The sequence below is a fragment of the Martes martes genome (genome assembly GCF_963455335.1).
Source record: "Martes martes genome assembly, chromosome: 8".
Taxonomy (NCBI): Eukaryota; Metazoa; Chordata; class Mammalia; order Carnivora; family Mustelidae; genus Martes; species Martes martes.
In genome coordinates, this window is record NC_137895.1 from 101,267,972 (window position 1) to 101,337,943 (window position 69,972).

The following is a 69,972-nucleotide window of genomic DNA, read 5'->3' on the forward strand; positions in this document are numbered from 1 at the left end:
AATTGGAAAACAGACTCACAGAGCATAGTTTGCTGATCCAGGACCACTCAGCTAAAAAGTAGAGGCTTCTGAGCTGGAACCCAGGGACTGTGACTCCAAAGCCCTGAGTCCGTGTTCACGTGGGAAAGGTCGGTGACCGGGTGAGTGAGGAGGGAGGGGCTTAGGGCCCCTTGGTGTTGGCTCGGGAGGGGAGGGGTCGGATTGATGGGTTGGGGGCCCGAGGCCGCTGGATCCGGGACTCGGACGCCTCTGACTGAGCTCCAAAGGGTTACAGCCCTTCGCCCCCTCCTCCCGCCTCCTCCCTTCTCCTCCCCCAGGCTCTTCCTGTCCCGCAGTTGCAACACCCCATCTGCCACTCTCCTTCCCTCCCACCTCCTCGCTCCTTTCTGCTTTAATTTTCTCCCAGTTCTCAGGACTCGGGCTCCAGCTCCAGCCTTTGGGGTTGGAGATCCCGGCCCGGGACTGAGCCGTGATCCTCATCCCAGCCTCCACCTCAGCTCCCCTGCCCGCGGCCCCGGGCTGCTCTTGGGACCCGGCGGGCCCGCACATCCCGGACTCCGCTGGCGCCGCCGCCGCCGCCGCCGCCACGGCCTGAGCCCTGATGGGGGAGTAAGAGGCCACCGCTGGCCGGTCATGGGCCTCCCCACCGTGCCTGGCCTGCTGCTGCCACTGGTGAGCCTTGGGACGAGGGCCGAGTGGGTTGGGGGAGGGGGAGGGGGAGGAGGAGGAGGGGTGGGGAGAGAAGGGGAGGACGCCGCCTCGCCCGAGTGGGCCCTCATCCCGGTCCCTGGCCTCGGGCCGGCGTGGCCCCGCTTCAAACGCGGCCAGAAGTTCGGGTTCCTCATTCGGGCCGCCGGCCCTGAGTCGGAGGCCAGGGGGACAGTGAAAGGGAACCTGAGGACAACCAAGGAAGTTTGCTGGGGCTAGGAGGTGGCCGGGAATGTGGGGGCAGGTGATCCCCGAGGGTGGGGCAGATTCCGGAGAGTAAGGAAAGGAATGGGAGAACGGCATTCAGTCCTCGGAGCCCCGATGATTCAGAGTTCTGTCCTCGGGTCAGCTGGCCAGCGGGTGTGTGTGTGGGGTGGACCGTGTGCGGGGAGGCTGCCCTTGGGCCCAGGCTGAGTAAACCCTGGCAGAGGGTAGGAGTCGCATGCTAGTGAAGGGAGAAACTGAGTTCGGGACTGGCTATGGGTTGGTGGGTAAGTTTGGGATGCTATGTGTTTTTGCCTGCGTGGAGGGGTATATTTGGGAGTAGAGTGGGAACTGGACGGGGGCAGGGCAACCCCACAGAGTGTGTCCCCAGTCCACCTCCCAGGGCCAGGACGCCCACCTGGAGGCATTCTGCACCCCCTGCCTCTGGCTCAGCTTCTAGATGGGTGGCCTCTGTTGGACAACTAGCCCCACCTCCACCCGGTCCAGTCCTGTCCCTGTGCCAGCCTTCCAGACCCCTTCCCACAGGCCTAAACAACAATCTCTTGGTTTCTTCTTTTACAGCGCAGTTTGGGGAAGTTAGTAGAAAGTTGTTTTCGTCACTGGAAAATGTCCCTTTCTTGTGCCTCAGCCTCATTTCAGTGTATTCTTGATCTCCCTGCCTGTCCTGGAGTCATCCTGTGTCATACTCCAAGCGCCTCTCTCCCACCTGCTGGGGTGGATTTTCCTGGCGTGTGCTGGCTGGTTTCTTCTAGGTCTCTGCCCTTCCCTAGCCTAGGTCTTCCCCACTCTCCTCTCCTCCCGCCTTCTCTGGGTCTTGTCCTGTCTCTCCTAAGCATTCCTATCTTTTCTATCGGTTTCCCCATGAGAGTCTCCTTTTTTGAAACCTCTTCTCTTTGGTTCCTCCCTCCCCCTCTCTTCTGTGCTGGAGTCCACATTTCTAGACCCTGATCCCCCCAGTCAGCACCTCTCTGGGCCTCACTGTTCTTCTCACTCTCCCACCTCCTGTCTCCCCAGTCCCCTCTCTTGACTTCTCTCAAGGTTGTCCTTCTCCCAGGCTCCCTCCGCCCCCCTCCAGCTGCCTGGTCTTACTTCTGTTCTCTCTTAGATCACTTGGATTTAAATCCTGGCTCCCTCACTGACTAGTTGCCTGAACTTGGGCAGGCTACGGAACCTTCCATGTCCTGGTTTCTTTATCTCTAAAACGTATGTAATAAACACTACCTCCAAATGTCGTTCTGAAGATTAAGTAGATTGATATACAGTTGACCCTTGAACAACAGTGGTTTGAACCACACATTTGAACTGCACTTACATGCAGATTTTTTCCATTAACTACAGAACTGTAAATGTATTTTCTGTTTATGATTTTCTTAATGACATTTTCATTTCTCTAGCCTACTTGATGGTAAAAATATGGTATAAACACACAACATACAAAATGTGTGTTAATCAATTGTTTCCGCCCTTGGTTTGGCTTCCAGTCAAAGGTAGGCTATGAGTCGTTAAGTTTTGGGGGAGTCAAAAGTTATACATGGATTTTTCATTAAGGGAGGGGTGTTGCCTGGTGTTCCTAATCTGTGTTGTTCAAGGTCAACTGTGGGTTAAGTATTCAACTTATCAAGTCCTGGGTCTGTACTAGACATTATTTTAAGTGCTGGGATGACAGCAGTGAACAAAATCTCTGTCCCCATGGAGTCTACATTCTAGTAGAGGATTAAGGTATATGGAGTGGAAAGCACTTAGATTTGTCTTGTTTCTGTTAGTAGTATTGTTTGGTGGCTACTGTGTTTAGAAAACAGAAGGTATGGGTGGTCTCAACAGATAAAGGAAAGTGCCTGGGGGCTGGGGTGGAGACGGTGAGGGACCCAAGCTCAACTCTGAGGGACCCAAGCTCAGCCTGGAGCCGGAGGGGAAACAGAAGGTATGGAGGTCTGTCCGAGCTTTTCAATTGCTCACCATTCAGTGGGCAATACTGAGCACTGGAGTTATGCTTGTGTGGGGGGATAGTGGGGAAGAATACTGGAGAGACTGGGACAAAGCCCGTAGGATTTTGCCGTTCTCAAGGACTTTATAGTCTGGGACCCAAGACAGCTTACAGCCAAAAAATGGTTTCAGCACAGTCTAGGGGGAAGATACCCACAAAAGCGTTTTGGTGTGGTGTCCTAGAACACTGATGGGGAGATGGGAGGCAGAACCAGAGAAGGGAATGAGCATCACCCAGCTGCCTCCACTCTGGTGGTGCTCCAGGAGCACCCTCTGCCTAGAACGCTGTCTCTGACCCAGCAGAGAATGGGATGCATGAGCGGTGGTGCTCCCTAACTCCCTAACATGAATCAAGGAACGGGCATGGGTCAGATGGAATGAGGAAGGGAAAACCTCACAGAAAAGTGGTTTTGGGGCTGAGATTCGAAGTCAGTGGCTGGCAGCATGGCTGGAAAGAAGGGAGACTGGTTTGGGGAGAGGAGGGGAAGGGAGAGGTGGGATTTTGTGTTGGGAGTAGGTGGGGTGGAAGGACACCTTGGCTGGAGTGGAAGGAGCAGGTTGAGGAACAAGAAGAAATGAGAATGAGAAAATTGGAGGGAATGGGGGGAGGAAATGAAGGGAGAATCTTGAATGGGGTCCAAGGTAGAGGAATTCATTCATTCAGTCATTCATTCATTCATTCATTCAGAAACAATTCTCTGAGGGCCCATGGCATCTGAGAATGTTCAGAATAGCAGCACGGGACCCCTGCAAGTGCTTATTCAGGGAAGGAGGGACCTGTGGAAATGACGTTCCAGGTCAGGCTCTGGAGAAGTACAAGCTGAAGCGTGAACACAGATAGAGTGTGTCGGATGGATCGGAGCAGTCAGCTGGAAGACAGTTGCAATAATCCAAGTGTGAGGCAACCCGTGGGTATGGCAGGACTGAGAGATCACAGAAGAAGGACTGGCAAGATGAACCGGCAGGCCCAATGGATTGGGACTGGGTGGGGAGGTGTGGTGGGGAGGTCCCTCGAGGAGGGAAGGGCTGCAGAGCTTTCGGCACGGGTGCTGAGAAGTATGTTGTGTGACATTTGTCTAGCCCAGGAGATGGATCCATTGAGTATGGGGCACCTTAAGGGTTCAGGAATAGCCAGATGAAGTACACAACTAACAGGCTAGAGCGGGGCTTCTCAAACCCTTTTCTGCCTTCCTATCGTTTGGATGGGCTGCCTTCAGTCACCAGTGATGCTCAGGAGAGGAACACTCATCAGACTCTCCGGTGGGGGAGTGTGTGGGTGGGTGTGCATGTGTGTGGGAAGGACTGGGCATGGTTTGAAAACTCTCCCCCGGAGGTAAGTCTGTTCTTACAAGGGGCGCTGACTCTCTCCTTCCCTCTCTGGGAAGCAGTGGCTTCAGCTGGAGGGGAGAACAGATGAGTTGTTAGACTGGCCAACCCATCGTTACTTACTTTGCTCCTCTCATTTTGGGAGCTGAGGAGATACCCAGGAGGATAAGACGCTATCTCTGACCACACTCTCTCTCTGATCGCTCATCTCATAGAGTTTATGGTCTGTTTGGGGAGATCATATCTACTCCCCAGGATAATTATAACAAGAGCCAAAAGTAGATATTGTTAATCCGTGATATCGAAGATCACAGGGGGCTGAGCATCTAACGAGCTTGAGCGGGGGAAGTGGGATTAATGGGGGGCTTCAGGGGAAGGAGGTGGGATTGCAACTGAGCTCTTGGAGGAGGAGCTGTCATAAACTCCCCAGAGATTTTGACATTCCAGAACAAGCGCATTTTAATTTAATGAACAAATTAATGCAGGGGAAGGGCCCAGCTAAGGTCCGGAGGTGCTGGGTCAGGATTAGACCACAGGGTCCCTCGCTCTCTCGGTTTCTCCTCGGGCTTCTCCGCCCCCTTTGCAGCCCCAGCACAGGAAGTCACACTTTAAAGTCTCCCCAGGCGGAAGTTGTGGGGGAGTCAGAGGGGTGCTGGGCCACCCCCTCAACTGGCTCTCCACAGGCACCTCCCAGCTTCCTGCCTTTCCCCTGCTCCTGATGACAGGTGCAGGCTAGGGTCTTGGGGCTCAGAGCTTGCTTACCTCCTAATCTAGCTGCAGGGTACAGCGACTGAGGACCTGCTCCCTGAAGCCAGCCCGTCCCTGAGGCCCTGGCTGCTAGGGGTCAGAGAGGGCTGGCTGGGGCATTGTGGGGGCTGCAGAGACCTGGGAAACAGGGCTGGCCCTCTTCCGTCTCTTCTCGCCTGCGTCCTCACTCCTGGACATGGGTGTTCAGGGTTCTGGAATGTTTCCTCAGCTGCCAGTGGACTTGGTGGAGCAGGGGAGAGGGCTGTGGAGACTCAGAACTGGCCTTATTTCCTAAGGGTTGTTTGGGGACCCCAGGGAAGTCCCCAACCCCAACCCCACTGGCCAGAACCAGCCAGGCTGTGGGAATGCAGTGAACCCCGGGTGGGAGGGCAGCCTTGGTTTGCTTTCTTTTGGAGCTGGGGAGTGTCAGGGGGCTCCTGTGAGAACCCAGGGAAAGGGCCTGTCGGTTGGGGACTGGTCAAATGGGGAGGAGGAGCCTGGGTGGGGCCTGGTCTAAAGGAAGGATGCTGAGGGGCGGGAAGGAGCTGAGAGGCCCCTCAGGGAGGGGTGGGTAGTGACCCTGATGGGAGGAAGCCAGGGGTTGAGGAGACTTCCCTTTGGGATGGAATGGGAGAGGGAGCCATTTCCCGTAATACGTGGCCCAAGTGGGACAGGGGTCCTTTGCCTGGCTCTTTTGAGGGGGAGGGGGAGGGGGCGGAAGAGTACTCCGAGTGGGGATTGGAGGGAGAGCCTGGCCCACAGAATGAAGGGCTCACATGGGGTCTTAATGGCTGGCTAGTCCCTCCGTCTTTGTGCTGACTCATGACCCTTGAGGAGCTGGGGAAGCTGCTCGTTCTCTCTCCCTTCCCCTAGATGCCCTCCCTCCCTGGCCTGAGTCACTGGGCGGAGCTGATGGGAAAAGATTTCCCTTTCCCGGATCTGACTTAACCCCCAAAGTTCTGGAGAGGGAAGGAGACACTAGGCTTCAGAAAGCCTGATGTCTCCCTCCCTTGCTCCCATTCCTGGGAAGCTTATACCTCACAGGCCAGTGGTCCCCGAAAAGCTCCCCACCAAGGCTGTCCCAGAACTGGAGCCCCTAGTTTTTCTCCCTGACTCTGTCTTTGCTGCTTGGCTGTGCTCCTGAGGGTGGAGGGGTGGGCGGGCTCCCGTGGAATTTCAAGTGCCAGTAACCTTAGGCGCTGAGAGCTCTTCTTCAGGGAAAGGAACCACACTTTCAGGATTGGGAAGTTCTTCCCATAACCACCCCAAACTCTTCCTGTTGCCCTGAATGCCCCAGTCTTGTTCAGGGGAGATGACAGTTCCGGAGTGGGCCAAGGAGGGTACTGCCCTCGCCACAGTCCTTGCTGCTGCGTTGCACAGGGTGGTTTCCGTTCTCGGCCAAGCCTCCAACTTCCAGGCCGCAGCGTCCCCCAGAGGGTGCCTCAGAGCGTGACCTCCCTAACCTGCCTACCTGCCTGCCTGCCCAGGCGGTGGGCTGCCATGCCCTCCTGTCCAGGTGGGGGTTTCCGTGATCTGATTATTAGCCTGTTGCTTCCTAGTGTTTAACACACTTTGAGGACATCCTCTTATCTTGACATAAAGTGGCTCGTATAGCAGAGGGAAAAACAAATCCAGGCCCAGGGAGAGTCAGAAAGAGGCTGACCAGAGATCAAGGGACGAAGTCTAGCTTGGAGCTTGACCCCCACTCCTGGCTTTGCTGTCCCTGGCTCTGAGGCCAGAACGGAGCAGGTGATTCGGTTGCCGTGTGCTCGCTAGAGACTGTGAACATGCCTCCCAGAATGCCCTGGTGTGCAGAGGGCTTCAGGACTCCCACATCCACCCTCAGCTCTAGACTTGCTGGCCCTTTGAGCCCGACCACCCGCTTCTGGCCAGCTCCAGCTGCGTGGAACCTACATGCCTTTGTCCTCTCCTAAACTTCATCAGTCACCTACCTCATTCCCGACCCACAACTTTCCCTTTTACTCCCCTCCCTATTTACCCTGGCCAACCTGGGGCCTCTGCAGATTTAGTGGTGGAAGGGGATATGAACTGGAGGCCCAGGGTAAAATCCCAAGTGAGGTTCTTTTTTTTTTTTTTTTAAGATTTTTAAATTTATTTGACAGAGAGAGGTCACAAATAGGCAGAGAGGCAGGCAAAGAGAGAGAGGGGAAGCAGGCTCCCTGCTGAGCAGAGAGCACGATTCGGGCCTTGATCTCAGGACTCAGAGATCATGAACTGAGCCGAAGGCAGAGGCTTAATCCACTGAGCCACCCAGGCACCCTCCTAAGTGAGGTTCTGATAGAGATGTATAAAGAAATTCTTCCTTTTGCTTCTGCCCACTCCAGGAATGGCGCCCACAGAAACATCACTTACTTCCACGCCAATCTGATTTTATAAAAAACATTTTTGCCGATAGAACACAATCCAGGAAAGTGCACAGATCCTACCTAACTGTTCACCTCTGTGAATGTTCACAAGGCGAATACACTGTAATCATACCGTCCCGATGGAGAAACGTCACCCCAATTCTTAGGGCTCCTTGTTGGAAGGAAGGGCCATAACTGAAGTCACTTGCTAGTTCCCAATCAAAACAACAACAACAACAACCACAACAACCACAACCACCCTTCCTTAAACACCTGCCCTGTGTCCAGCACTATTAGCTGCTATGGGGAAAGAAGGATAAAATAGAGCCCAGGCCTGGGGTCCACTAGCCTTGACCTGGAAGGACAAAAATTAGTTCACAGAACAACTAGGGAAGAATTAAGCACTGGATCACATGGGGCCAGCTGTCTGAGCTTAGAGGAAGAACATGGAGTGTGAGCAGGAGTGGCCTGGGGAGAATGTACCACTGAGAAAGGACTTGTGCTGGGAAGGCTTTGACTTGCTACCTCCAAGGCTCCCATCCACCCTCTCCTGATGGGATCTCCTCTATCTGACTCTTCCCCAGGTGCTCCTGGCTCTGTTGGTGGAAATATACCCCTTAAGGGTTATGGCACTGGTCCCTCATGTCAGGGACCGGGAGAAGAGAGCTGTTCCGTGTCCCCAAGGAAAATATATTCACCCTCAAGATAATTCCATTTGCTGTACAAAGTGCCACAAAGGTAGGAGAAAGCGGTAACAGCGAACCTGCTCAGTGATGGGGTCTTGCTTCTTCCTTTGCCTTTTCCAGAGGTTCTAGAACCTGGAACCTTACCCCCAGTCTCCTGACTTTGCTGCCTCTCCCGGACTGGGATTTTGTCCCTTCTTTCCTCTCTTAGACACTTGGGGTGGGGGGAATCCTGGCTGTTCTCTCTAGCGGGGGCTCCTTGAGCTCTTGCTGTTACCTAACCCTGCTACCCCATCACAGGGACCTACCTGTACAAGGACTGTCCCGGCCTGGGGCTGGACACGGACTGCAGGGAATGTGAAAATGGCACCTTTACAGCTTCAGAGAACCACCTCAGACAGTGCCTCAGTTGCTCCAAATGCCGAAAAGGTGAGTCTTAGGAGGCGGCAAGGGCTCTAAACAGAGCGTCAGGTAGCTAGGTTAGAGCAGTGTGTGCGCCTATGTGCGAGGGCAGATAGATCTCTGCTGGTGGGTGTGGGCGGAAATGCTTGTGCATGGGTAAGTGCATGGGTGGGGATGTGTGTACAGAGAAAGACACACACTGCTGTGGGGCAGGGGCTCACACTCCATCTCCTCCCCTCTCCAGAAATGAACCAGGTGGAGCTTTCTCCTTGCACCGTGTCCCAGGACACTGTGTGCGGCTGCCGGGAGAACCAGTACCGGCGTTATTGGAGTGAAACCCTTTTCCAGTGCGTGAACTGCAGCCTCTGCCTCAATGGCACAGTGCACATCTCCTGTGAGCATGGCTCTCCCAACCCCAGTCTCCTCCCTGCCTCAGGGTGGCCCCGGCTCAGGCTCAGGAGGAAGCTCTCTGCCTCCGTGCCGCCCCTTCCACGCAACACTTTCGCTCCTTCCCACTCCTGAAGTCTGTGGGACCACCTCCACTCTGGCCATCTACCCCCCTGCCCCTTCTGGTTTTTCCCGTGATCCTCGGGGTTGCAGGGCGGCCCTCCCCTAGCTGTGCTGCGTCTCTCCCTACAGGCACAGAGAAACAGAACACAGTGTGCACCTGCCATGCGGGCTTCTTTCCAAGAGACAATGAATGCATATCTTGTGTTCAGTGAGTATTTCTGCCAGCTGCTGGGCATTGGATTGGGTGGGGAGGGGGTTGGGGTGGGATGGGGTGGCTGCAGGTGAGAGCCATCAGCAGGGCAAGGGAGACACCCCAAGATGCTCTGGCTCTTACTGGCTGCTTGAGTGGCTGACACTTAGTGTCAGTACACCAGACAGTCCTTCCTGCTACTCCTTCCCCCCACCCCCTGGGGACTTGCTCCTAAAATCTGAAGAAGTCTTTGGGAATGGAGGCTCATACTTCACAGACTTGCTGTTCTTTTAATTCAGACATTTGGATTTTGGGGTGACAGGATCTACTACAGTTCATTGATTCTAGGATGTGCATTTTCACATCTCTGAAATCAGGCTTCATCTAATAATTGATGAGGTATCATGGTTTAACTGGCAGCTCTGTGTGTGTGTGTGTGTGTGTGTGTGTGTGTATAGTAAGTAATGGTGCTTCTTATCACTGATGGCATCTTTGCTGCAATATGGTATTTCTTCCCCAGTCTCTGTTCAGGCCTCCTTACCTCTTTTGGCTCCACGGAGCCTAGTCTTACACACTTGCTTGCAAAGAAGGAACTCTGAGGGTTCTAAAGTTCAGTTGATCTGGGTTTAAATATCAGTCAAGCCACTTAGGCTATGTGACCTTGGGCAAGTTACTTAACATCTCAGAGCTTTAGTTTTCTCACCTTTAAAGTAAGGCTGATGACATTCACTTGGATGGTTGTAGAGCTACAAAGTGTCTGACACTGAACTATTTGTTTTCTTTCTTTCTTTCTTTCTTTTTTTTTTTTTTAAAGATTTTATTTAATTATTTGACAGATCACAAGTAGGCAGAGAGCCAGGCAGAGAGAGAGGGGGAAGCAGTCTCCCTGCTGAGCAGAGAGCCCCATGCGGGTCTCCATCCCAGGACCCTGGGATCATGACCTGAGCTGGAGGCAGAGACTTTAACCCACTGAGCCACCCAGGCGGCCCTTGTTTTGTTTTCCTACCGAGTCTGCTCTGCTGCTTCAGAGAGCTTTCACACTCATTCCATGAGGCTCTCACCATGAGCTTGTGAGGTGGGCAAAAGTGCCTCTTCCTGCTTTCAGATTCCCACTGAGAATTCACCTTCCCCCGAGCTCCTTTTAGCCCTCCATGGAGTTCTTATCACTCCATGCTCCCAACAGGGAAAGATGTGCTTGTTCGAGAGTACTCTCTGGCTGCCCCCAACAATATGTATTTCAAAACTTTTCACATGCATGTGTGACCCCCTCTCTCAAAGTCAGAGATTGTTTATCTCAAGAAAAAGCTCTCCAGTCTCTCTTTACCATGGGATTCTCATCAGTAAAACGATTCAATTGCTGTTACCATTTACTGAGCACTTACTATATGTCAGGCAGACGGATCTCACTTAACTCCTCAATTCTGGCAGGTGGGCAAGAGCTTTATTTTACAGATGAGCAAACTGAAGCTTACGGGTTAAATGACTTGCTTGGAGTCACACTGCTAGCCAATGAATGGGCTGCAATTCATGCCCCGCCTCTCACTGCTTTTAACTTTTTTCTACACAGCCTCCTGGAGATCAGTTCTAAAATTTAATGATTTTGTGATTAACTTGGGTTTCATTCCTCTCCATCAGGAGCAGTTTAATTTCCCAGCAGAGGTTTCATTTTCCATTATATCAAGAGAGAGCTAAAATAATCATAAAGCAAAGGATTTGCAACACTGTGGAGTTTTTGTTTTTTGTCCCCCCTGCCCCCCCCCCACCCCCCCCCCCCGTCTTCCTCTTATGGGAGGAATCCTATTTACCTGTGCTATCTCTTCTTTTAGCTGTAAGGAAAACACAGAGTGCACAAAGTTGTGTCTACACCCTGTGGAAAAGGTTACGGTCCCTCAAGACCCAGGTGAGGACAGATCACCCTGTTCCCATGCTCACCTGCCCTGTCCTAATCCTTGACCTTCCACCCACCCAGCCAGCCCTGCTGCCTCCTGCTGCCCCCTCCTCTGACCACAGCCTGCCTCGTCTCCAGGTACCACGGTGCTGTTGCCTCTGGTGATCTTCTTTGGCATTTGTGTTTTATCCTTCTCCACTGTTTTAATGTGCCGCTACCAACGGCAGATGCCCAGGTTCTTCTCCACTGGTGAGTGAGTGGGGCCTTTGGGAGGGGAAAGCATGCTGGCAGGGATGTGGGAGGAGGGTGAATGGGCATGATGGACCAACATGGAGGGTTATGAGGAGTGTCCCCTTAGTTTGCTGCTGAGAACCTTGTCGGCAGGAGACAGCTCCGATGGCTTGTGAAAGGTCACACTGCATCAATAGTTCTCTTGTCCCTGGGGCCACTTTAGCCCTGAAGCATGTCACCACAAGTCCCCACGGCCAGCCCCAGTATGGGCGCCAGGGCTGAGAGAGGAAGTGAAATTTGTGACGCTTTGTTTCTTTTTTCTCAGTTTGTGGGAAATCAACACCTACAAAGGAGGTAAGATGAAACTAGGAACCTACCCCCAACCTTCCCTGATTTTCCATTACAATCCTGTGGTACCCAAATGAACCCCCTACCCCCACCCCTAACTCCCTCTAATCCCAGCCCCCTTCAAGAGTAAAGAGGGTTAGGGCTGTTTTTCCTCTCCTTTGCTAATGCTGTGCCTTCTCTCTTTTAGGGGGAGCCTGAGACCCTGGCCTCGGTTCCAGGTTTCAGTCCCAACACGAGCTTCAGTCCCACCACGGGCTTCAGTCCCACCACAGGCTTCAGTCCCATCCCGGGCTTCAGTCCCATCCCCAACCCCACCTTCACCCCCAGGTCCGTCTTCACCCCTCGTGACTGGTCTAAGTTAAGGGCTCCGTCAGACTCTGGAGAGATGGCCCCACCCTACCAGGAGGCTGGCCCCATCCTCACCGCGGATCCAGCCTCCGCCCCCATTCCCACCCCAGTTCAGAAGTGGGAGGACAGCACCCACTGTCAGCGCGCAGAAGGTGAGTTCCCAGCAGCAGCAGGTGGGCGGGGCTCCTAGAGTGCGCGTGCGCGGAGCTGGGGGAAGGGGGGCGGGCCGGGGGGCGGGCCGGGCGGCCGCTGTCGCCCCCCAGTGGGAGGCTAACCGCCTGCTTCCCCGCAGCGGACCCCGCGGACCCGGCGACGCTGTATGCCGTGGTGGATGGCGTGCCCCCGTCGCGTTGGAAGGAGTTTGTGCGCCGGCTGGGGCTGAGCGAGCACGAGATCGAGCGGCTGGAGCTGCAGAACGGGCGCTGTCTGCGGGAGGCCCACTACAGCATGCTGGCGGCCTGGCGGCGGCGCACGCCGCGTCGCGAGGCGACGCTGGAGCTGCTGGGACGCGTGCTCCGCGACATGGACCTGCTGGGCTGCCTGGAGGACATCGAGGAGGCGCTGTGCGCCCCAGCCTCCCTCTCGCCGGCGCCCCGCCTCCTGCGGTGAGGCCACGCCCCTCCCCGGGAGGGGCCTGCCCTGAGGACCGCCGCCTCCTCGCTGGGGGCCGGAAGGACCGTGCAGGATGCCCTTCGGACCCTTTTTCTGGACGAGGGCCTTGGAAGGGCAAGCATGGCTGTCAGCCACCTACTTGGTGCTACTCTCCAAGTGTATATAGATTTTCTCAGCTGCCGGAGCACTGCCAGGGGCTCAGCCTTAGTGTGTGTGAGGCAGGTGTGTGTGTGTGTGTGTGTGTGTGTGTGTGTGTGTGTGTGAGATCCTGAGAGAGGTTGAGTATGCCAGGAGCCCAAGCTTGTGACTGCAGAGATGGGGTACCCCGCCTCACCGCCTGTTTTGGGTTTGGAGAACCAAGCAAGGCAGCTTAGGGGCCTCTGGCTGGTCCCTGGGCCTTTTTCACAGTAGATAAGCAATCTTTGTATCATTTATGTTACACTAATAGAAACTGGGCACCCCTCTGCCCCCTGCCTGCACAAGCAAAGAGTGAGCTGACCTGTCGGAAGGCAGGTGTGAGCACAGAACAATGGGGCTGCCAGCTGGAGCTGTGGAATTTTGTAAATACACTAAAACTCTGGAATTAAAACTCTGCTCCTGGAGGGGATGGTCCTTTTGAGTGGTGGGTGTGGGAGGCTGGGTCAGAGACCCAGGCCTCATGTGGGGTGGGGGATGGGAAAGTCCCTGAGATTGGGCCAGGCACCCCACCAGCTGACAGAGTAGCCTGTGCGAATTCTGTGACCCCCTCCCCATCAGGTTCTTTCCGCCCTTGTCTAGGGATGACCAGGCAGTCATTTTTATGCACGACTTTATGTGGGGCTCTGGTATGTCCAAGGTACAAAAATGTACAGCACTTGATCCCAAAGCCCTCAGAGCAGGAGAGGCAGAGTGCCTGAGCCAGGCTTCTCAGTGGGAGGTGTGGTCCTTGAGGTAGAGTCCAGGGGTGGGGTGGTGACCAGCACTCTTGGGGAGAGATTTCCTCTGGGAGAAATGCCAAAAGTCCTGAGGGTTCCTCACACCTCTCTGAAAAGAAAGGAGGTGGGAGTCGGGTCAAGTCCGATGTGGCGTGAAGAGTGAGGCTGAGTGCCCTTCCTTGCCATCGCCCCGGCTCTGGTATTGCCCTCCTCTACTGACTCCGTCCCCACTGAGGTCCTATTCTGGCACCCCCTCCCGCTCCATACCAGCCTTCTTTGCTCCCTCCCAGGCCGTATTCCCTTTGGCACTTACGACACGGACATGGGGGTGTCCAGCTGTACGATGTAGGATCCACGCATCTTCTGCAGTTGGCCGCGGGTCAGCTTTCGAGGCCTGCTGTTCCCAGGCTCGGGGATGCCCTCGATCCTTTGGCTGGCCAGGTCTTCCCGGATCTCTCTGAGCATATCTTCAGCCCGGAGGGTACGGGAGTGGGGGGTGCAGCCAGTTTCCAGGAAGAGGGACCCCTCTTCCTCATCCCCTGAGGACTCCCAGGGGCTTTCCCCAGCAGAGTCTGTGTGGGTCAGGGATGGTGGGAGCTTTCCCCGAAGTCGGGCCCGATGCAAGGTTTCCGCTACCACATTCCCTCCCACTGAGGTCCCGTCTTCTTCTTCTGACCAGGTTGGTGGATCGCCCCTGGGAAGGCTGCTTCCTCTTTGGATAACTTCCCTTGGCAGTTCAGGGGCACTTCGGCGTTGCGGAGCTTGGGGGTTAGGAGGCTGAGGGCGCAGAGGAACATCTCGCAGGTCCAGGGTGGAGAAGGTGAGGCGAGGGTCACGCCGAAGGGCCTGTGGGCGTAGTCGGCTCAAATGGTAGGGTCCTTTGGGGGAGCCTGGGATCAGGGTGCCATAGCCAGAGTCTGAGGTATCATCTGGAACCAACGGAGAGTCTTCATCTGTGTCTTCTGTCACTACCAGGTGGGGGATGATGGTGGAGAACTCAGGGGTCCTACAAGTAACCATAATAAGTAAATGGTTAGAGTCCCATTCTGAGGGGTCAAGTTCAAGTCCAGGAAGTCTCATCCCATCCAGAAATGGCCCCGCCTCCAAACTTGCTTCGCTATCACCTTTATACCGTAAGGTTATGTTCTTATCTTGCTGGCTGGACTGTAAGCTCCCCTAAGGCATTTTAGCCACAGCACCTGGGCCAGGACCTCGTACCAAGCAGGTGCTCAGGTATTTGCCAAAGGTTGCCTGAGCTCCCCTGAAGTTATCCCCCAGTGATGGGTCTTTTTTTCCTTAACCACGCTGCTGAACAGCTGTGTCACTGTGCATGAAACTCTCACCCTCTCTGGGGATTTGGACTCACCGGATCCCTGCAGCTGGAACATTCTGTAAATCGACATTGGCTTTCCCTCTCCATCCCCAGCATGGGGAGCCTGCTCCTCTCAGGAAGCTCACGTTGCTTGTGTCTGTTTCCTTCGCTGCCTCCCACCCCACCCCCAGGCAGCCAGAGACTGACTCATCCCCCAGGCTGTCCCATGTGGTCCTTAGCATGACTGATCCAAACCCGTTCTGCTCCAACCCATAGCCTGGGTTCCTCAATCTCTTCCCAATGCCCCCGAAAGCTGTGTTGACATTTCTCTGCCTTGTGGGTTTTTCTCTCCCTTCCTCCCTGCAGCGCCCCCCCCCCCCGCCGCCCCCACCTACTTTGAGAGACCTGTGGTCCCTGTGGGTCTTACCTCCCCTCTGCGCTGCTCTGAGAGCCCTCCAGGGAAGGCGAGGAGGGCCTGGTGCCTGGGGACTCCTGGTCCTGGTCCCGGTAGAGAGCCAGGAGCTCCCTCTTCTGTTGGACATACTCCTCTGCCTTCAGCTTTTGCAGGGTGACCTGGGATAGCCATACTTTCGTTGATGAAGACTTGCTGTATGCCAGACTGGTGCTAAGTGTGCTACAGACATTATTTCATTTAATCCTCACAGATTTTGAATATATTATGAAGCCTATGCGGCAGATACTCTTTATTCCTCCTAATTTATTACGGAAAAACTCAGGATAAGTAACTGTCAAGGTCACAAAGCAAAAGACAGTGGGATGGAGCCAGGATCTGAACTCCTGAGCTGGCCCTGGGAGGGGTGGGTGGGGTGAACAGAAGTCTCCTTTTCCAGCTTGCACAGTTCTTCGTGCTTCTCATGTCCCCTTTGCCAGCCCTCCATCCAGTCTGTGCCCTCCTTTAGGAAGCCCTCCCTGATAGATAGTGATGGCAATGTAAGTGTTCTGAATGGTGCTGGGCCTCCAGTTACTCCTGCCACCAGGGTGGACAGGGTCAGGCTCTCTCCTCTGCTCTCCTTCAGGGATGAAAGCAAGACCATTGCAAGAGGAATGGAGAGAGGATACACTATATTTTCTGTCTTCTTCCCCCAACATTTTCACACAGATGCCCTCAGAATCAAGTAGTAACATCTGAGAAGTGGCTGACTGGCCCCCTCCACAGGCCTGCGGTCATCTGATACACACCATCACCCTTCGGGGTGGATAGCATGGATACCAGCCCATTTTACAGATGAGGAAACAGGACCTAGAGAGGCAAAGGCTTTGCTCGAGGTCCCACGGGAAGAGAAGCAGAACTGGCACCAGGCCTTCCCTTTGAGTCCTGGTTCGGCAACTGCACTGAAGGGCAGCCTTAAAGGGTGGAAAGTTGCTAAAGGACAATGTTTGCTTGCGGAGGGGGAGGGAAGGCAGCAGAACCTGCAGAGAGGTTGAAGGCAGAGGCTGGGCAAAAAGGAGGTGCTGGTGGCAGCTGTGGGCAGCTCTGATATCAGTACTCTCTAGTATGGCCATATCATTGTTTAAATATTGGAGTACTTCCATGATTGCTCTCTCAGCCTCCTGTCTCCCTTCCCTAGGACTACCCCATCCCTCAAGATCCAGTGCTAGAGTGATAACATGGCACAGTGGGGGAGCTCTAGGGCACCCCCTCACCCCCAAGATGCTCCACTCTAATTCGATAATGACCATGCCATACTGATTGTTAAATATTTTGATTATCTCCCCAGCTTGAGGTATATGAACCCGCAACTCCTGGACACTTGGGCCTTCTCAAAGCCTGTCTAGAAACACAGCGGGCATCTGGGTCAGGACAGAGACATGTTGGAAAAATGGATGAACAGGGATAGGAAACTGGCATCAGGTTTATATGGCAAGTATCCTTTCTCTGGGTGTCCAGTCCCTCAGTCTCATGAGTGACAAAGCAGTGCAAAGATTCTTAGCAGTCTCAAAAGACTAGAGAGTTGGCCAGAGCAAGGGATGATGGTGCCTGGGGGTAGGAAACCAGTACATCAGGGCCAGGTTCTATGATCTCCCTCCTCTCCAATGTGGGATGGAACAAGAAATAAGGACGGTGGGCGGAGTCGTTCCTGGGGCCAGGGTGGAGCTGGAGCAGCAGGCTGGTCGGCTGAGATGCCGTGCCCTTGGCCCCACATGACCCGAGTTCAATAGAGTGTTCGGGAAGTCCAGGACAGGGATGGTGTGAGGAAGGAAAGAACTGGAAGGAAGGGCTGGGGTAATACAGGCATCTCCACTCAATGCGCCCCTGGCCCGACCATAGGAAAAAGCAGGGAGGGAGGCATCAGGAACGGGGCTGTTTGAGGTCCTCCCAGACATGCCAAGCCTCCCCGGCAACCCTGGGAGAATCTTCTCAGTTTGGGGAAGAGGACAGACAAGTTGGGAAGGGAAGAGGAAACTGGTTCCTGAGCCAAAATGTGACCCCTCCACAAAGCCAAGAAGAGGAAGGGAGGGCCTCCCCCAGCAGGATTCTTCTTCCTTTGCTCTGGTAGAGAACACAGCCTTGACCGGAAACGCCTCTTCTTCCCGCCGCTGCCTCTGGGGTGGCTCCTAGATTCATCTGCTCCTTCCAGAGCTGCCCAAGTGGACTAGCACAGATCTCTCAAGGTGCCCACGGACTCTGAACCACTGTGAGGCCTTTCCCCAGTCAGCACACAGCCCTGCCCAGGCGCCACTGACCGCCACTGTCTTCTAGTGATGACAATAACAAACATTTATGGAGCGCCATTAAGTGCTGGGCCTCGTGCCAAGCGGCAATAATAATTGTCCCATCGCTCCTGCACGGAGGTGCCCACTATCACTGCAATTCCCCAGATGGGGACCGGGGTTGGAGACTCAATGTAACTTCCGTGAGAACAAAAGTAACAGGTGAGAGCTGGGCTCTAGCTAGCCCCTCAGCTGCCCGCTTCAGCCTCCCTCTGGCCATTTTCCAACCTCTGTCTCTGATGGCTTTTTTTGTTCCCACCACTGGTTCCTTTTTCCTCTTCCCAGACCCTAAGGATGGACCTTTCCCAGGATTTAGTCTGTCTTCCCTGGAGAAGTTCATTTTTTTCCTAAAAGCTTGGGCTGTCCAGGCTAGACCTGTGGGAATAAAGCTGCACCTACATTTCTGTGAGGGGAGAAAGCAGTAGTGCCATCCCTGGGCGGCTCTACTGCCCTCATCAGTTTACAAAGACTGGTGGCAATAGAGAGCAGTTTTCTTTAAGAATTTGGTGTCTTGGACAAAGAATTTCAGTTTCTTTGCCCTTTGCTTTGCTAAACGAGGCCAGGAAGCTTGTGCTCTGCCTGGTTATGTATCAGAAGTGACCTCCTTTCCCCTGTTAACCAGGAGTGAGACTTCTGAAGGTGAACTGGTTGGAATAAAATCCTAATAGTTTGTAGGGGTCCCCTGGGGGTGGGGTGGGACTGGGAACCAAAGGAAGAAGAGAAAGTTCTGACAGTGGGGTGGTGAAGGAGAGGGGCTCCAGTAAGAGCCCCCCACCTGCTGCCCTGGGGAGTTCTGTGGCTTGTTTAGGTATTCAAGGAAGTGGCAGTCCTGTAGGGCTGAAAGACACAAGATCCTGAGGCCCTGTCTGTCTTTCATTCTTCTTTCTTTCTTTTTTTAATGGCAAAATCCTCATATTTATTTTTTACTCTCCTAATTCATAGTTTTCGATATACTATTTAAACAGAGACTAAGCTCTAAATTTCCTTCTCTTAAATAAGCTCTCCACATGATGATACGGTATTATAAATAAGATGGCAGGAAGGATGCTTAAAATTGTTTAAAGAACAAAACTATTTTCACAAGTTCCAGAAGCCCTAATGACCTAATGTGCCAATGACAAATCATTATTATCTATTCATTAAAGCAAGCGCTATGAGAACCACTAATTTGATTTAAACTGTAAAAATAATGAAGTTGCATTCTTTAGAAATAGTCTTTCTTTGTTCAAAATGTCCCCTTTTTTGGTAACTGAGATATAATTGACATATAACATTATATTAGTTTTGGGTGTACAGAGTAATGATCCAATATTTGTATATATTACAAAATAATCACCTCAGTAAGTCTCATTAACATCTGTCACTATACACTTCACACAAAAAATTTTTTTTTCTCTTGTGGTAAGAGATCTTAAGATCTATTCTCTCAGCAACTTTCATATTTCATCCTTTGTCCCCACTTGAACCTCAGGGCTGTGTTTCTATCCTTTCCAAAGCCCCTAAGATATCTCCACTTGGCTACCCCCCACTACATCCTTTTCAAAGTGCTTCTGCTTAAAACTGAATAGTACCCTAGACTCACCCCTCCCAGGAAGCAACAACTAACCCAACAGGTTTCTCTCTTTGTTAAGATTTCATTTCACTCAGGGGTTCCATTGCCAAAGCAATCTTTCAAATGGGAACTTTGGGAAGGAAGTCATGCTTTGTCCTTTCTAACCTGTGACCTGCATCAGGAGCGTTTACCTAGGGCTGGGTAGTAGGCTGCCTGCTTAATCAGAATGACTTCTTTGACTCTTCCCCATGAGGCAAGGACTGTTATTATTTAAGTCCACCGCAGGTGAAGACATGGAAACTTGGCGGGTGGGGGAGTGGTGGTGGCTGTTTGCCTATAATTCACCCAAGATCACCTAGGTAGGAAGAGGTAGCACTGGTGTCTGAACCAGTTCTTGCATTCAGTGCGGGCTTTTAACCACAGCCTCCCAAAGGCTCACCTGTCTCTTCCTTCTTCTTTAGTTCCTTTCTCTACCACCCTCCCCTACACATTTTTCCCCCCTTTTTGCAACATGTTCCTAAGAACATGGCACTAAACCTCTGTATTTCACACCCAAACTAGTACAGTAAATCTCCTGCCACTGATCTCTTCCTCCTCCAGCCCACCCACCACCCTGCCAGCTGTCAATTCAAGATAAACACATGGATTTCACCATGGCAATTTCTTGCTCAAGAATCTATGGTGGCTGTCTTGTCAACCCACTCAATTCAACATTGTCCTGTCTACACTCTTCTGTAGCTCTTGGGGGTCCTGTAGAACCTGGCCTCTCATCACTTGCTCACACAAATCCTTTGCTCTAGACTTAGACAGACATGGTCACTGTCCCCAAAATAATCCAACCCAACTGCTCCCTTGACTTTCTGCTCACGGTCTTCCCTAGACTTAAAAGGCCAATTTAAATCTTTATTCTCTGGCCATTCTGCTCCAGCAGTGGGTTAAATAGTGGCCCCAGAAAGATACGTCTAGGGCCTCACCCCTACAATCTATTTGGAAGGTTCTGCACTTATTTGGAAAAAGGGTCTTTGCAGATGTGCAAAGATCTTCAGTTAAGGATCTCAAGATGAGATCATCCTGGCTTTAGGGTAGACTGGAGTCTATGTAAGAGACGGGAGTGGGAGATTTGGACACAGAGACATACAGAGAGGAAGGCCACAAGAAGACAGAGGCAGAGACTGGAGTGGGATGGACATGAGCTAAGGAACACTTGAAGTCACCAGAAGCTGGAGAGGCAAAGAAGGATTCTCCCCTAGTGTCTTGAAGGGGAAACAAGTGGGCTTGCTGACACTTTGATATCTAAATTCTGGCTTCCACAACTGTGAGAGAATAAGTTTCTGCTGCTTTAAGCCATTAAGTTTGTGGTAACTAGTACAGCTCCATTTGGATCTTTTGAATTCCTCTAGCTTTTATCACATGAATCTGCCCTGTTAAATATCTTCACTTGCTCCTTGTCATCTATAGGACAAAGTTCAGCTTCCTTAGCATAGCACGATCTGGTAGTAATAGGCAGTAATAGGCACGAACTGGTAGTACCTACCTCCCAGCCTCTCTGCCACTACACCTGCCCTTGGACTTCATATCCTGGTAATATGAACTCCTAGGCCAGTGGTTCTCTCCACACATGTGGTGTTTCATGTTTTCCACATCATCACATTCTGCTTCTCCATTTGGAATACCCTTCTTTCCCATCCTTGTTCCCTACAAACTCCTAGATATCCCCACAAATGGTGATCAGACCATCATCCCTCTGTCAAGGTGTCACAGCATCTGTCCTCTGCGCTGTCCCTTTCCCAACCAACCCACCAGACAGAACAAATTACTCCCTCCTCGGCCACAATTCCATTCTGCATACATGTTTCCATTATTTGTATCCTAATCTGTCTAGCTGGGCTGCAGGCCATGTTCCCTGAGGGGAGGGATGATGCTTTATTCTTTCTGAGTCCCTAGCACCCAGCCAGTGCCTGCACCTAGCAAAGGCTCCACTGGTGTCAAATGGAAGACGAAGTTCTGAACATCATTGTTTCGGGGTGTAAAGACCTTTAGGGGACGCTGTCCTGGCCTCTCCCAGTGACTGGTACAGTCGCTGGCCAAAGGCTTTCTTTCCTGCTCTTGTGGATGGTCAAGGCTATGTCTCCCTCCCGAGGGGCCGAACCGGACTGAACCTGCAACCATCCCAGCCTCTTTCTCTTCCTCCTTCCCTCTTGTGCTCCCATCTCTGACCTCTGAGGACCCCTCCACCCCTCCCCACTTCTGGCTTTCACATACCTGGGCCTGCTGGGTCTTCTCTAGCCACTGGGCACGGTCTGTAGCACTGGGACACTGCACAGTGAGGGCACTGGAGACACAGTGGAATTCAGTGAGATGGATCACCAGGAAGCTGTCTGGGCGGAGGAGAAGGTCTGCTCAAGGGCTAGACCTTATTTGATGCCCATCCTGACTGCTCCTTCCCCTTGCCAAGAGGAAAGGAGAAGGAAAAGGTCCCCAAAGAAGAGACATACTAGGGTCCCGTAGTGGTCGGCACACAAGCTTCTCCAGCATGAGTGGGGGGCGTATGACCTTGGCTTTGTTGACCTTGCGTTGGGGCTTGGTCACTAGGAGCATGTCAGAGAAGAGGAAGAGGTACACGTCCAGCTGGGAAGCCATGCGTAGAAGAAAGAGACAGGGTCAGCTGGAGCAGGGGAAGAGTGGGACACGGATCAGGCCCCTGCGTTGTGTGTGCGCATGGGTGCACATGTGCACAGGGGACAAGCGCACAACTGTGGAGTGCTAGAGCTGGAAGGGGTGTCACTTTGGTCCCGTCTCTCGCTTTATAGGCCGGGAACGTGGCTGACTCAGGGGCATACAAACTATCAGAGCTTCACCACGCCATGTCCTCCTCCCAACACACACAGACACAGACAGACACACGAACACATCTCTGTGCCCATTTCCAGCTTTCCTGATTCTTATTCTGTCTCCTGGGATCCCTCCCTTCTCTGCGATCTACGTCCCATCTTCCATCTTCTCCCAGCTTCCCCATAGCCCCTCACCTTCCCTTCTCGCCCCTCCTTCACTCGCACAGGTCCCTCCAGCAGCAGCTGCCTGATGTACTCAGAAGAAACCCCCAGCATGGGGGACGTCAGGTCCAGAGTGCAGAACGGACGCAGGTTCTGAGGGACATGGGGTGGGGAGGATCGTGGGGCTGGGCAGGGCTGCCTCCCCCTCCCAGCCATGGTGGTTCTTTGTTCTGTCACTGGCACCTTCCCTTCTCATCCTTGCCCTCCTGGAGGGAGAAGAAGCATCGAGTACTTCCTTCTCACTCTCTTGAACTCCTCATGTGGGAGGAGTGATGCACACGGCCCCTCTGTGGCCCCTTTGCCCTTTCTCCGCCAGACCTCTGCTTCTTCTGTTTCCCTGGGGACCTTGCTTGTTCTGCGCCTCCTTGCCTCTGCCCTCCCTCACCTTCTCCACCTCCTCGCTGGACGGCTCCAGCACGTCGTAGGGCCCGATGCGTCGGGCTGCAGCCACCAGGCTCTCCTGCTCTTCGCTCCGGTGGACCAGTTGGTTGATGTGTCGCAGGAATGACTCCACAGCGGCAATCTACGTGATGGGTGGGGTGTGGAAGGAGGAAGAGCCCCTTACCCTGTATGTCTCCCCCAGTCAGTGACAGCATGGGCGGCCAGCTGGTGCCACACGGCCACATACGTATGAAGAAAGAGACCCCTGAGAGTTCCTGGAAATCAGTTCCCACATGCCAGTCCCCAGCTCCCGAGGGCATGGCGCTGCCAGGCCACCTACCATGGTGCTCAGTGCTTCCTGGACGCGTGCCTCAGGACTCCTCTTAAGCACAGCCTGGAGCAGCAGTGGGTACTTGGTGACCCGCTGGTGGGGCTTGATGAGCAGGTCCCCCAGCATCTGTCTCCCTGCAAGCTTGTGCTTCTCACACCACTGCCAGCAGAGGAGGGCAGGGGGTCAGGAGTCTGCAAGCCCCCTGCTGCCCCATTCTGGTGACGACCTCGGCCTTGGACCCAGCTGGAGATCAGGGATGACCTGGAGGTCTAGGGTCCGCCCGAACCCCCTTCCCAGCACCCCCTCTCCCACCTGCACAAAGGCATGGAAGAGGGGATTATTGTCTTGCTGCTCCCGGGCGTAAGCCATGGTCCGCTTCACTTGTAGGCAGTATTGGACATAGGGCTGGAACCGCTGGCTGAACTGAGGGAGAGATATGGGCAGGCAGGGGGAAGAAGGTCATGAAATCTGGCCTCCAGCTGCAGAGCATAGGGAGCAGGGGGGAGAACCTCTCATTGACCCTTAGTCTAGCTCTCGCCAATCCCTAACCCCTATGATGCTTTCCCCTACCTGTGACTGCCAGTCCCTCTCTCTGGAGTCCAGGGAGAAGCTGAGGTCCCCAGAGGCAGACCCACTGCTACTCTTTCAGGCCCTGTGCACAGCCCCTGACGTACCCTGCCGCTCTGGACGTACTCTCCCATCATCAATAATTCAGCCGGAATGTTTGCAGGACTCTGCAGGTCCCATTTCACACGGGTGGTGACTAGTGACCTGAGTCTTGCCCAGAAGCCCTGTTCCTGGGCTTGCTCCCAGGAGATGAGCATTCCCCCCAACCTCTGTACCCCATTCTGGCTCTGCAAGGCCCACGTCTTCCTGGTCAGGTAAAATTGTGGAAGAACGTCTGACCCCAGGCCTCTTGCTTTCTCTTGTCCCATTTCTCCATGCTCTGGGTGATCTGGGGCCCTTTATGGCCCCTCCCTCATTTACCCAGAAGATGCCTTGCTTAGACCCCATTCTTCTCCCAGCTGTTTAGCAATGCATCTCTGGCCAAGAAGTGAGATTCTGTAGTTAAGAGATCAGGTATAAACCTTCCCTGAGATAGCTGCGTTTCATTTCAAAAGAGTCACCCAAAGAACAAAGAACTTTTAGGACAGAGGTCATACCTGTGGAATGAAGGGCAGGAGGCGAGGCGATATTCTGGGGTGGGGGCTGTGCTCTCAGACCCCCTTCAAGCCACAGAAGAATTCAAGTGACAGAGGCATACCCTGCAGGCAGGACCTCTCTGGGCCCTCCCAGGCCTGCCCCAGCCAGATGTGGCCCTTTGCCATGTCTCACCGTCAAGAAGCCATTTTGTAGGCTGACAGGGTCCAGAGGCTGGCCTGAGGCTCGAGTCTCCCCAAGGGTGGGCCCCAGCACCTCCTCCCAAAAGCTCCTGTGGGCTCGAATCAGGCTGGGGACATTTCCAAAGAGGGTCTCAGCTGATACCTGGAGGAAGGAGCAGAACTCAGCCACAAGCCTTGGCAGGTCACCATCAGATAGCTCTGGCCACGGATAGGCAAGGACCCCTAAGCTTGGCTGGTGGAGGGTGGGCTCAGGATGAAACTTGCAGGGGAGCTGAGAGATCTAAGGGGCCAGGGTTTTCCCTTCCACTCCTCTGGCACTTGGGCTGAGCTCTGCTGAGTCCTGGAAAAGAGCAGAGGCCAGCCTGCTTGGGGTCCTAGAGCAGGAAGGGGAGTAGGAGGGCAGGGGGTGTCCTGGAAAATGAGGCCATGGGAATCCAGACAGAGCAGCCTGGGGGGCTCTCTGGGAGCCCACCCCCACTCTGTGGCCTCAGAGCTTGGGATGTGGCCAGGTCCTCCTGAGTGCCCACTCACCTCGGTCAGCAGTCCCACTCGCTGCAAATTCAACAGGCCGGCGGTCAGGAGCTGGAGGCAGGGAAAGCCAAGGGTGTCAGCACCTGACTGCCTCCTCTGGGGACCCCAACCTAGCCCTTCAATGTAGCCCCATCCCAGCTTCACCACTGCTAACCTGATTCTCAAGATCCCCAGCAGGTCTCTGATGGGGTTGTCTCCTGGTTACGTGTCCCTGCCTTCCCTCTGCCCCTCTCCATGGCCCTCCCTTCCTAGCCTGGGGAGTGGGGGACCATGTAAGGGAGATGGGTGGATGGCTGAGGTGTTGCCTGGGCCGGGGAAGGGAGCAACTCACATTGGTCATGATCTTGAGCTTCCGCACATAGATCAGCTCGGTGGTCAGCAGCTCCCAAAGCGCTTCCTGTTGGTGGCAAAGCTCTCGGCTCATCTCCTGGGGTGGGGACAGCACTGGTTCAGTTGGGGAATGATAACAAGAACAGCAGCTGCCACCTGTTTAAAAGCTACTAGATCTACCTCACAGATGATGACCTTTTAATCCTCAAGTGTGTAGGTGGTTTTATCCCCATTTTACAGATGAAGCCACTGAGGCCCAGAGAGGCTTCCTGTCTCCATCAAGGTGTCACTAGTAAGTGGCAGAACCAGGAGTAGAACCTACAGCAAGATGTCTCCAAACGCTTTCCTCACGTGACCCTACTTCCCAAGGCCTTTCCCCCCTTCCAGGGCGGACGTGAGGTGTCTGTGGGCGTCTATGATACTGGAGTGACAGACTCTGTGTTCCAGGCCCACCTTATGCCCAGGCACCAGCTCCTTCCAGGACTTCTCAATGACCAGGCTGCTGTCACTGCCCTCTCCGATCTCCCAGTGCTGCCGTTCCTCAGGGGGCAGGCGGGGCATCCCAAACATGCTGAACGTATGCAGCCTCATCTCCAGCTGGCGGGCCTTGCTGACTTCCTGGGGAAGCTGAAAAGGGGATTAATCCTGGCCATATCCTGGGCACATAGACCCCCGGCCCAGGGATGGCTGCGAGCGCTGGTGCGTGCATGCGTGCGTGCGCATGCGTGCCTGAGTGTGTCTGGGAATGGGAGGTAGCACTGTCCCTGAGTGGGGACGCAGAAGCCTGGGGGACAGGGGAAAGGGCATTGCTGGAACATGGACGGAGAGGCACCTTGGTCTGCAGAAATGTGCCAGACAGAGGAGTCTGACTGAGGCTCCCTGACCGGAAAGATACTTTCCAGGGCTCTTCTGAGTCAGAACCCCTCACAGGGACCTGCAGGTGGAGACCAAGGGACCTGCGGTCTCAGGCAACATTCTGACATTTGCCTACAAAATGGACATTTTTATCAGGCAGCATGGCTTGCAGATGCGTCACTGAGAGGGTCTCTCCACAGAACCGAATCCCGCCCTGTACAGGGGCTGGCCACGCTCTCCGCTCTGATCATCTGTGGAGGACAATACAGCTCAGGCTGTGAGCCTGGGGACAGGAGAAGAGGGACCTCTTACCTTGAATTTGGGGGAATGTGGTGGGCCAGCCCCCAAAGGGCCTCCATACTTCTTCTCGGGCTCTGGTTCTTGCATCTTCAGGGGAGACACACCTCGGACCTGGCCAGAGCCCTTGGTAAAGGGGACATAGTAATGGAGGCGTCGGCGACCAGGATCCTGGAGGAGGAAGAAGAGCAGGGTAAGTTCTTAGGGGGCCTCCCTTCTCCCCGAAGTTCCAGAGAGGTAGCGGGGCTAGGCTTGACTGCAGGTGGTGTCCCCTACCCCTGCAGTGGGGCTGGCTCACCTCTCCCCTCAAACCAGTCTGGGGTGAGTCACTCCTGCTCTGAGTCACAGCAGCAGCTGCCAGGGAGGCCAAGCTGAGCTGGGCAGGGTCCTGCCAACTTGGCTCCCCTCGTGGGCCCAGGGGCAGAAGTGGGGGCCTCTAGAGCAGGAGCACAGGCACCTACAAGCCTGGGCTCTGGTGTGGATACTCCCCCAGGGCCCGCCCGCTCACATGTGTGCTCCCTGTCCTGCGGGCGTGTATGCACAAGGCACAGTGCGGGCTGCATTCTGGGTCCCTCCCAGCTCCCCCTGCGTGGGAACGGCTTCCCTCGCATGTGGGGATGAGGGCACACACATGTGTGGCCTCCTCCCCGGGGGCGTGCAGCCCGTGTCCTTTCCAGCTGGGAGTGGCTGTGCTTCCTCATGAGAGATTGAGACCACGGCCACAAGTCTCCTCCTGGGCAGGCCTGGTCACATTCCTTGATCTGCCTGTGGCCTGACTAACAGCACATACTTCCTAGTCTCCCTTCCGGCCCTCAGCCCGGGAGAGTCCCCAGCTGTCCTCCCTGTTTCCCAGGGCCGAATCCTATTCCAGGAAGGCAGGGGATACCCCCAGTGGGAAGCAGAACTGTCCTCAAGGTGCAGGGGCAGCTTGGAGGCTGAAGGAAAGGCATTTCAGGCAGGCCAGGAAAGTGGAGCTGTGGGGAAGCCAAGGCAGGACCCCACACCCCTCCCCACTTGCAGAGTAGGGACACCCTGAACCTTTGCTCTTCCTTCAGTGCTGACTCAGACAGAGCAGGCCTCAGGGAGCCCACAGGCTCCTCCCAAGTAGAGGTGGGAGTCTGGGAAGTGCCGGGTTCCCTGCTCCCCGTGACCCCCCTACCAACTCCAGGCCTCAGACCTGTCTAACAGCACCTCCTCCAAGGGCCTGGCTTCACCCATCTGCCTGGGATGGGTGTGGAGTCCTGAGAGCCTGGATCAACACTAACCTGCTCTCCCTCGAAACCCAGGAAAGAAGGCAGGGGTGAGGGACAGGAATAGACCACCTCATGAAGCTGCAAGAGAGATGTGAAAACCTCACTATCCTCCCTCCTGCCCCACCCAGGTCACTCTTGGGGCAGCCTGGACTCACCAGCCCAGGGGCAACTTGGGAATGGAGACGATCAGCAGAACCCTGTTTGGAGGCCTGATGCCGGCCCCCGTAAGTCTCAATGCGGGATGCCACAAGTCCTTGGAAAGGACCCTCATCTGGAGGAGCAAAGGCTTGCATCTCTTCTTTCCTGGGTCACCTCTGAAGAATCATAGCTTCGGTGTCAAAGAGAAAAGGTTCCCTTGAGGCTGCAAAGATTAAAAAAAAAAAAAAAAAGGAATGGAAGGGCCAGCTTTGATCAGTGAGTGGCACCAGGTTGGGGACCAAGAGGGGGAGGGGGATGGGGAAGATGATGGAGTGGGGGAGGAAGGGTCAAGGGCTTGTCATTTACTGTAGGAGTATAGCTGCCTACCTGTGACTTGGTGGGGGTAGGGTATGGCCACGCATGCTGGGGAGGGAGCCCCATGGAGCTATGCCTCCTCCCTTACATGTAAGCACATCTGGCATACCAGTTCCCTCACAGGCCTCAAAGGATGCTGTAGTCCTCAGAGTAGCTGGGAGCAAGGGTCACAGTCAGGTCCCCAGGCTTCCTGGATGTCCCTCCTTTCCAGGCACCAAGCCACACCCTCCCTGTGGCCTAGGGAAGAGGTACTGGGAAGCCCTGGGGTGGGGGCACGCTGGAGACTGGACCACCTACCCACTATTTCTGTATAGCCCTAAACTAAGAATGCTTTTGACATGAGGAAATAATTGGAAAAAAAATTAAAAGAAGAATAATATTCCCTAACACATGGAAAGTATATAAAATTCAAATCTCAGGGTCCCAAAATCAAGTTTTCTTGGAACACAGCCACATTTACACATTTCCAGTTGTCTACCACTGCTTTCTTGCTAGTTGTGACAGAGACTGTCCCTATAGACTTCAAGTCTGAAATATTTACTGTCTGGCTCTTTACTGAGTTTGCTTGCCCCTTACCTGGACCCTCCTGCCCACAGACAGGGAGGGGAGGGAGGACAGCTATCAGGTGTCTGGGCTTAGAGACAGCAGGCTATGTTTGGTCTTCCCCTGCCTCTGGGAAACCTCCATGGAGCTGGGAGCCAGCCGGGGGCTCCATCCCTTCCCCTTAAACCTGGAGAGAGGACCCGCCCTTTGAGTGGGCAGGACTGGAGAGCAGAGGCCTAAGCATGTGCTTGTTCCCCTCCAGATGGGCTTGAGGCCCCTGCTCAGCCCTCCCCTTACTTTTCTCTGATTTATGAGCGAAAGAGGAAAAAGTTCATTGTCTCCCCGGCCCCTTCCCAATAATCCTCCCTGCGAGGGCTGCCTCCGTCTCCTTTGCCCTCTCCCTCCCCCTGGTCCTTTTCGAGCTGGGACGCTGGCTGGCCTCAGCCTCTCGCCCCCGCGCCGCCCGCGCAGCCCGCGCCGGCTCCAGCCCCCTGCCCGCCCCGCCCCAGTCCGCCCGGCCCCGCCGCCGCTCACCTGTGTCCGCAGGTGTCCCCGTGCCCGCCGCCCGCGCTGCAGCCCGCCGCCCGCGGGGCTCCCGGTCCCCGACGGCTCCGGCGGCAATGCCAGCCCCGCTGCCCGGCCTGGGTCTGGGACCGAGCGGCCCGCGGGACCGGGGCAGCGCAGGGCCGGGCCGGGAGGGAAGGTGGCGGGAGAGGGGCGGGGACGCGGGCTGGCGCCGCCCTCTCACCGCGGGCCCCGGACCCGGCCGTGCTGTGTGGGCGCCCGTGCGGCCCTGGGGACGGAGGGTCCGGTGCCCGTGACACAGCCGCCACGCTCCCCGGGCAAGAAGCTCACTGCGCAGGGCTCCTCTTCCCCTCCCTCCTTCGCACCTGAACTCACCAGCCACCGGGCCGGGGCGGAAGGCCGGGAAACGCGCGCCACCCTGGCGCACTCTCCTCGCGGCCAGACCCCTCCGGGGCACCAGAGTAGTGAGGCACACATGCGAGGCTGGGCGTCGCAGGAGGCGGCGAGAGTAATGACCCGGTGTTCTCTGGTGCCCACCTTGCTTTCAGGTGCAGCGAGTGGCCGGCTCTAGGGGAGTGGGACTGCCAGTGAGTGCGGCTCCTGTGCCCCCTCCTGCCCATTCTGGGCTGAGTCCAAAGTGTGACCCTTATCTCTCACATGCCTGCCCTGGCCATCGGGTGGAAGGCTATGTCTGGACTTTGCCTTTGCTCCAGGGATGGTACCAGGCAAAGACCTGACCCAATGCTTCTCCCACTACTGAGACTGGGGGTGGGAGGACAGCGGTGTCAGATGGGGGCATCCCCACGCTTCACTGGCCAACAGGCATGTCCCAGGCTCCACCTGCCGTGAGGGTGTCATCCCAGCCCTTGCTGGGGCTGCTGACATAGAGGCCTTCAAGGAAGGGCAGTGGCGGGCGCTGTATGAAAGGACCACATTCTCACATTGCCACCTCACGGCACACACTGCCTGACAGGCGTGCTGGGTATTGGTGATCAGAAGTGTCCGCGGTGTGGGGTCATTGTGATCTTACAATCAAGAAGCCAAAGAGTCTGTGGTGGGGTGGGGGAGGGGGCGGGGGGCCAGGCCCCAGCACCTCCACCCTGCCCTGTGGTCTTCCTGCCACGGCCAGCCATGCAGTGACCCATAGGCTTCCTTCCATTTGTAGAGTATTCAGGAATTTATGGAGCACTTTCAAAAGCATAATCTCATTGTAGCACTAGGGAAAGGGTCCTCCATGCTCCTCTCCTGTCTGCCAGCTTAAATCCATAAGCGATTGGAAGTGTTCTAGTCCTCACGTGGACTCTGATGACTCCGTTTTGTTTGGGAGAGGAATGTTTATGGGATGATTTCTAATTTCCTCCACCTAACTTTCCTCCTAAAACCATGGGATGGTTTCTAATTTCCTCCGCCCTCCTCCTATTTGCCCTCCCAAATCCTCTTTTTTCTGAGCTTGCTGTTCTGTGATTGCTCTATTGTTTCAGAAGAGTTCCTCCAGCTTCCTGTATCCCACCTCCTGCTTCCGGCCTCTGGGTTGATCAGCATTGGTTTCCCAGAGAGGAGTCGAGTAGGGTAGAACTGTACTGAAGAGAAGCCCTTTTCTCTTCCAGTCACAGCTTGTGTGTGTCTGTGTGTGTGTGAGAGAGAGAGATTCAGGGGTGACAAGAGTAGCCATGAGGGATAGAGGGGTAATAAACTAGGAGATGGTGATTACAGGCAGTATTAAATGACACCCCAGAGAGAGCTGGTGCCAAGGGGCCCCTAGCTTCTGTTCCCAAAGTCAGATGAAGGGGGAAGGAGGAGTAAGCGGGACAGGGAGATTGAGAGAACACCAGAGACGGGCCTGGACTTACAGCGCTCTGGGTGAGCTGGCTGAACTGGCCCAGTGGACACACAGAGAGTTAACCCTTTCACTTCCCTCAAGTCTGAGATCCAATCTCTGCCCGCCACTGCCTCGGGGCCTGTCTTCAGCCTCTCTGGGAGGAGAGGTTCCCAGGGAAAGCTGGAGTCTAAAAGTGGGAGGTGTGGCTGGGTGCAAGCTGTGGGCCGAGAGGCGGAACTCCTGGCTTCTAGTCCTTTTCTGTCTTTGTCAGATCCTTGCCCTCACAACCTCTGTTTCCCCAGAGCCCTGACTCTTGCTGTGGAGAGCCGCCTTCAGACAGACAGGGGGAACCCAGCTCAGGCAGCTGAATGAAGCCCAGAGAGCCAGAGGGTTGGAGGGTTGGCCTCTACTCTGGGGCCCCGGGGAGCACCTGGCCCTTGGCCCAGAGATGGGCACCTGGATGATTGTTTTTCCTCCTGGCCAGACCGGGCTTTCCTCCCACCTCTGGCTTGAGTCCTATTCCTTCTCTGAGCCTGAGTTTCTCCCTTAGCGTGGAAACCCTTCATCAAGGGATGCCCCAGCTCCACCCCACAGCTGATGAGAAAGGGTCTGTCTGTCCAAGATCAGAGCTTTGTGGACCCAGAGTGTGAGGGTGATTTTCTGGGGCTCCATGTCCTTCCTCCCTTCCCTCACAGGGAGACTCACTTGAGCTGAGCACCTCTCAGGGCAGGGCGGAGGCCATCTGGGTTAATGAGGTGCTAGCAGGGGCATCCTCCTTGGCTCAGGCTCAGGAAGAGGAGGGAACCTGAGGGCTCGAGCTGGGAGGCACCAGGGCACGTGAGGAAGCTCATCACCAGGAGGACAGGCCACTGGGCACAGACCAGAACTGATGCCCTCCTTCCCTTTGCTGTTTTCCTTCCCCCCGCCTCGATCTTGGCCTTCCACACTTACTGACAGTGTTCATCTGCACCAGAAGGTACGAGGAATGTACAGAACACAGATTCCCGGTATGAGGAATAGTCCTTTTCCTAGTATGAGAGACAGTCCCTGGCCTCCAGGAAGCCACAGACTAGTGCAGAGACAGACGGATGGTGAACAGAACACTGATGTACAAGTCGTACATATAAGGAACGAGCCAAGAGCTATGTACGGGAGCACTTTGGAGGGACTAACAGCAACATAGAGGAGCCAGGGAAGCTTCATAGAGGAGGTGAACTTTGAGCTGGGACTTAAAGGATGAGTAGGAGTTTGCTGCGCCAAGGAGGAGGAAAGGGCATTTCTGGAGGAGGGAACAGTGTGAACAAAGACCCTGACATGTGGAGGAGCGTGTTTAAAAGGCAAGGGGGAAAGGGCAGGCTTTCCAAAGACCTCCTGAAAGTCAGCTGTGGAGGCTTCCTGGCGACCTTGTACCCTCCAAGCAATGGATCTCTGGGCCGTGGCTGGGGAGGACAAACCCTCTTCCTGGCATTCAAGGACCTCCTCAATATGACCCCAGTACACTTCCTGCCTTTTCCTTGCTACTTCCCTACTCCATCCCTGGACATGTCCCCAGTCTCTCAGTCTGCCTTAGGGGCCCTGATTCCATGCCTTTGCTCAAGCCCTTCCTCTCAGCTGGCACAATGTTCTCGGCCCTTTGTCCTCCCATCTCCATCTCTGCCCCCTTCAGGGTCCTTCCCACCGGCTGTTTCCTTCATGAACCATTTCCTGCTAGTTCCCCAACCAAAGGGACCACGTTCCTCCCTGCTTTCAAGGCTTCCTGCTTTGGCCTCTGTGTTTCTTTCTTTTCTTTCTTCCTTCCTTCCTTCCTTCCTTCCTTCCTTCCTTCCTTCCTTCCTTCCTTCCTTTCTTTTTTTCTTTTTTTTTTTTTTTTAAGATTTTTATGTATTTGACAGAGAGAGAAAGCACAAACAGGGGGAGTGGGAGAGGGAGAAGCAGGCTCCCCGTTGAGCAGGGAGTCTGAAGTGGGACTGGATCCGAGGACGCTGGGATCACAACCGGAGCCGACGGCAGACCCGTAACCATCTGAGCCACCCAGGCGCCCCTGCTATGTTTCTTTAAAAGACACCACTCTCAGGGCACCTGGGTGGCTTAGTCATTAGGCATCTGCCTTCTGCTCGGGGTGTGATCCCAGAGTCCTGGGATCGAGCCCCGTATTGGGCTCCCTGCTCCATGGGGAGCCTGTTTCTCCCTCTCCTGCTTCTGCTGCTTGTGTTCCCTCTCTCGCTGTCTCTCTCTCTGTCAAATGAATAAAATAAAATCTTTTTTTTGTTTTTAAGACACCGCTCTTATCCTGCCCAGTACCATTGCTATTCCATATGTCCACATCCCGCACTAGACTCCAAGCCCCTTGAGGGCAGCCAGCCCCCAGCATGAGGCCTGGCCTAGGACTGGCCCGACCAGAGTCTGTGGTGTTGAACTGTATCGATTCGTGAGAGGATCCAGATAGAATCGACTTGTGGGTAGACTTGCCTGTTCTGTCATCTCTCTGTCCTGGCTCAAAGGAACCACCTTTGTTTTTTAAATATCTTGGAGTTTTCCCTAACTTTAGTTTGGCATTCCTGCTTCATTACAGAGTTTCAACATTTCCTCGGTGCTCCTGCTAAAGGATTCTGACCTGTTATGATGAACACACCGTGTAAGTTTTACCTTGCACGTCACTGCTGATGGATTAGTACCGGTTTCCCTAGAATATTATGGCAAGGAGGATTCTGTGGATGATGAAGGCTCAGAAGAAGGGGCGCTGAGATGGCTTAGTGACACTTGCCACATGAGGAGGCGGGGCTCCCTCCACTTTCTGTTAGTCCATCAGATCTTTACTTCCATGAAGCCAAGACTGGAGCACTGGGAGAGCATGGGGCCTTTGCCTTCAGTGGGAGCTGAGGGAGGACAGTGAGCAGAAGAGCTGAGGACTCCAAGGGTAGATTTACCTTCTTGAGATTTTCTAGAGCAGACCTTGGAGTCCAGTGTCTGAACATCTGGATTGCTGTTCTTACTGGGCTCCCTCCTCCTCTTGACGTGATCAGTCCCCAGAGGGGCCTGTGGACTCAGCCAGACCAATAGGGCTTCGTGGTTCAGGATTCCCAGCAGATTCCTTAGCAGGTAATGCTAAGGTGATGACATTCCCACCTGTGGGAATGTCCCTGATTCCTCTCTCCTCCTAGGCAGCTGAGGCTTCAAGAATGAAAGAGGGGCACCTGGGTGGCTCAGTCGATTAAGCATCTGACTCTGATTTTGGCTCAGGTCATAAACTCAGGGTCGTGAGATCAAGCCCTGGGATGGGCTCCCTGCTCAGGGCAGAGTCTGCTTGTCCCTGTCCCTCCCCATCTCTGCCTGTTGAGTGTGCGTGCCTTCTCTCGCTCTCAAATAAATAAATAAAACCTTTTTTTTTAAAAAAGATTTTATTTATTTATTTGACAGAGAGATAGAGAGCACAAGTAGGCAGAGTGGCAGGCAGAGGGAGAGGGAGAAGCAGACTCCCCACTGAGCAGGGAGCCCAATGTGGTGCTTGATCCCAGGACCTTGGAATCATGACCTGAGCCGAAGGCAGCTGCTCAACCAACTGAGCCACCCAGGCGCCCCTAAATAAATAAATAAAATCTTAAAAAAAATTTAAAAGAATGACAAAAATGTATCGAAAGTGATTAATATCTAACAATGTTTTATTTCCCAGCTTCCTATCTTTGCTCCATTGCACTTGAGGGACATGGTCTCCCCTAGTGGCATCCCCTGGAAAGGCTATGACTTGGTTTCTGGGGCCAGGAGTGGGCACGCCCCCAAGCCCTACCCTTTCCCACTTGAATGGGACCCATGTGGTCTTGCAACTCCACATGCCTCCTCAGGCAAGAACACTGGCTAATGACCTTGGCAGACAGCCCAGGCCTCTACCTGATAACTTTCCGCAATGCTGCTCCCAGAGTCTGTGCTTTTGTTCAAGTGGTTTTGATTAGTAGGGGCGTGCTCACTTCCTTCAAGCCCCTTTCCTCTTGAGGAGTCATTTGATTTCCTCCCTCAGGTCTATGCTGACCATGGTTCTCCACCTCTTCAGCCTGAGGTTAACTCAAAAGTACTTGTAATTGTGAAGTTTAAGGCTTCAGTGGGTCTTTGCAGATGTTCTCCAAGTTAGAAGAGCTTGGCTCCCTGCCATGGTCAACTTCTAGCTCTGTGGCCCTTGTTACTTAGTCTAGGATTGCCGCCAGCCCTTGCTCATGGCACGTGTATTTTGAGGCTCATTTGTCCAGGACAGCTGACTGTCTCTTCCCATCTCATTATGACACATCTTGCCCAGTCCAGGAAGATGGGTGGGTATTTTATCCTTTGAGTGGATGCCAGCACCACAGTCCTAACCATTATTTCTAATTTAATTGGACAACACTGATTTGCAGGAAGTTCTTTCTCATCTCTGACCCAAATGCCTCCAGCTCAAACTTAAGATAATTTCCTCATACGCCGGGACCTGGCCTTCTCTGTAGCATGAACCCCTTTCCGGATCATTGAACCACAGTGTGGGTCATTTTAGAGACCATACTTCAGAGACCCTGGTTCTCAGTTTGGGTTCACGTGGACAGACACCCAAGGCTGAGGCACCTTGGTCTGTACGCCAGGCATGGTGTTGGATGCCCCGCGCAGATTAACCACCATTCTCTTGCTACAACCTAAAGCGAACAGGTACGACTGGTATCATCCCATTTGATGGATGCAAGGCTGAGTCTTGGAGGTAAAGTAACTAACTAACTAACTAACTCACTAACAAAGCTAGCATGTGGCACAACTGGGATCTTATCCCCACATCTAACAGAGCTCTAGAGCTGGGAGTTGGTCCAACCCCCTAGCCTCCAAATAAGAAACCTCTGCGAGCATGTAGGACAGATGTCTTCCTCTGACCTTCCTTCCATTGCACATTGGTTTCCACCCTAGTTTTGCCTTAATCCTTCCTACCTGCCTGACTGACCTTCAGTCACGGCCCGACGCATTCTTTCTGGCTCTTTGTTCCGCGTGTCTTTGTTCAAAGGCAAGCCCTTCTCAAGGACTTCTGGGGCAAAAGGAATTGCCTTCTCTATGTCTCCATTCTTCTGTGTGAAGTGAGGAGAATAACATTAAATTTTAGGATCGTTATGATAATCGCAGCTAATATTTTAATAAAGCAGTTGTTATGTGCAGGCGTCATTAAGCACTTCACAGGTTTCATTTCATTTAATCCTCCCCAAAGTTCTGAGTCAGATATTACCCTCCTAGAACAAATGAAGAAATAGGCTCAGAGCAGTTTCTCAGTTTGCTTCAGGTGACTGAGTCAGCAGGAAGAAAAGCCAGAATTTGAACTCCGATTTGTCTCACTCCAAAGCCTGCACCTTTTACCACTATCCTATGGGAAAATAAATGGGTGGTTGTGTGTAGCTTGCTATATCACAAGAACACCAAGGAACACCAACTGTCTTGTTTCAACTCTCAAGGTCATCTCAGTATTTAAAGAAACAGAAATCTAACTCCCGAAGCCTTGAGAAGTAACACCGATCTTTGCTAAAGGCTGTTGAACTAGGGCACAGGGTCTTGCGGCTTACCACACAGAAACCCTTCTTAAAAAGAAGCCTCTTTGCATGTCATTCTCTGTCCCCAAAAAACCCCTCCTGATAGCCTCTGTTCAGACCTCTATCATCCTCCTTTCTGTCTCCTTCGAACCCCTCTGCCTGGTCCTTCCCTCCCTAGGTCCCTTCTTTTTCCTTTTCAAAGCCACCCATTCTCATCTCCCCTTCTGCAGTGCCGTGCCCCCTTCTGCTCAGTAAAACCAAAGATTTTTCAGAGCCTACTATTCTCTAAAGAGGGAAGAAAACCCGTATACAAATTGAATAGGATTGGCCTTAGCATACTGGGCACAGAATGCTTGTCCAAGCAACCCAGGAGCTGTGGCTGATCGGCCCCCGGTTTTTGTGCCTCTGTGGCTCTCTGCATCTGAGAGCACCCTCCCACACTCCCTCCGAACCTGGCCTGGTGATTTGCTTTGGCCAATAGAGTGGTAGAGTGATGAAGTACTAGCTCCAGTCTCAGGTCTCAAAAGGCTTTGTGCACTTTCATCCTCTCTGGAAACCTTCCCACCCTCATAACAATAAGCCCAAGGTAGCCTACGGGAAGACGAGAGACCACGAGGAGAACTGTCAAGTTATCCCAGCTGAGACCAGGCAGAGTACATGACCCCCCATGGCCACAAATGCATGAGTGAGCCAAGCTGCAGGGGCCTGGCCTGGACCAAATCAGCAGACCTTCTTAGCAAATGGAGAGATTCACGCACAAAACTAATTACTTATCACTGGCCTGTTATTCGAGGTTTTGTGGATGCTTGTCATGCAGCATTAATGGGGCAATAGAGAACTGATACAGCTGTTTACCAGCTCTGTGACCTTGGGCCAGCTATTCAAAGATTTTAATTAAATAATTAAATAATTAATCTGAAGGACAGCGGGAGAGAGAGAGAGAGAGAGAGAGAGAGAGCACAAGCAGGGGGAGCGGCAGAGGGAGAGGGAGAGAAGCAGGCTGCCTCTCTCTGAGCAGGGAGCCCCATGTGGGGCTCTATCCCAGGACCCTGGGATCATGACCTGAGCCAAAGCAGCAAATGCTTAATGGACTGAGACACCCAGGGGGCCCCTGGGCAAGCTGTTCCATCTCCATGAACCTCAGCTTCCTTATCCGTGAAATGGGGGTGCATTGTTGACAACTTGCAGCGGAGTCTCCCCTTCCACGGATTGCTTCAGCTGAAGACCTGCCTTACTCACATGTCTGCCCCCTCCTCTGGGATAGCTTATATCCAGTGACTGGCTTATGTGCAAGTATAAAGTTCTGACCCCCTTATTCCAATCTGGGACAACTCTGCAGGGCCATCCCAGCTCCGGGGCTGCCTGTGGGGTCAGCTAAGGCTTTTCTTGCAGCTACGTCGTCTCCCTACTTCTCCCTCTGCCTAGTCCTGCTTCATTTGCCCTCCACGAGGGTTGAGGCCAAGAATGCTTCCAATGAGCCTCTTCCATTCATATCTTCATCTTAGAGTCCTATTTTCGGGAACTCACCAGGTTGGCCAATGACTGCGTGGTGAGTTCTGACCAGTAGGGTGAAAGCAAAAGAATCACATGGCAGTTTCCTTACTATTCCTTATTAAAACTGTTCTCTTCAAACTTTGTTACTACTACCAAACGAATTTTGGAAAATGATATAGATCCTTGCGTATTTTTTAGATCTGAAATTTTTCTTTATAGATTTAAATGTAACTTTTAGTGTATTAACATCAAAAAAGGATTTTTTATGTTAACTGATTTTAAAAACATTTTTTTAAAAGTTGCAAAATAGGGATGCCTGGGTGGCTCAGTTGGTTAAGTTACTGCCTTCGGCTCAGGTCATGATCCTAGCATCCTGGGATCGAGTCTCACATCGGCCTCATTGCTCAGCAGGGAGCCTGCTTCTCTCTCTGCCTGTGCCTGCCACAATGCCTGCTTGTGCTCGCTCTCTCTGACAAATACATAAACAAAATCTTTTAAAAAAGTTGCAAAATAATACAATGACTTCTTGTATGCACTTTCCTTAGATTCATCAATTATCAATATTTTGTCCTATTTGCTGTCTCCCATACTCTACACATCATTAGAATGATTAGAATGAAATTGATCAAAACCAGAAATATATTTCAAATTCACATTGAACTTAGAAGTTTATTGGAATTGTACTTCCCCAGTGAGATGGACAGAGCTTCCCCCTGACCTAAATTTTTTTAGAGAGGCATCAGAGTGCAGGTGTTTAGCTCATGAATGGAGTCAGGCAGCCTGGACTGGAAGCCTGGTTCTGCCACTTATTAGCCGTTTGGCTTTGGGCAAGTTATTTAATCTCTCTGTGTCTCAATATCTCCATAAATAATATCTATCTCATATGGTTGTGATGAGGACGTAAGAAGTTAATATTATAAGGTCCTTAGAGCTTTACCTGCTCTATTGTAAGTACAATTTATGTGTATGATGCAAATAGAATGCATCAATGGACACCTAATTATTTATTCCTAAAATAATTAAGGTTTGGAGCAAATTAACAAGAAAATATGGATTAGCAGAAAATTGGAGGCTTACGAAAGATGTATTAATGATTGTTGTTGAATGCAGTCTTTACAGGAGAGCACATCACAGATGTTATTAAATTAATCTAGTGGCAACATGGTTGGAATGAATAAATGAGCCAGGAAGTGATTGATAATTGACAGCAAGCAGGAGACTCGTACCCAAACTAGAGAGAAGAAAAGACCATGACTTTCCATCTTCCAATAATTTGGGGGCAAAGTAAATGAAAATTTTTTCTACAAGTCAATAAGTGTTCACAAAAATGTGAAACACTGAAATGCCTTTGATATAGGTTCTTTTTATTTAAAGATGTTGCATTCATCTGTTGAAAGTAAATGTGAAACTTTTCACTTCCTCCTCCTTGAAGTCATGCAAATGTGCAAAGGAGAACAGACCCAGACCGGATGGCTGAGGGTTCTGGCTTGCCGCACTCTGTCTAACCCTGGGTTTCGCAGTGAAGGCGCGGAGTGGGCTTCAGAGCAGGTCAGCACTGTCCAGATCCTTTTTAGGAATCACGAATGGGGTTTTTTTTTTTTAAAGATTTTATTTATTTATTTGAGAGAGAGAGAGAGAGAGCGAGCGAGAGAGCACAAGCAGGGGGGAGGGGTAGAGGGAGAAGCAGATTCCCCACTGAGCAGGGATCCCAATGGGGAAATTGGTCCCATCATGACCAGAGCCGAAGGCAGACGCTTAACTGACTGAGCCACCCAGGTGCCCACACATAGATTTTTTAAAAAAAGATTTATTTGGGGCGGGGGGCGGAGGGAGGAGAGAATCCTCAAGCAGACTCCCCGCTTGAGCACAGGGCCTGTGGCAAGGAGGAGCTCAATCCCAGGACCCTGGGATCATGACCTCAGTGGAAATCAAGAGTTGGGTGCCCAACTCAATGAGCCACCCAGGTACCCCTACAAATAGATTTTTAAGTACTCTCTACACCCAATGTGGGGCTAGAACTCACAACCCTGAGATCAAGAGTCATAGGCTCTATTAACTGAGCCTGCCAGGCGCCCTTAGGAATCTTGAATAGTTTTAAGATGGATACATCAGGCATGGAGCTCTGCTATGGTAGCTCCTGCATGATAGAAGATACCTTTAGTATTTCATTGCTTTGTGCTAAGGGATTCTCCCTCAAGACAGGCATTCTGAGACAACTTGGGGCCCATGGAAATTAACGCTGCCATCCTGCTGCACTGCACTATGCTCGAACCGAATCCAGAATATCCTGCATGGGCCATGCTAGCTTTCTTTTAATTTTGCAATGTGCCCATAACAAAAATATATACATGACAGAGAAGACATGAAGACCTATCATAGGTTTGTGCTGATTTGATTACAAGGAATTCACCAACACCTGTATTTTGGTGTCTTTTTTGTTTGGGGCCTCCAAGCTTTTTGATTCTAAGCATTATATCTTTTTTTTTTTTAAGATTTTATTTATTCATTTGACAGAGAGAGAGAAAGCGCACAAGCAGGGGGAGAGGCAGGGGGAAAGGGAAAAGCAGGCTCCCTTCTTAGCAGGGAGCTTAGCAGGGAGCCTGATGTGGGGCTCAATCCTAGGACCCTGGGATTATGACCTGAACCCAAGGCAGATACTTAACCCACTGAGCCACCAAGGTGCCCTCTAAGCATTATTATCTTAATAAAAGTCAGGAGGGATGAGAGGCTGAGGCTGATGTGTTTGACAATGTGTGGATTATGTTTTTAACACCTTTCTCCTCTTTTAGACAAAATTATTTTCCACAGTAATCGTGAAATGAACTGACTTCATTTCATGCCTCCTCTTACTAAACAAAATTGTCCCACTTGGAATCAATCCTCCTTTTCGCTGTTTTAAATTTTAAACACAAATAAAAAGTCCAAGTAGACAGAGGTAAAATAACTCGATTTACTTCTTCTGTCTTTACATTCTCAGCCCTGTCATCCCTTCCTTTGACTCTCCTGTTTAAAGGCGGGCATGATTAGTTTGCCCAGATGGATGTGCAGACCTAGCGTGAAGGGGTCTTACAACTGGAAAGGGGCACACGTGCCTGAGTCAGGAGTCGAGGGGCCGCTGTATCACTGGAAATCCCAGAAGTGAAATTCTCTATAGAATATAATGTTTCTTAAAAACACGTTATAAAAAATGTTAATCGGCTGATACCTATTGTTGAAAGGCAGTGGTAACTGCCGTTTTAGTTTAGATTTAGAACTTAGACCCACAAAATATTTTTTCAGGAAAGGAATATTTTATCACTGACGTTGTTTGGAATTGCTGTTTGGAATTGTGATAAGAAAGACCAGCTGGCTTTTGGTTGGTCACTGTTTTAAGTTCTCTCCAGTGCACGCCCCAGCCTGCCCATGGTGGTGGGACGACAGTTCTCACTTCCCGGCTCTTGCACACCGTTGATAAGAGGTCTTATAAAGTGGCGGAGCAGTGGTGAATGTCAGGAGGCAGGTGGGATGGGAGAATTGGCAGTTGCCTTGACTGCAGGCGGGAATGTCTTAGGAAAGAGGCGACAGGATATGGGAGATGGTGGAAAGAAGTCAATTGCCTTCCAATGGTGCTGAGTACCTGTTGGCAGGCTCAATGACCTGTTTTATACAGCAGCTAGCACAAGCCCTTGGTCCTGATTTTACTTGCTCGTGTGTCCAGTCCTGCTTTCTGGAGCAGATCCGGTCATCCTGGATCATGAGGCTGAGGGACTCACCCGTAGGGCTGGCAGTGTGGGAAGGAGCCCGGGACCCCGAGGACTCCATGAAAAGCACCCTGTATCTCCAGACTTTACTCAAGTGAGAGAGAAATAAGATTCCCTGTTTTCTGGGGTTCTGATACTTCCGAGGGTGGGGAAGGCCCTGACATTTAAGGGACCTGAGGTGTAAAGGATGAATAGGTGTTTTCTGAGTAAAAGGAAGAAGAGATTTCTAGGAGCGGGAAGCTCAGGTAGGAAAGTCAAGAGATAGCATGGTGAGTTTGTGGAATGAGAAGAAGCTCAAGATGGGGAAGCTCAAAGTTCAAGCGGATATTGGGAACCCCAGAAGAATGGCAAATAATGTATCTGTGTGTGTTAGCCTTACCTAATATCCTAGTTGGGACCTCTGCTGTTCTAGGAGGTTCTCAGAGGCCAAACCAAGTGATCCAGGGCCCTGCCCTCCCAGAGTTGCCCCAGGCAACTTCTGTTAGTAAAGAATCCTGTTTATTATCCTCTGACTCACAGTCACCTGTGGTTCCCATGGTTGCCAAGGACAATATAGCATAAATCCAGTCCTGGAGGGTGGGGTCTGCAGGTGGGGCTCTTCTCTCCCTTGTCTGGTTCAGCACAAGGGACAAGGACCGCTGAGCTGCCCAGGATATAGCAGAGGGGATTGGTGGGGAGAATGTCTTTGTCTACAGTATCTCAGGTGTGAGTTTCCTTGGGAGAGGATGAAAGAAGCTGGGGCATGGAGCTGTCCTCAGGCCTGGGGGGTATATACGCAGTGTGTGACTGAGAACCGCGCAGCCTCCGCTCTCTCCAGATACTTATGGGAGGACCCCAGGAAATGGAGAGACAGGGAACATTGGGTCACAGAAGGGTCAGAGCAGGATTTGGGAGACCTGGCAACCTTCTTCACCAGGGACAAGCAGGGTTTGTGTCCTATTACAGGCCAAATTTATAAATGCAAAGCCAGGAGGAATGGACTATTTGACAAATGGTGGGGTTATACACAAAGGAACCAAAAGAAAGGGAAGCCACAATATAGATCTTAAAAGTTATCTCATCTAATGCATTTGCACAGTCTTACAGTATCTACACAATTGATACTTGTGTACCTATTGTTTCATTTGCTTTTCCCAGAAGCCCTGGGAGGAAGCCAGGACAAAAAATACCAATCTATTTTAAAATGGGGAGGCTAGGGCTTATAGAAATTAACATAGCCAAGGTCAAAACCAGGACTAAAATCTAGCCTTCCTGGCTCCCAATCCAATGTTCTTTTTACTAATTCAGTATTTCTCAAACTTTGGCTTCCATAGACCATTTTAATGGATGTCTGGTACACATAAAGTACCTGAATTTTTGATAACTTTAAAAAATTGTCACAAAATTTAAACTAATGTAATAAAATGTTTAAGAAGTAACACCGATGGGTTTTAAAACGTTATTTATTTATTTGAGTGAGAGAGTGAGCAAGAGAGTGTAAGCAGGGGAAAGGAGAAGGAGAAGCAGATTCCCCACTGAGCAGGGAACCCAATGCGGGCTCCATCCCAGGACCTCTGGATTGACCTGAGCCGAAGGCAGTTGCTACACCCACTGAGCCACCCAGGCACTCCAATGTCTTTGTTTTAAGACATTGGAGTCTTTGTTTTAAGACATTTGTTTTAAGTCAATGAGGAAGATATATTTGGAATCTTTGCTTAAGTATTTGTATTCAGCTTGATGTCAGATAGTCTGAACCATAGCTGAGATCCCATATCCAGTAGTGGTTGTTTTTTTTTTTTTTTTAACCATTTCTACTAAGTTAGGAAAATTGAGAAAATGGTGTCGAGTGTTTCATCAGACAGTTCTGGGTAAGCAGATTAAACCTGGATTTAGAACTGTGGGAGAGCATTCTCAGTGAAAATGAGAATAGTTGCCAAACTATTAGGACCTAGGTCTGTAAACACATTATGCACAAAAGTTGGAATATTGACTGTTTCAACCTAGGAGTTGGGGGCAAATGGATTCCTTATCCATTCCGGGGCTTTGTTCAGCACTGGAAAGCACTCTTGTTCTGATGTAGAATTTCAAGGGCTTCTCTGTGTGTGTGTGTGTGTGTGTGTGTGTGTGTGTGTGAAAATACATAACATAACATAAAGCTTTCCATTTACCAAAGTGGTTTTAAATATGGCCAATAGTGTGTTTTTTATTTCTTTCTTAAATAAATCAAATGTTGGGAAATAGTAAAGCTTTGATGCTGCTACTGGGCCAGAGTTCTAGTTTTGAGACTTCCCAGTATTGTATCCCCAACACTACAATTGTGAAATTTTGGTCCGGAAAAGTTCTGACATATCACTAAGGTACATTGTGTGAGTAGACGGTTTGGAGTTGGACAAATGTTTTTTGTTGGCATTATCAATGTCACGAAGCGTCACCTTGCATTTAAAAAACTCATGTAATGAGAAGGAAGTAGTTAACTATCTTTATTGGCAGAGGACATGATCTTCTATATAGAAGACCCTACAGAATTTATAAAAACACCAATTGGAGCTAATTATTAAGTTCAGCAAAGTTACAGGATACAAGATCAATATACAAAAACCAGTTGCGTTTCAATACACTAACAATGTATAATCTGAAAGTGAAATTAAAAAAACAATTTCATTTGTAATAGCATAAAACATAATAAAAATACTTAGGGATAAATTTAACCAAACAAGTGCAAGATCTGTACACTCTGGAACATTGTTAAAAGAAATTAAAGATGATCTATGTATATCTAAGAACATCTTATGTTCACTGTCTGGGAAATTTGATATTGTTAAGATGGCAAAACTTGCCAAGTTGATCTCCAGGTTCAATGCAATCCCTATCAAAACTGCATTTTTCCCCCCTTGGAAATGGGCAAGCTGACCCTAAATTTCATAGAGAGTTACAAGGGACCAAGAATAACCAAAACAATCTTGAAAAAGAACAAAGTTGAAAGACTCACATTCCCAATTTCAAAACTTACCACAAAGCTGCAGTAATCATGACAGTGTGGTACTGGTGTAAGGATAGACCGATGGAGTAGAATTAAGGGTCCAGAAACAAACTCATACATTGATGGTCAATTGATTTTTGACAAGGGTGCCAGGACCATTCAATAGGGACAAAACTTTTTCAACAGATTATGCTGGGATAAGTGGATATCCACATGCAAAAGAATCATTTTGGAGTTCTATCTCATGCCATACAAAAACTTAACTCAAAGTGGACCAAAGATCTAAATAAAAGAACTGAGAATAGAAAACTTTTGGAAGGAAACACAGGTGAAACTCTGTGTGGTTTCATATTAGGCTATGGTTTCTTAGCACACCAAAAGAACAAACAAACAAATAATATCAAAATTAAAAACTTTTGTGGGCCAAAGGACACTAACAAGAATCTGAAAAGACAACACACAAAATGAGGGAAATATTTGCAAATCATATATCTGATAAGGACGTCGTATCCAGAATATATAAAGAACTTTTACAATTCAACAGTAAAAAAGATAACCCAATTTAAAAAAAGGCAAAGGATTTGAATAGGCATTTCTCCAAAGATATATAAGTGGCCAATAAACACATGGAGAAATGCTCAACATCATTAGTTATTAGAGAAATGCAAATCAAAACCACAATGAGATGGCACTTCACACCCACTAGAATAGTTAAAAGAATAATAGTAACAACAAAACGGAAAATAACAAGTGTTGATGAGAAAGAGGAATTGGAACCCTCTTACGCTGCTGTTGGGAACGTAAACTGGTTCAGCGGCTGTGGAAGACAGTTTGGCAATTCCTCAGAGGGTTATAGAATTCTCATATGATGTAGCAATTCCATTCCTAGGCACATGCCCAAAAGAACGGATAACATGTTCACAGGAAAACTTGTATGTGAGTATGCATAGCAGCATCACTCACTATAGCCAAGAAGTAGAACCAACACAATGTTCGTCAAGCAATGTGATATAGTCATATCGTGGAATATTATTCAGCCATAAAAGGAATGAGGTACTGACACCTGCTACAGCATGGGAGAACCTTGAAAACAGTGTGCTAAGTGAAAGAAGCCAACCCCAAAAGACCAGATACTGTATGATTCCATTGATATAAAATGTCCAGAGTAGGCAAATTCATAGAAAGTAAATTAGCAGTTGCCAGGGGATCAGGGAGGGAAGGAATTTGGACTGACTACTAATAGGGGTGGGATTTCTTTTTGGGGTGATAGAGAGGTTTTGGATTTAGTGCTGATGGTTGCACAACACAGTACATAGGCAAAAACTTCTGGAACATACGAGTGAAAATGACGAATTTAATGTTATGTGAGTTACATCTCAATAAAAACGTTAAAATAGAACAGAACAAATTCATGTGAGCACCTTTGCCCTCTAGAGTCAGAGTACTTTCCAGGTGTTGGGAGGAGGAAGCAGTTTCTTCTACGTGCTGCTTGTTTCTACCCGAACACATTGGAAAGAATCCATCCTTGGTGACTGCAACCTGAATCACGGTGAGATGTTTCTATTTCCTTCAACACTAAACTGGATGCAGGAGGCATATTGAAGACACTTGGGGATTCTCTATGAATTAAAGTGTTCCAACTGATATTCATGTGATGCTCACAATAATAATCTTTTTTTTTTAAAAGATTTTATTTATTTATCTGACAGACAGAGATCACAAGTAGGGAGAGAGGCAGGCAGAGAAAGAGAGGAGGAAGCAGGCTCCCCGCCGAGCAGAGAGCCCAACGCGAGGCTCGATCCCAGGACCCTGGAATCATGACCCGAGCCAAAGGCAGAGGCCTCAACTCACTGAGCCACCCAGGCGCCCCTATAATAATCTTTATTGTGTCCTTGCTGTCTGCCAGACATTCCTACGGACTTTGTATTTCTTATCTAATCCTTACCCTTTATACTAATCCTTACCCCAACTGCATGAAATACGTATTGTTATTACTATTAGTATCATCATCATTTCCAATTTTTAGAGGGAAAAAACAAGCACAGAGAGGTAAACTTTTCTTTATTTAAGATTTTTAAAAATTTATTTTTGAGAGAGAGAATGAGCACAAGTGGCAGAGGGAGAGGGAGAGACAGACTCCCTGCTGAGCGGGGAGCCCGATGCGGGCTTCATCCCAGGACTCTGAGATCATGAGCTGAGCCAAAGGCAGATGCTTAACGGACAGAACCACCTAGGTGCCCAGTAAACTTCCTTTATTACAACTTCAGCCTCCGGCCTTCTTGCTCCCAAAGCCAGTGCTTCAGCTGTACTGATACTCACCGCTAATTACAAGATATTTCTCTCTAGTAGTCGGGAATTTTAGAGATAAGCAGAACAAAACTTCACTATTTTGTCATCGTATCTGTTGTCCTCACGCTCACAACAATTTCACAGTTCGTGTTAGCTCCTGATCTGCCAGCTATGTGATATCCAGCCGTGGTGTTTGATAAAGCTGCTTTCTCTTTAAGTGTTTAGGTCATTAACTTCACAATTGGGTCGTCTGTCTTCTCCGTTGTTGTGGCCTTGTACCTGTATTTGCTCGGATGAGTGAGGACAATTAAGAGATGTGCTCTATTTCTGATGCCTTCTTCTGACTTGGGCACAAAATTAAATTTTTATTCTGGGAAGTGCTATTTTGTGCTTTTTCTTTTCTTTCTTTCTTTCTTTTTTTTTTTTTTTTGGTTGTTGTCTTTCTTCTTTTGCACTAATGGTTTCTTTTTTTTTTTTTCTGTGCTTATTTTGAAAAAAAAAAAAAAAAAGAAAGAAAGAAACCAGTAGGCTCTGTCTGTGACCGATATACAAGTTTTGATGACTTTGAACCATAATTTGACATTTCACAGCTGATAATGCATTGGGGACAAGGGAAGAATCGTCAATAAAACCTAGTTTCCAGGTAATCTTTGTGGCAGCTCCTATCTGCAGTTTCTTTTTTGCCTGTTGTGCAAAATAATCATTATTACATTTTCCTTTGTCTCGGTACATGCAGACATATTATATTCCCACAGAAATCCTGCTCGCCGTATATGCATGACATTGTTCTGGGTTGTCAGATTTATATATTACTATCGTCATTGCTACTTTTATGACTCTATAAACTCTTTTGAACCATTAATGATTTTTTATAATCTGGGGATATAACATAGCACAACAGTGTGAACACACAAAGTACATTTTAAAACATAAGCAAAAGCATGCGTAAGCTGGTTCCTGTAATTAAAGCAGTCCTGGAATCTTTAGGAATGTAATAATTGTTAACATAATGAGATGTCTGTGACAACCACAGTCAATGTCATGTTTCAAACTTGTGAAACGGGGAGCAGAACTGTTTATCGTTTTTTTGTTTTTTGTTTTTTTCCTCCTGAAACTACCAGTCTGCCGTTGGTAAACTGTTCTTGGAAAAATTTCACTTCTCCAAGAGATTTTTATGGGCCTGAGATGGGCCGCGGGGAAGGTGACTGAAGGAGAAATAGGTAGACACAGGCTGTGGGAAGGGTTGAGGGTACCCGCCCAGGGCGGAGCACATTCCCAGGGAATCCTGCCCTTCCTCTGGCCCGGAAGTCCTAGGCCAGAATTACAGCCCATCACCACCAGGGGGCACTGTACCACTAGGGGACGCCAGCCGCGTTCTTCTGAGAGTCCGTCTGGAATGCTGTTTGCGACAGGCATTCTCGAAAGCTACCAGGCCTCAGCAATATAATCCTAGTTGTTTTGTTTTTCTCCTTGATATTGAGGGTTCGTAACCTGGTGACTGTGGTCAGGCTTCTGATGGTCACTGAACATCTAGGCCTTATATATAAAATATGCCTGGGATAAGCTGCATATTTCTAGTTAGAGGAAAGTTTTATAGAATTTTTTTTAAAGGATTTTTATTTGTTCTTGTGAGAGAGAGAGAATGAGAGAGGGAGCATGAGCTGGGGCGAGGGGCAGAGGGAGAAGCAGACTCTCTGCTGAGCAAGGAGCCCAATGCAGAACTCCATCCCAGGACCCGGGGATCATGACCTGAACCAAAGGCAGATGTTTAACCAACTGAGCCACCCAAGTGCCTAAATTTCATATTTTTAATCAAACTATCAAAGGGATTTGTGACGTGTTGACAACCGACCCCCTCCCCCTGCCCCAAACCCCAAAGCAATACTATCCCCTTGCCGGTATCAAATGCGATGATGCCGGGTACTCATTTGTTGACAGCTACCTGTGGCAAGCACTTAATATATGTTGTTTAACTTAATCCTCAAAACTACCTTGTGAGACACCTTCACTTCACAGATAAAGAGCCCGAAGTTCAAAGAGGCGAAAGTGCTTTTTGCTCCAGGCCACACAGCTATTTAGTGGGGAGGCTGGGGTTTAAATCCGGGAGTGGTTCACGCTCACTGATGTGGTTTTGGAACATTTGTGAAGTTCGGTGGGGTCCGGAGCTGACGACCAAGAAGGATTTCTTGAGACGTCTTTGGTGCAAATAAGCGGTTTATTAAAGGACGGGGACAGGGATGGGGTTGGGGGCGGGGGCAGAAAGAGCTGCACTGGGGGAGTGAGGGGTGGCTGGTTATATACTGTGGGGCTGGGGGAGTAAGGAGAAGGGAGGTTTCAAAAGAACCTTCTTATGCTAAAGAAGACCTATCAGATACCTAAGGCCTTGCCATTGTCAAGTTAAGGTTGTTTTTCCCCCCTCTAGGAGGGTATTAACTTTAAGGTAGTTGGGAGATTCCCAGAAGAATCACACACATCCCACCCAGGACTGGGGGTGGGGGAGGTTGCAGAGGGTCCCCTTCTGCTTTGTCTTCAGCCAGCCTTCTGCTCCCTCCTCATCACTGCACCGTTTGCTACTCTGGGGAAAATGAGCAATTGGGACCCACTCACCTGCAAACATACAGGAGGCGCTAGCGTGTGTCCAGCGGCGTGCTGGGTGTCAGGGGGAAGGGGGGGAATGGGACAGACTTGTTTCCTGCTTTCCAGAACTTAGTGCCAGGAGGAGGTGCTGGTAGTGGCAGTCGTGTTAGTGGGAAACAGAGAGTAAACATACACGCATCCAACTGCAAATTAAGGAAAGTGCTCTGAAGGAAATAAACAGGGGACAGCAGCAACATGGAGAGATGAGGAAATCTCTGGGGAGGTTGGCTAGGGGAGGCCTGAGGAAATAGCAGCTCAGCTGAGACTAAGGGATAAAACAGGGGTACCTGAGGGGTGCCTGGGTGGCTCAGTGGGTTAAGCCGCTGCCTTCAGCTCAGGTCATGATCTCAGGGTCCTGGGATCGAGTCCCGCATTGGGCTCTCTGCTCAGCAGGGAGCCTGCTTCCCTCTCTCTCTCTCTGCCTGCCTCTCTGTCTACTGTGATCTCTGTCAAATAAATAAATAAAATCTTTAAAAAACAAACAAACAAACAAACAAACAAGGGTGCCTGAGTGGCTCAGTCCATTAAGTGTCTTGCCTTCAGCTCAAGTCCTGATCTCAGGGTCCTGGGATTTAGTGGGACTCAGTGGGGAGTCTGCTTGCCCCTTCCCCTGCTCTGTGCCCCCTCTCTCATTCTCTCTCTCTCAAATAAATAGATAGAGTATATAAAAAAAAAAAGATAAAAGAGGCAGAAACAGAGCTTTCCAGGGAGGGAAGAGCCTGGCCTGGGTGTCCATCTGAGAGGCTGAGCAGGGGCTCAGTGGGGAACCAGGAGCAGAGCTGAGGGTGTCAGGGAAGCAGAAGTCATATTTGATGTGGGCAACAAAGGCAGAAGGAAATGATAAAATTAAATGTCTTTATGACCTGCAGCCCACTGACAAATACTGAGGCAGGCAGATGATAACCTTCCTTCAGGAAGCTCCCAACTTTCTTAAGGGGAATGCTTTGCTAGAGGGAAAGACAGCCTTAGGTATCCGGTGAATCTTCTATAGCTTATGAAAATCCTTTTGGCTGTTGGCTCTGGACCTCACCAACACTTCTCCACAAAAACTACATCAATATTCTCAGGGAAAGGAGAAGCCGTTGTAGGGTTTAAAACAGGCGAGAAACGCCCCCTTGTTTAAGTTTTTCTTATTTTATTTTTAACTGTAAAAGTAAACACATGAAATAAAATTTACCATCTTCACCATTTGGTGAGTTTACAGCTCAGTAGTTTAAGTACATTCACTTTGTGCAATGGACTTCTAGAAGTTTTTTGGCAAAATTAAGACTCTACACCCCTTAAATAACAACTCTCCCCCTACCCCACCCACTTTCCAGCCCCCGGCAATCCTATTGTCCTTCTGTCTCTATGAATTTGACTACTCCAGGCGCCCCATATAAGTGGAATCATACAGTACACACAAACACTGTATTTTTTGATGACTGGCTTATTTCACTGAGTGTTATGTCCTCAGGGTTCATCCAGGTTGTAGCCTGGGTCAGAATTTCCTTCCTTTTTAAGGCTGAATAATATTCCTGGGTATGTATGTCACATTTTGTTTCCCTAGTCATCTGTCAAAGGACAACTGGGTCGTTTCCACCTTTTGGCCAAGTGAGCAATGCTGCTGGGAGCATGAGTGTACCAGTATCTCTTCCAGACCCTGCTTTTGATTGTTTTTCTTTTCTTTTTAATTCATGTTTTAGAAATGATAATGCACAAGCTTGTGACAAATTTCAAAAGCCACAAAATCACTCTGTCTGGGGTGGAGAAGGGTTGGAGACAGCCCAAAGTACAAGGATGGTATGGGGTCCAGGTCAGTGACAGGGTGGCCTGGCCTGCTGATGGGGAAGAGTGGACAGTGTTGTTCCATTTTTAAAGTCCTGGGAGGCCTGCAAGGGACCATGTCAGTAGGCAGTTGGGTGAGTCTTGTGGGGAGGAGAGAGACTGCAGGAGTTACGGTGACACAGATGATATCTGAGGTCGTGGGGATGGTGGAGATGGCTGAGGCAGAGCACACTGGAGAAGACGGGGGCCTAGGACCAGACCTTGATGTTTACAGTTGGCTGGAGGAGGCAGACGCTGAGGACTAGAAGGAGAAGGAGGAAGCGTGGGGCCCAGGGGCTGAGAGGAGGTTGTGATCCGCTGTGGGGTGGTCACTGTGACAATGGAAGGCAGAGGAGAAGCACCCCCTGGGCTGGGCCACATGGAGCTGTTGGTGACAAGAGCAGCCCCAGCCCAAGCTAGGGGCAGAGTCCAGCAGGAGGGAGAACAGGGGTGCGGGAGGGCAGACGGCGCTCTCAAGAAGCAAGGCTCTGAAGATCGACAGAGAAAGGGACAGTCCTGAGCAAGAGGGGTGTGGAGGAAGAACAGGGGTTCTGGTAGTTGTTTTGGCCTCCCAATCCTTCATTTCCCTATCTTCCAATCTTTTTGAAGCCTGTGAGGGGCCGCCTGGCCTCATTTGGTGTAAAGATTGGATTCATTCCACACAATTCTACTGAGCCTCAGATATGTAGACTGTCTAGGCACTGCAGAGACAGCAGGGAACATAACACAGAAAAAGAAATCCCGGTCCCAAGGAGCTGGCGGCTTAGCAGGGGGATTTGTTTAGGTTGTTGTTGTTGTTTTAAAATATTTTATTTATTTTAGAGAGAGAGAGAGAGAGAGAGCGCCAGTGAGCTCAGAAGGAGGAACAGAGCGGGAGGGACACGTAGCCTCCATGCTGGGTAGGGAGCCGGGCGCAGGGCTAGATCTCATAACCTTGAGATCACCACTTGAGCGAAAATCATGAGTCAGAACCCTTAACCGACTGAGCCACCCAGGCACCCTTGTTTAGGTTTGTTTTTGATGCAAAAGCTACCAGCAGGGTAAATGACTCACGGGTGCTGGAATTTGGATGTGGAGTGCATTAAGAGAGTGAGTCACTCTTGTTGCTCCGGGGTAGGAAGAGGTGGGGTGACCCTGGATGGAGACAGAAAGAACACCAGGGGCTCCGTGTCTGAGGGCTGGGGCTCTGTGATCTTGAATAAATCATTTATTTTTATTTTTTTATTTTTTATTTATTTTTTTTATATTTTATTTATTTGTCAGAGAGAGAGAGAGGGAGAGAGAGCGAGCGAGCACAGGCAGACAGAGTGGCAGGCAGAGGGAGAGGGAGAAGCAGGCTCCCCGCCGAGCAAGGAGCCCGATGTGGGACTCGATCCCAGGCCGCTGGGATCATGACCTGAGTGGAAGGCAGCCGCCCAACCAACTGAGCCACCCAGGAGTCCCAATCATTTATTTTTTTAAAAGCCTTGTCCTGTTGGCTGAATTGTAAAGCAGGGGAATAATCTCTCATTCTTTGGATTGTTGTGGAATTAAAAGAAAGTGTTGCTTCAATAATTAAGTTCTTTACAAATTGTCATTATGCTATTAAGTCTTCATCTCTTTCTCTGAGTATGGACACATAACAGCACCTACTTCCCCCAGGTGGCTGTGAGCATTAAATAAAATAAAGCACATAAAAGGCTTAGCAAGATGTTTGGTACACGTACTGGGTAAATGTTGGCCACTATCATTAGTCTCCTGTTCATCTCCAGAGAATTCTTTGCTGTCTGACTACAAAGCTCCACCAGGACGAGGAAATGGGTAATTGTGCCACGCTGAGGGCTGGGGTTCAGGATACTGGGGGCCAGGCCTGGGATCCCCCCGGGCCTGACATGGTGAGCAGGCAATGCGTGGCGGGGGCTCACAGTGGTGTCTTCGTTCCTTGGGGACGAAGGAGGAGGAAGAGGGCCACTGAGGAAGTCTTGTGAGACTTCTAGGGGTAAGTGTAGCTGGAGGAGTGGATGGAGACCCCTGCCGTCCTTTTGCTTGCTCCTTTCTCCTGCACCTCAAAGCCCCTCACCCATTCATTCATTGGGTACATTTTCATGGAGGGCCTACTGGATGAAGATCCTGCGCTTTGCATGTGGGGGTGGTGGTGGTGGTGGGGTAGATGGGGGTGGGGGTGGGGGTAAGCCAGAGAGGCTCACTGTTCTCTGGGCCCACATCCCAGGTGGGGACAAAGGTGGAGAGGAGTGGTAGGTGGTAGCCTAGGTCATTGGTCTTCTCCCTGGAAGCTAAGCGACTGGTCTTTCCTCCTGGGGCTTGGGGTGGGTGGGGAGGCCCTCCCAGCTTCCGGCTCCAATGTGACATTGGCTTGGGGTCCCCGAGAGGGCCCAGAAACTCATCTTTTAAAAGGACAATACATTGTGGGAAGACAGAGAGAGCGACACTCCCCACTCAGCGGCGGGCGGAGCAGAGGGGGGACAGCGGGCGTGGGGACCCGGGCGACGCGTCCCGTGTGGCCGCGAGGGGGCGCCGCGGGCCAGGCGCCGGGGCAGAGCCGGCCGCGTGGGGCGGCCGCGCCCGCGGGTGACTCACCGCGGCGGTGGGAGGATGAGTCAGCTGTCCCGCGCCGCGTCCGGACCTCGCTTTCCCCCCTCGGCGGGCCCTGGCCCAGCGCAGCAAGCTGGCCCCGGGAGCCTGTCGGGCCTGGGCGCCGCCCTGTCGGCGTGCACCCTCTCCTCGGGCTTGGCCCTTTCGGACTCATTTTGGGCCCAGCCCGGGAGCTCTAGGCCTTCCCGAAGCCGGGGTGCGCGCTGGACCCAGCGGCCCGCAGTTTTTCTTTGTGGGACGAGGGCTTCAGGAGGAGGCTCTGTGCTTGCCTGGGCCCTGGGCGCCCCCGGGATTCCAGGACTGCCGCCCCCTCTAAGCCCGCTATGCGCCCTCCCCCCGCCCCCAACCCCGCCGGGTTCCGCAGGCCCTGGCAGCCCCGAGGGGGTTCCTGCGGCCCGGCCCGGCCCGGGTGGCATTTCCTACGGCGCACGGTGTCCTCCCGTCGGGAATTGCTTCCCTGTAGAAGGGGCTCAGAGCCCCGCCTTGGCCTGGACCGGGATCTGCGGGCCTTCTCTGTGCGCCAGGGCTGGGCTGTGGGCGTAGCGCAGAGGGAAACATTCCCCCAGCCAAAACCACACGGGGAAGAGCCTGTTCTGTTTCTTGGGCGTGCCCGGGTGTTTTCACCTCTTCTCAGAGAAAGTCGGAAAGAATAGGAAGCCCTGGGTTCTAGTTGCAGGTTGAAGAAGGCCACCTCAGAGGGTCTGGCTCAGAACTTTGGGCTGTAAAGGCTTCCGGAGACCTCGGAGAGCCTGGGCTATGAGCCTCGCTTTGGAGATCCCTCCCCGGAAGGGCCGTGACTTGTCCCAGGGCCTCGGAGAGGGAGCCCAGAGCTCCTGGGTCTGGGCCTCCCACTCACAAGGTGCATGGACAGACCCCAAAATAGTGCCTGGCACATAGTCAGCCACTGTGTATTTATGTAGCTCACCTTTATAGGGCTCTTACTGTATGCCTGGTATTGTTCCAAGTGTTCTTCACCTATTAGTGATCTTAACTTGATTCTCACAACTACATAGAGACATAAAGACTAGATTACATATGGCAGCTGAGTAAACAGAGACTCAGAGAACTTAGGTAACTTGCACAAGATCACACAGCTAGCAAGTACAGCGTGGGATTAAACCCAGATCTCCTGCCTTTAGACACCATGGGTACGCGACTGACTTTGAATGAGTGGCATCTGGTAATACACCGGAAATGGTTTTGTTCAGGGTATCCGAAGAGGACAGCGTTAACGCAGCACCAGAGGGACAAGCCATTTTCCTCTGGCCTTGTCAGCTCTGCGGGTCCTGCCAGAGGCCCAAGCTCTGTGGCTTTCCTGAGGTGCCACAGGCCAGAAGAGAACCGTTGCTTGGCACTCTTGTCCCATTGCTGACCATCTGCATTGGGCCAAGACCCGGCCTCTGGCCTCCACCATTATCCCCATTATCCCTGCTGGTTTGGTAGGCCACACTTATGGCTTTAAGGAAAGTTACCTTTAGCAGGGTTTCTCAAATACTTGTCCACAGAGTGAGGTGGACTTGGGGTTCATTGGAGTCCGTTAGGGAGTCTGTTAAACACACAGATCCCTGGCCCACCTGAGAGCAGACATTCTCAACCTTGGTTCTACATGGATACTCAGTGAGGATATATACTTTAGAACTTGAAGAAAGCCTAGGTTCTACCTCTAGAGATACTGGTTGAGTAGATCTGGGAGTCTGCCTGGGCACTGGGATGATTCCGGTGTGCAGCTGAGATGGGGTGCCGCTGTCTCAAGAACTGAGCCAGTAGGGTTGAGGTGGCCCCAGGAATCTGTAATTTTAAGAGACAGCTGCTGCTTCTTGGGAAGCCATGTTCGCCACCTCTGGTGTAGAACCCACTTTCTTCTTCTTTTTAAAATTTTCTATGTAAATTCAATTTAGCCAACACATAGGACTTCATTAATTTCAGATGTAAGGTTCAGTAATTCATCAGTTGCCTACAACACCCCGTGCTCATCACATCACATGCCCTCCTTAATGCCCACCCCCCACATTACCCCATCCCGCCACCGACACCGAACCCACTTTCTTCTAACTGACCTTGAACAGTATCCCAGAGTCTTCCAGTGGAAATATCTGTGTCACTGCTTTGGAGTCGTGTGCTTTTCTATCTCTCCTGGCCGCTGCCTCAGTTTATAGGATTTCTCCTCTTCCCAGGCACTGGCATTCTCACCCACCAAGTAGGGTTCACTCCTTGCTGGTCCTGGGCAGGGCGATCACACCTCTGAGCTTGTCAGCTGGAGCTGTGACCCTTGAGCTCTGACGACTTCGACCAGCCTGCGGGCAGCCCCAGGACCTTAGTGAACCCTCATATCTATCTTCTTTCTCCAGGTCTCTGGTAGACTGTGTTATCAAGACAACACGTGAGCTGGGTAGAATGATCACTTTCCCTCCCCTAGCTCACATTCTTTATCCCTCTCATGCAGTGTCATAGTCCACCTTGGAGTAAAGTTGTATCTGTCATCTCCCTGTCTGATAGCCTCTTTCTTTCTTTCTTTCTTTCTTTTTTTTTTTCAGAGAAAGAGAGGGTGGAGATGGACAAAGGAAGAGGGAGAGAGAGAATCTTTTTTTTTTTTTTTAAAGATTTTATTTATTTATTTGACAGAGAGAGATCACAAGTGGGCAGAGAGGCAGGCAGAGAGAGAGAGAGGAGGAAGCAGGCTCCCTGCCAAGCAGAGAGCTTAATGCGGGACTTGATCCCAGGACCTTGAGATCATGACCTGAGCCGAAGGCAGAGGCTTAACCCACTGAGCCACCTAGGGGGCCCGAGAGAGAGAATCTTAAGCAGGCTCGACTCCTAGTGCAGAGTCCAACGTGGGGCTCGATCTCACAACCCTGAGATTATGACCTGAGCCAAAATCAAAAGTCAGATGCTTAACTGACTGAGCCACTCAGGTGCCCCTGGGTACTAGGTGTTTTAAAACTGGATGCTAGGTGCATACTACAGCAAGTGTTAGGCTAGGAGATTAGGGACCTATCTGTGTGCTGAACTAATTGTGTGCCCTGGGTCACATCACTTAACCTCTCTGCCCCTCAAATTCTGCATCTGTTCAATGGTCACAAGTTTTCTGTGTGCTTCAAATGAGCTAGTCTGTAAAGGTGTGCTTTGGTGACTGAAAATCAGTCGTGACACTGATGTTGTCTATATTCATTGAGTTGGAGAAGCTGAGCTGTCTCTTTCCCAATTGGCAGAAAGGGCAGAGTTCCCTCTTGTAGGGAATAACCAAGATGGCAGCAGCTGACAGTAAAGATCCTGACAATGGTATATCCTAGAAGCTTGCCTCCCTTCCTCATTGAATCAGAGTGTACTTGCTGAGAGTCTACTCTATGTTCCCGGTATGGAGTTAGGCGTGAGAGGGTTCTAGGCTTTTTGTTGGGAAGCAAGGCAATCCGTATAGAAAAAAAGTGGGTAATGCTGGGTGAAATCTAAGGGCTATAAGCAGTGTATGCTTTGGCATTTCAGAGGGAGAGTGTAGCGTTAATGACTAGAGGAAAAATACTTTGTGCCGATAAAGAACGGGAATCAGCCAAGTCTAGAAGGACAGGTTGGAACTGGGTGGAGGGAGTGGGGGATGTGGGTAAATGGGCCATGAGAGGAGCAGCCAAGCTGGGCTAAGGGGGCCCTGAGGGAGAGAGAGTGCATTTACAGGCCACCCCTTGTCCTGATTTCTACCCTATTCCCGCTCAGCAGGATTGACCCAGGGCCTGGAGGCCTCTTAGGCACCAGTATCACAAAAGGGTGTCATATAAATGCTCACCAAATGAGGCTCTGGCCCCTTCCTTTCCTTTTCCAAGCAAAAACGCAAATCCTTCTAGTAATCTTCTCTGAAGAGAGACCTGGTGCCATGGCCTTCTAGAATCTGTCGCTCACTGGTAACCATTTTGGGTGCACTGACAAGGAAGGATGAATGAAAGCCTTCTTCCTCTCATCTCCCTGGCCGGGGGCAGGGACATGGCAGTCATAGTTTGATATGTCCTTGTGGGGCCAACACAGTCAAAGTTGCTTGTTGACAACCGTCTAAACATGTGAGGTTGCCAGGTCACCCCTTATAGATGACTCCCCCACAACCGACTCTCCTTCTCACTGGGTTCTCTGGCATCCCCTGTGCCACCTCATTCTCTTATTTCCTCCCCAACAGAACATCATTTGTCACTACCCAAAGGCCGCCTGCCCTCCCGCAGCTGCCATCCATTGTTCCCTTAAAAAAACGCTCTTTGGGAATGGAGGAAACAAGGGAAGTTACTCTGGGACTGAGGAGGAAGGAAAGAGGGACAGGAATGGAATGGGTGGGTGATGGAAAAAGTGACTTCCAGCCATTTCCAGGGCTTGGGTCTGGAAGGCAGTGCCGTGGTTGCCGTGGTGATGTTCAGACAAGCACACTGCTGTTTCCCCTCTTCTCAGGACTGAATAATGTTTGTTGTGCCTTTTCCTTGAGACTCGAAAACCTCAAGCCCGTGCGTGGTATGGAGTACAGATGCCCCAGGTTTAGCTGTTGGGCCTCAGTTTCCCAGCCTGACCAAAGGAAGACAAAGAGAGTATGCTGGCTCTTCCGTTTGTCCCTCCATACCTCTTCTCCACCCTTCAGCACCCCAGCAGGCTGACGGTTGTGGACCTCTTCCAGTGGGCTCCTTTGCCCTCTGGCTTCTCGTCAGCCTCTGGGAGACACCCCAGGGCCTGGAGGATGACAGGAAAATGGCATGGGCCCTCATGCCTCTGGCTCACTTGCCACTGGGGTGCTGAGTGGCAGAGGCTTTGTTCCTCTCCTGAAGTCCCCAGTTCCTGGAAGGTAGCCCTCCCCTGCAGCTCCAGGCCTTGCTGGCTCCTGCTTCCTTGCCCTGACTTCTTCATGCCTCAGAGAGGCAGAGGCTGCCAGCTCTGGCCAGCCCTGGGGTGCTTCCCCATCCCTAGGTGGTTTCCTTCAACCTGCCTGTCGCCCTGTGATTAGCCCCTGCATTAAACTCTTCTCAGTCACCCCTTTTGGATGCATTCTCTGTCTGCCGCCAAGACGCTGACAGATCCAGACAGTGTCTTAACCATGAGGAAGGAAGGTGGTAGTCTCAGGACTCCTCTGTGGTCAGGACTGGCTGTGTGGGTGGAGGAGCTTCCTCGGTGTCATCGGAGATGCACCCAGAAGAGTGCCCGGCTCAGAAATAGCCAGGCTGAAACCCTCAAGTTAGAGGAGGGACATTTCTCTGGATTAAAATGTTTATCTGTAAAGATAACACACTTCCTAGGAAGGGGAGCACGCTATCTTGTCATTCATTTCTCAACATGTCTTAGTTTCATCAGATGACAAGCTTAACTGTAAGCCTCGTTAATGCAAGGACTGTGTCTTCATTGTGTAGACATGGGTGGCATGGGGCCTGGTGAAGGGTAGATTTCAATAAATATCTAAATATCTGGTGTATAAATTTAGTCATCATTCAGTGACTGCTTCCTGAGTGCCTACTATGTTCCTGGCACAGTTCTGGGTGCTTGGGATATATCAATGAATAAAATAGACAAAGATCCCCGTCGGGGAGAGAGACTGACAATAAATTGTATGTACATATAATGTTGGAAGATGATGACTGCCATATTAAAAATTTAAAGAGCAGGCAGAGGAGGGGTGGCTGGGTAGCACAGTTGGTTAGGCATCCAACTCTTGGTTTTGGCTCAGGTCTGATCTCAAGGTTGTGGGATCGAACCCCGTGTCAGGCTCCACACTCAGCACAGACTCTGCTTGGGTTTCTCTCTCCTTCTCCCTCTGCCTTCCCCTTGCCCCCATCTCTCTCTTAAATAAATCAATAAATCTTAAAAAAAAAAAAAAGAGCAGGATACAGGAGATAAGTGGTGCGGGGCAGGTGTGATTGAAATTTTATGTAGGGTGTTTGGGCTAAGCCTTATGGAGAAGTTGACATTTGAGCAGACTGGAGAGGGTGGTGAGGGATGTTGGCAGCTAGTAGAAGGGGAGAGTGATACACGCAGAAGGAAGAGCCAGAGCAAGGGCTCTGCAGCTGGAACTTGCCTGGCACCACTGAGACACAATAAAAAGCCCAGTGTGTTCAGCACAGAGTGAGCAAGGGGAAGTGGTTTGCTGTGATATCTTCTTGCTTCCTTTTCTGTGTCTGACCTACATTTTAGGTCTCATACACCAGCCCTTAGGCCTCCAAGAAGGCCCCTGAAGAACCTCACTGAAGCCCCTAACTCAATACAGTTGACCTCTGTCCTGTTGCTCTAAGTAGCCAAATCTCCTCCTGTTTCCTTACTGCATCTGATCTCATGGACAGTGGACAAGGAAAGCAAAGTCTCCTAATCAGTGCAACAAAGGTTGCTCCTAGGAGTCTTTAAAGTGGATATTTTATACTCAATTCCACATTGGTGAAATTTAATGCAGTGTAACAGACTGTGTTAGAGACAACCAAGTAGGGTGCCTGGGTGGCTCAGTGGGTTAAGCCTCTGCCTTTGGCTCAGGTCATGATCCCAGGGTCCTGGGATCGAGTTCTGCATTGGGCTCTCTGCTCAGCAGGGAGCCTACTTCCCCTTCTCTCTCTGCCTGCCTCTCTGCCTACTTGTGATCTCTCTCTGTGTGTCAAATAAATAAATAAAATCTTAAAGAAAAGAAAAGAAACGACCAGGTACTGTCTGGTCCAAGATGGCAGCATAGGAGGATCCTATACTCACCTCCTCCCAAAGGACTCACCTAATTTATAGCTACACATGGAGCAGTTTGCTCTGAAAGAGATCCAGAAATCAAATCAGCGATTTCTATATGTTGGATAGATACTTCAAAATGGTTAGGAAAGCCTGGGACAGACTCTTGCCATCACTTCTACCCGCCATGGCACAGCAACATGCAGTTGGGAGAGAACCCACAATTCCCAATTTCTCCCTGAAGAGCAAGGGGCTTAGACCCAATATCTTACTTTTAAGACTTCCACTTGAGGGCTAGGGTCCCCAAATACCTACCTCTGAAAATCAATGGGGCTTGCATCCATAGGACCCACAAGGCTATAGAAAACAAAGAAATTATCCTTAATGGGATACCCCCAGGGCTCAGTATGGAGAGAGCGATAGAAATGTTCACCTCTGTATTTCCCAGAAAGAGGCATATTTGCATACTTTAAAATCTGCTGCCTGAGGGCCAGCCTTCTAAATTAGCACACATCTAGGGGCTAACTTGTGATCCTCCCAGAGAGCAGAGCTGGGAAGGCTGGCAGGGTTGTCTCTCTGTTCACCCTCTGGTCTGCTCCAGGTAGCCTGTGTCTCCTTGGAAAGAGCTTATGCACATGTTTGGTGCTCTGGCTTTTGCAGCTGCTACCTAGAGGATGCAGCCCTTGATCACTTGGGTCTGGTGGCTAGAAGAGCTTGTATTTGTGGATCCCACAGAATTGTGTACAAAAGAGAGAAGAAAGAAAGAAAGAATGAAAAGGAAAGAAACAGAGTATGGAGCCTGATGTGGGGTTCAATTCCAGGATCCCGAGATCATGATCTAAGCCAAAATCACGAGTTGGATGCTTAACCAACTGAATCACCCATGTGCGCCAAAAGAAACAGTTCTTAACCAGCTATCCTCCTAGGGCTCAGAGAGCAGACAGAAGTGACCATCTCTCAGTCTTTCTCTGAAGGAGATCTACTTGCATACTTTAAAAGCTGCTGCCTGAGGGTCCAGCTTCCAATAAGTTTGCACCTAAGTGCTGACTAAAGTCTTCCCCTCTGGGACACTGACAGGTTTCGGCACACCCTAAATTGCTGGGAGCCACTGTGAACAAAGAAGGTGGCTTGGACAATCACATAGTTTTGAGAGACAACCAAGGGCTCAGACTGGGCTGAGCAATAAGGTTCATCTTCTACATGATACCCATCCTTCAAGACTGGGAGTGAAGGCTGTTTTATCTAATGTGCAGAATCCAATGCAAAGAGTCAAGAAAAGTGGAGAAATAGAGGAATATGTTGCAAACAAATCTAGGTATAGAAGGAACATATCTCAACACCACAGAGGCCATGTATGTCCAGCCCACAGCTGGACATCATGTTCAACAGTGAAAACTGACGGGTTTTCCCTCAAGGATCACAAACAAGACAGAAATGCCCACTCTTTACCACATTTATTCAACACAGTACTAGAAATCCTAGCCAGAGCAATTAGACAAGAAAAAGAAATAAAAAGCATCCAAATTGGAAAGGAAGAAGTAAAACTGTCTCTGACAGCAGATGACTTGATATTATATATATAAAATCCTAAAGATGCCACCAAAAAACAGTTAGAACTAATAAACAAATTCAGTAAAGTTGCAGGATACAAAATCCATATACCACCGACCCTTGAATAACATGGGGTTAAACTGTATAGGTCTGCTTATGTGTGGATTTTTTCCCAGATAAATACAGTATTGTAAATGTATTTTCTTTTCCTAATGGTTTACCTCATAACATTTTCTTTTCTCTACCTTACTTTATTATCAGAATACAGTAAATAATACATATATAAATTTTGTGTTAATCAATTATTTATGTTATTGGTAAGGCTTCTGATCAACAGTAGGTTATTAGTAGTTAACTTTTGGCGGACCAGAAGTTATACAAAGACTTTCTTTTTTTCTTTTTTTAAGATTTTATTTATTCATTTGTCAGAGAGAGAGAGTACAAGCAGGGGGAGCAGCAGGCACAGGGAGAAGCAGGCTCCCTGCTGAGCAAGGAGCCTGATACAGGACTTGATCCCTGGACTCTGGGATCATGATTGGAGCTGAAGGCACCTGCTTAACAGACTGAGCCACCCTGGCATCCCTATACAAGGATTTTCAAGGGTCAACTCTTCTAACTCCTGCATTGTTCAGGGGTCAACTCCACAAAAATCAGTTAGGTTTATATATGCTAATAAGGAACTATCAGAAAGAGAAATTAAGAAAGCACTCTTATGTGTGGGGTGCCTGTGTGGCTCAGTTGGTTAAGCATCCAATTCTTGATTTTGGTTCAGGTCATAATCTCAAGGTTGTGATTGAGCCCCATATCAGGCCCCTTACTCGGTGTGGAGCCTGCTTAAGATTCTCTTTCTCCCTTTCCCTCTGCCCCCAACCCCTCTCTAAAAAAGAAAAGAAAAGATTCCCATTTGCAATTGCATCAAAAAGAATAAAATACCTGGGAATAAATTTAACCAAGGAGGTGAAAGATCTGTACATTGAAAACTGTAAGACATTGATCAAAGAAATTGAAGAAGACACAAGTAAATGGAAGGATAGTTCATGTTCATATATGGAAGAATTAATATTGTTAAAATGTTCATACTACCAAAAGCAATCTATAGATCCAATGCAATCTCTATCAAAATTCCAATGACTACAGAAATTTAAAAAAATCCTAAAATTTATATGGAGCCACAAAAGACTTTGCATAACCAAAGCTATCTTGAGAATGAAGAACAAAGCTGTAGGCACCATGCTTCCTGATTTCAAACTATATTGCAAAGTTACAGTAATCAGAACAGTTTGGTATTGGCATAAAAAACAAGCATAAAGATCGATCAAACAGAATAGAGAGCCCAGAAATAAACCCACACATATTTAGTCAATTGATTTATGACAAAGGAGACAAGAATATACAAGGAGGAAAAGATAATTTCTTCAATAAATGGTGCTGGAAAAATTAGAAAGCCACATGCAAAAGAATGAAACTGATCCCTAACTCACATCATACACAAAAATCCACTCAAAATAGATTCGAGACTTGAATGTAAAACCTGAAACCATAAAACTTCCAGAAAAAAACATAGGGGATGAGCTCCTTGACATCAGCCTGGGTAATGATTTTTTGATTTGACACCAAAGCGAAGGCAACAAAAGCAAAAATAAACAAGAGGGATTGCATCAAATGAAAAAAGCTTTTCCACAGCAAAGGAAGACATCAATAAAATGAAAAGTTAATTTATGGAATGGGATATTTGCAAATTATATATGCTAAGGTGCTAGTATGTAACATATATAAAGAACTTGTACACTTCAATAGCAAACAAACAAAATCCACAAAAAAAAGTCCAAATTGGATTAAAAATGGCCAGATGAACTGAACAGGTATTTTTCTAAAAAAGGCACACAAATGGCCAACAGGTATAAGAAAAGGTGCTCAACGTCACTTATCAGGGAAATGCAATCAAAACCATAATGAGATATCACATTACACATATTAGAATGGTTCTCAGCAAAAAAACAAGAATAAGTGTCAGTGTAGAGGTGGAGAAAAGAGAATCCTGTGCACTGTTGGTGGGACTATAAATCGGTGCTGCTATGGAAAACAGTGCGGAGGTTCCTCAAGAAATGAAAAATAGAATTACCTTTCGATCTAGAAATTCCACTTCTGCGTATCTACCTAAGGGAAAGGAAACAGGATATTGAAGAGATATCTGCACTCCTGTGCTCATTATTTACAAAAGTCAAGGTATGGAAGCAACCTGAGTGTCCATCAGTGCATGAAAGGATAAAGAAGATGTGATATATATGTATGTATGTGTGTGTATATATGCATATACACATATGTATGTATCTATGCACATATGTATACACACAGGGCATATGTATATGTATATATACATATATATACACACATATATACATGCACATAGGGGAATATTATTCAGTCATGAGAAAGAGGGAAATCCTACTGTTTGTAACAGCATGGATGGATCTTGCAGGCATTATGCTACGTGAAATAAGCCAGGCAGAGAAAGACAAATACTATGTGATATTACTTATATATGGAATCTTAAAAAGGAAACAAAACTCACAGAAACAGAATGAAGAAAGGCGGATGCCAGGGGATAGGGGCTGGGGGAAGTAGGGAGAGGTTAGTTAAAGGATATACACTTTCAGCTATAACATGAATAAGGTCTGAGGATCTAATGTAGAGCATAGTGACTATAAGTAACTATAATGTGTTGTACAATTGAAATTGATAAGAGAGTAGAACTTAAATGTTCTCACCAAGAAAAGAAAAGAAAAAAAAAAGACAGGAAGGAAGGAAGGGGAGGAAAGGAAAGAAGGATTGGTAAATATGTGAATATGCGGGGTGATGGAGACGTTAATGAACTAGAATAGGGGTACCCTTTCTCAGTGCATATGTATATCAAATCACCACAATGATATACACTTGAACTATCCCATGACTTTATATGCCAATTACATCTTGATAAGGCTGAAATAAAAACAATCAGATACTGTACATGTTGTGTGTGTATCAATGTCCTTAGTTGCAAATATAGAAGTCATTCCTGTTGTGGTCAGAAAAGGAATTTATTTTGGAATATTTGATTCCCGGGAAACCTCAGGGAGGACCAGGGAAACTAGTTTGCGGTCTACCCAGACCCTATCTCTGACTACACCAGAAAGGCCCGCCACCCTCCCTGGTCACGGCCAGTGCTTCTCAGGCTGCCCACGCTGGCCCCAGACACGGGAACCGCCCCTCCAGCAGCCCCCAGTCCCCGGTGCCTCCATCTCCTCCATCACCCGGATATGCAGCCCATGTGGTAGCTGCCTCCTTCTGCTCTGTCTTCACTGGCAAGGTGCCTCTGGTTGGTGGGGCACCGGTCACACGCCTGCTACCTAGCTCCAAAGGAGGCTGGTAAAGCAAGTTTTCCGACTGCTACCTTGGAAAAGGGGAATTCCCCAGACACAGGGAGGGTATTCAAAGTGTTGGGCCGTGAGAAACCAGGACAAATGTCCCCCACTGTAGAGCTATGTGGGGGCTGGGAGGTGAGGGCGAGAGAGAGTCATGGGCTCTATCAGAACTGTGTTCTCGGCCGCAGCCAACAGAGAGAGACTCTGGTGAACTCAAGTCAGGGGACTTTATTGCAGGGAGGACGGAAGAGTAAAAGTGCATGGAGAGGGGGAAGGGGTAAGAATTATTCGTGGAGTATTTTCTATGTGCTTTGTCACACACATTCTTTCTTTGAATTTTCCTGTGAACCTTGTGAATTAGCCATCGTTGCTCCCTCTTCACAGGTGAAGAGACAGAGGTTCAGGGAGGTCAAGTGACCCAAGATCGGACAGCTAGAGAGTAGCCGATATAGAAATCACATTGTGAGCTTTCTGTTGTAAAAATCCTATGCTGCCTCTGTGGTTTGGTTCTATTTACTTTTGTGTGCATGGATTGTCCAAAATCTCCAAATATTTTTCTGACTGCTGAAGGCTGGCAAAGGCAGGAAGTGGGGGTGGCTGCCCGAGGCTGTGGTGGAGGAGGAGAGAGGAGGCAGGGGTGTGCCTGTGTGGGGCCCTTTGTAGTCAGGTATTTATAAATCTGGACCTTCTCCCTTGTAGCAAACATTGGAGCTATTTCTTCTGGCTCTTAGACTCGGGGAAGGTGTCCACACCACTGTTCACAGGAGCTCATCCAAGAGGGGCCGTGCTGGGGGTCAGGTGAGGCCAGGCCGGCCTGGAGGTGTCCTGGAGACTTTGTGGTGTACCATATGAGCACCCTGCCCTCAGGCCTTCTGAGAGGAACCATCCTGAACCACGGGCCTGTGGTGGGGCTTTGGTGTCAGGACTGTGCCCACAAGGGACTGACCGTGAAGGGCTGGACCTTCTGACAGAGAGGGGGCACAAGCAGGAAGCTGCCTGGGTGGGGGCGGCGGGTAAAGCGACAGCCCTCCAAGAGGTGATCGGGGCTCCGGAGTGCCCTGGGTCCTGAGCACTGTCCCTTTCCTGAATTGGAAGACCCTTGGTATGGCTGTTCCTGGAATCCTCAGACCGTTCTTGCTATAAATTCCTTACAAGAGTCCTTTCAGTTTGAGATCTAATTCATGAGAGTGACTGTGGCAACCAAGAGATGCATGAGGACCGTCCCAGATCACAGAGCCCGATGTGGTCTGCCTTGCCACCTTCACAGGCCTGTGGAGGCCCACACTTGGGTCACTGGTTCCTGTGATTCATAGCGATGCCTCGGGGCTGGAGCCTGATGTAGGGGTAAGATTTGGGCTAGAAGTCAAGGAGGGGAGAGAAAGGAAGGGCCAGAGGGACCATGGGGGGAACGGTGAATTTCCAGTCATGATGTCACAACATAGCTCAGTTGAGGGCTATGGGTTTTTTTTTTTTTTTTTTTTGAGGGCTATGTTTTAAGTGGTGTGTTACTCATAATAGTCAAAGCACTACTTTGTATTTCTAAGCGTATATTTACTTATTTAACTATTTTAAAATTGAAAAAGCACAGAAGGGAATACACTCTAAAATCTCCCTCCTTCCCGCCTGGCAGCTCCCTCCCCGGAGGGAACTGTTGAAGAATTGTCCGCCTCCTTCCAGAAATGTTTTATGCACAGACAAGCAGATGCAGTCACACACACACTCTTTCCCCCCACTTATTACATAAATGTTAATATACTATTCCCATTGCCCTTTACCTTGTGTTTTTCACTTGTGACTCTCTAACTAGCTTCTCCTCTCAAGAGAGTAGATTTGAGATCAGCCCTGTAACAAGGTGGCCCTGGCTCATTTGCATTCTGAAGGCCTTCTGGCCAGGGAGAGAGGGGGAGGGGCACTCTGGGCAGGGCTGTGTGTGCGCATGTGCGTTGAGTGCACGGGTGTGTGCATTTGTGCGTGCTCTACCAACAGGCCCTGCAGGATGGAGTGCAGAGGTCCCACTCAGAAAACCTGGCTCTAGGTCTAGGGTCCCACTCTTAAGCCGGGACCTCAACCCCCTTCAGGCTGATTCCTTCCCGCCAATGGAGAACAGGAATATTCCTTGGGATTGTTGCGGGGTGGACTGAGGAGGAGGTGAGAAAAAGGCCTGCGAATTGTCAAGTCCTGTGAGGTGAGGGGTTATTTTCAGCCTGACTGAGTCTAAAGTGGTTTCCTCCATTTTCCTGAAGGGCAGGTTGGACCTTCTCTGCTCCCCTCCCACCCACCTACTCAGTTTGAGTTGGTGGTGTCATCTCTACCTCAGGGACTAACAGAAGGCCTCCGGGGTCTCCCACCCACACCCACTTACCCATTTATTGTCATCTACCCCACCTCGCCTCCCTCCCACCCTCTCTTGGGCACCTGAAACCTGACTCCTCCCTTGTACTCTCCAAATCCTCAAACTCTCTCTCTTCTGGCTCCTTCAAAACAGCATTTAAAAAGTAAACCTTCCCATGATCCCCCATCGCTTTCCACTGTTTTTCTCTTCCACTTGAGAGTCAAACTTTTTGAAAGATCAGCCTAGGCTCAGTACCTTTCCCTCGCCCAGTTTCATCCCCTCCTCAGCCCTCATGTTTCTTGGTCAAATATTTCTCGAGCTCTGTGTGTCAGGTGCTGTTCTAAACACTTACATGTACTGACCCTTTGAATCCTCACAACAACAACCCAAAGAGGTAGTTACTACTACGTGCCCATTTTACAGATGCGGAAACTGAGGCTGGAGTGCAATCCCCACATAGCAAGTAAGTCATTCAGGTTTCAAAGCCAGATGGGCCACTTGCCTCCAGAGACAGTGTGCTTAGGCACATCACTACCTGCCTCCTGTGGGCAGTGGTCTAGTAAACTGATTTGCACAAGGTCAGTGACCTCTGCTAGAAAGCAAAATCCAACCAAGTAAATTTGAAGATCTAATTGGCTTTATGAAGTGTTTTATGTATTTGGTAGACGGGAGTCTAGCAGGGAGAGGGGAGCTCCCAGGAATTGTACAGAATGGAGGGTTTTTACAGGAAGGAGGGTGGGGCAAGAATGTTACTAGCAAAAGCCAAAGATTGTTTCAGGCCAGGTCATTTTCTTTCCTTTATTTATTTTTCTAAGTAATTGCTACACCCAATGTGGGGCTCAAATACACAACCCCCGAGATCAAGAGTCATTTGCCCAACTAACTGAGCCAACCAGGTCAACCAACACAGGTCATCTTCCTTTAGGGAGAAGGGCAAGGTGTCTCATTAGGTGGATTTCCTCCTCTTCTTCTGAGGGATGGTGACGGTCCATGTGACAGATTACCTCATTGGGGCTGACCAGAACATTCCAGAAGGACTGATTGAAAATTCCATTCCTGAAGAAGTTGAAACTGCAGTTAAGTCTTGGTTTGTTGTCCTAGAGGCAAGTTTCCAAGTGTGGTGGACCTGGGTTCACATCCCAGCTCCTCTACTTTGCTGCACTGTGATCTAGAGGAAGTTCCTTGACCTGTTTCTCAGGGACCAAAGTTACCTGAAACCACTCAGCATGATGCCAGTGGGCCAGGGCTCTGCTCCTCATTCTGTCCCGAACTTTCTGTCAAAATCCCTGCAAACTGGGATCCCTGTTGATGAAGAGAGAAAGAAGACTCAGAGAAGTGACAAGGTTAACTAACTCAGGGCCACAGAGCTATGGTGGCAAGCAGTCATCAAGGAGTCATCTCTTCCTTACTGGACCCAAGAATGTTTTCTGGACCAGCATGCAGGGGGCCAGAGCAGAGCTGTGTGAAATTGCATTCGACCCAGATGGAAAGTACACACACACTTTTTTTACCAGAAAGGAGGCAGCTGGGCAGCTGAGTTATGCCACCTCCCATATCGGAATCAGACTTCACTCCCGTTGTGGAAATTCCAGTGTCTTCCTCCAGATTTCTCAGACTACTAGGGTTGGAGGTTGGAACTCATCCTCTTGGTCAGTTGGCCCCGAGTTCTTGCTTCTGCCCAGGTAGCGATCTTATCATGACTGACTGGGCAAGATCCTGTTTGTCAACCTCACAACCTTTTCCCCTTCTTTCAAAACTCCTCTCCTCCCCAAAACCATGAAGTGTCTGTGTGGCAGGTTTTCCTGATGACGTGGGGAGATGGAAAGGAGTTACAGAGCAGCTGTGAGGACTACAAATTGGATATTAGACTGCATGTTCTCATTCAGGCTTCTTGTGGCCATTTCTAAAGCTCCAGCTCCTGCTCTCTTCCTCATCTTCCTTCCTATGCCCTCTGTTGTCACTATCCTCTTCCTCTCAGAAGTAAAATTAACTTCCTCACATTCTTTCTTTCTTTTTCAAAAGATTTTATTTATTTGAGAGAGAGTGTGCACAAGCAGGGGGAGCAGCAGGCAGGGAGAAGCAGGCTCCCTGCTAAGTAGGGATCCCCATGCAGGGCTTGATCCCAGGACGCTGGGATCATGACCTG

At 50.3% G+C, this 69,972-nt stretch overlaps 2 protein-coding genes across 2 annotated transcripts; one reads left to right on the top strand and one right to left on the bottom strand.

Annotated features, from left to right (window-relative positions):
- Positions 1 to 217: 217 nt before the first annotated feature.
- On the top strand, positions 218 to 13,167 carry TNFRSF1A (TNF receptor superfamily member 1A). Its single transcript, XM_080810172.1, has 10 exons — positions 218 to 672; positions 7,940 to 8,093; positions 8,339 to 8,467; positions 8,685 to 8,834; positions 9,080 to 9,158; positions 10,967 to 11,040; positions 11,167 to 11,277; positions 11,585 to 11,613; positions 11,795 to 12,107; positions 12,248 to 13,167. Exons 1-10 carry the CDS (start codon positions 634 to 636, stop codon positions 12,562 to 12,564), a joined length of 1,395 nt encoding a protein of 464 aa, XP_080666298.1. The 5' UTR covers positions 218 to 633; the 3' UTR covers positions 12,565 to 13,167.
- Positions 13,168 to 13,366: 199 nt separating this feature from the next.
- On the bottom strand, positions 13,367 to 27,813 carry PLEKHG6 (pleckstrin homology and RhoGEF domain containing G6). The gene is made up of 15 exons (XM_080811347.1): positions 27,608 to 27,813; positions 26,215 to 26,370; positions 25,501 to 25,674; positions 25,049 to 25,144; positions 24,718 to 24,768; positions 24,179 to 24,328; positions 23,156 to 23,266; positions 22,853 to 23,002; positions 22,517 to 22,654; positions 22,105 to 22,224; positions 21,574 to 21,706; positions 21,341 to 21,456; positions 15,221 to 15,366; positions 13,795 to 14,487; positions 13,367 to 13,590 (listed from the first exon to the last, which is right to left on the bottom strand). The coding sequence occupies exons 1-15, from the start codon at positions 27,743 to 27,745 to the stop codon at positions 13,581 to 13,583; spliced, it is 2,382 nt and encodes a 793-aa protein (XP_080667473.1). The 5' UTR covers positions 27,746 to 27,813; the 3' UTR covers positions 13,367 to 13,580.
- Positions 27,814 to 69,972: the final 42,159 nt, after the last annotated feature.

Bases quoted from the DNA above. Each gene is read 5' to 3' on its own strand.
- TNFRSF1A (XM_080810172.1), top strand. From the start codon at position 634: ATGGGCCTCCCCACCGTGCCTGGCCTGCTGCTGCCACTG. The intron at 8,835-9,079 runs GTGAGCATGGCT...CTCTCCCTACAG, and splicing joins TGGCACAGTGCACATCTCCT to GCACAGAGAAACAGAACACA. The intron at 11,041-11,166 runs GTGAGGACAGAT...CCTCGTCTCCAG, and splicing joins TACGGTCCCTCAAGACCCAG to GTACCACGGTGCTGTTGCCT.
- PLEKHG6 (XM_080811347.1), bottom strand. From the start codon at position 27,745: ATGCAAGCCTTTGCTCCTCCAGATGAGGGTCCTTTCCAAGGACTTGTG. The intron at 24,329-24,717 runs GTGAGTGGGCAC...TCCTTCCTCCAG, and splicing joins GAGTGGGACTGCTGACCGAG to GTATCAGCTGAGACCCTCTT. The intron at 15,367-21,340 runs GTATGTGAAAGC...TGGCTATCCCAG, and splicing joins AGAAGACCCAGCAGGCCCAG to GTCACCCTGCAAAAGCTGAA.